Here is a 53700-nt window from a genome sequence, read left to right as displayed (position 1 = left end):
ATTTCGTTTGGGTGATTCGAAAACTTTTCAGTTCAGAACAAAGTAAATCGAAATGGTTTCTCGTGGTAAATTTTCATGTGTAACTCAAGTTCTGTTGCATTCTGGTGTCAAATAAGTAACCCAAAATTGAGGGAAAATAATGAGGGTGAAACTGTATGGAAACTAAACTTCAATTCTAAAAGTCACACCAACTGTCCCTTTTTTTATAGACCGACAGCTATTCTTAAAATTTTAACTTTATACTTTATGCCGAAAAATTTGTACGATTTCTTCTTCATCGATACCTCGTCTCTATATATATTTAATTAATTTTAATTTATCTGCTAAATTTTGTTTGTTTTACCTGAAATTTTGTACTCGTCATTGTTCCAAAAGTTTTTTGTATGTCGTCAAGTGTGACCTTATACACAATAAACTAAATTCGAAAACCAAACTGAGGGATTACAAAATAAAAAACAATTAAAATACGCACATACATTAAATATAATTTGTACTTGCTTCGATTTATCGTGATAGACAAATTTACAACAACTTGATTTACACATTGAGGGGGGAGACGTGGGGAATGCTCTATATATGGGGGGATATATATAGCCGTATCGCTAATTTCATTAAGCATTTCATATTCATTTTCAAATTTCGCATTGAACTGAACTGTAAAGTCGCTTAGGCCTAAACACATTATATTTCTTTTAAATTACTTTCGATAGTCGTAAACTTTAGTATACATATTTTCGTTACATTTATATTTTTTGGGGGGCAGTGGGGTCGGGGCATAATCAATTCGAGTCCAAAACGTGGTCAGTACTGTAGGGGTAAGAATTTTGTTTTGTGTTAAATTTGGTTAACCAATAAAATTTGCCAATTAGAGATGTTTTGTGTTTTTTTTTTTTCTGGGGTTTAACATTTATTTAGTTGCATTTTGTTTTTAGCATTTACGTGTTTATATATTATAAATTTAGATTTATCATATAATTGTTACAAATTAGAAAAATTGTGTAAACAAGCCAATTTGTTGCGATCGAACAGAACATGTTACAAATTATACAAAAATATATATTACATTCTTTTGGCTCTTAAAATTAATCTGGGGTCGGTGCATGCAGTTTATCGCTTTTCTCCATTTATTATTTTATAGTTATTTGAAATAACTTAGGTAAAGTAACATAATAGTGGGGATAGAGGGGTACTTGGTTCTGTTGAAAGTGTCACAAAATTATATCAAAATTGAAAAGTAATCGTAAGTACAATTGGCTTGCTGGGGGGGATTTTTCGTGTTATTTTGCATCTTGACATTTCGCGCTAAATATTAATAGAAAAACAATTACTAACAAAAATATATAACAAAAATTACATCGAGCTCTTACAAAATGTTCGGTGCACTAGTTTTACACATTAAATTGAACTTAAATTTTGTTTTGTACGTGTGCACACTATTATTTGTATCGTTACCATTATTATATTTGTAATCTTGTTTTAGTTTCACTTTTGTTTTATGGATTTTCTTAATATTTAATTTATACAACTCAAGGGTAAGGGTAACTAAAAATTATTGAAAAATTACGAATATACAATACACAATTCTTCTTGATTGATTTATTTTATGTACAATAATTGTTTGATTTCGTGACGTTTCATTTGTCGACGTTATGTGTGCTTTACTGTACGCTCTAAATGCAAAATGGCGACATTTGTGTTTTTTACCTTTAGATTAAGTTAATTACGCTCTCTGGGATTTTTCTTTCGATTTGTTTTGTTTGCAAACATATTTTACAAAGAAATTATTTTACGCCGCTTGTCGAAAAGTTGGGCCTAAAATCTGATTACAGATAAAAGTATTTTTGCTTTTTCCTTTTTTTAAATAAATAGTTATGTTTAATTGATGCACGTACATAGAGATTTGCTAGTGCCTAATATTTGTTATATGTAATTTAAATTTTTTTCTTTAGCCAAAAGTTTAAGCCTAAAATGTTTGTTTTGTAAAGTTTGCTTATTTACGCAAGTTTCTTTTAGAAAATGTTTATCTTCGTTTAGCAAAATGTTTCCATCTCATTTTTTTTAAATTTTATAACCGTTTGGGGTTTGTTTTGAATTTAATTTAGTTTTAATTTTGCTTTGCTCAAAACAAGTATTCTTGCACTGGACTTGGCTCAAGCAAAAGTATACCATTTACTGGGATCGTTTCTTTAATTTTTTTGTGGATTTTTCATTCCTTTTTGGGGTAAATTTTGTAGCCTTAAATAATTTCTTTGTATTTTTGTTTATAGTTAGATTATAAAGAGTTACGTTTGCTTTTCTCGTGTTTTTTTGTTTGGTTTGCCTCATTTAGTTGCTTTGCCGAAATTGATGTATACAAATGATCTTAATCCTGGTTCATATATCGCCTAAATCATCTGCTCTCTACACATACATAGTAAAAGTTTTGGATATTTTCGTATAATTAGAGTTTAGCCAAAGGTATATTCTTGTAATTTTACATTAAATGTTTTTGTTTTATCTGAATTTCGTGGGCTCTGTGTGTTTAGCGCATATTTATGTACATGAAAACATCTAAAAAGAAAATCTGTATTGGATTTATCCATTTTTAAATAAAAAAGATAGTTTTGTGTGTGGATCTGAATGTTTCTAAATGTGTCACCATTTTACAAAAAGAAGAAAATAAAGTGGGGAAGTGAAAAATCTTTATGTTATATCATGCTCATCTCGTTACTGCGCAGTCTATGGCTAATTGAGGTAGTTCAGTTTACTATTGCAGTTCGATCTGGTTTTGGTTTCCCATATTATTGCTATTGTGTGTTCATGTGTGATTGTGTCTTTTACATTTAAAATTAGTCCTCACTAAACATAATTGCTAGCCACTAACTAACCGATAATCGAACTAAGAACTAAAGCTTTCCTTGATAGCATCTTCGATTACAACAAAACATCATTTGTGTTTCTCCTCTCGTCCATTTCTTTTTTTTTGTTTGTTTGTCCCATGCAAACCAAAAATTATAATCGTAATAATAATAATAAAAATAGTGTAAACAAGATTAAAAACACAAAGAGGTAGGTTCTTTCCTGAGGTATATGAGTTCCTGAGTTTGATTAGACTCTAATTGTAAAACGAAACGAATACCGAAACTAACAACTAATTAAAAGTTAAACTAAAAGTAAATATATCAATTAAAATATGGTTAATCTTAATAACCCCTGATTACTAATTATTATATTGTTTGATTGATTCACTGACTGACGGATTGAATTACTGACTGATGGCTTGACCCCGGGCCAAGTCCGTGAATTTGTGCCCCATCAACGTACTTAAAAATAAAATGTAATTCAGACTCCAGCGAACGTTGATGGGGGTGTGCAAAAAACGGACCGGCAACCAGGGGTTAATCTGCATGGGTGTGAAGAGGTAGTTTGGTTTGAATATTGCCAGACTTTAATGGTTTTTAAATATTGCTATTGCTTTTTTCGGTTGCTGCTGCTTCCTTCTCAATTATTTCTGTTCTCCTGCTCAACACGAATGCTAATTAAAATTCGAGTTGTCGTTTCTTGATTAGGACAAATTATTCATAAAACGAAAAAGAACTAAACGAAGAAATAACGCTCTATTCGTTTGCAACTTCAAAACGATATCACAGAACAAACTGGGGGGTCGGGGTGACATTGGTAGTCTGCATCTTCTATTGGGTAGAAAATCTATTTTAACTCGGCTTTGTGTTTTGTGTGTGGGGTGTTTTTTTGTGGTTCAACAGTTAATAAAAGTAGTTTAATATTCAACATTTTGGCTATTTTACGGTTCTATGGATTCTGGATCACACTTTGTGTAGCTATCTTGGATCTCTTCCTTTCTATTGCCTTGCTAACACGGAAAACGTAGAAATTAAGACAGTTTCAATAAGTTTAAAATAAAACCCTTCTTTCTCTCTGTTGGCGAGCCTATTGTGTTCCTACATATGCGCTTAGTAGTTTATGTTTACACAGGTATACATATATATATATATTAGATCTAGGTTTTATCATTATACAACTGAGGCCACACATATATATGCTATGGATATATATGCGGTAATAATAAATGTATTTACAATTCAAGACTTTTGATTGCCTTGGTCCGCCCTTCACATGCTGGCGGACTTTCTCAATATTTTCAATTGCATTTCTCTTAGATTTCCATTCTAGTTTTCTTCTCTTTCGCTTACAACAAAATGGTTTCTTTTTTGTTTAGTATTTTACAGCTTATTCTTTTTTGTGGATTCTGTTTTTATCTTGGGAATTTTTCCCTTGTAGCCATCGAAATTATAAGAGCCGAAAAAAGGAATTTTGAATTTTTGTTGGTTGGATTTTTGGGGAATTTTCTGTTGTACGAAAAATGTTTTCCAAAGGTGTGCCAAAAGTTTGATTTTGAATTTCGTTTTCTTGCTGTAATTATTGCTGTTTGTTTGTTTGTTGTTTTTGTTGTTGCCATCAAGTTTTTGAGAACGTTTTTGAGTGGTTTTTGCTTAATATTTTCGTTTGTTAATTAACATGTTTCACACTTGGCTAGAATTATTCAATTAAAAAATAATTATATTTACTTTACGTTTTCTTTGCTATTTGCTTTTCTCTCTCATCGTTAAATATATTTTTTCTTTGTTTATAAAATTTTACTAGTAGTCATTTAATTATATATTTCTTATAGGCACCCAATTTACCAATTGTTTTTTTTTTTACTTCTTTAGAAACTTCTGAATTTGGAATTGAATTTGAATTTTGTATTTTTTGTAGCCGAAAAGCAGTTGTATGAAATTTTGAGGCCTAAACTTGAAAGAATAAATCATAAAACAATATGAAAAATCACAAAACAAAAATGTTACTCGTTTTTAAAGCAAATCTTTTTCTGTTCTCGAGCACAGATCCCCTGGAATCCTTGGTCGTACCCCGTGGAAAAGGGGTCACATCACTTTTCCCTACTCCTAGCCCAATTTGCCTTTTCGTATTATTAATTTAATAAAATTATTTACAAAAAACTTGGACAAATGGGCAGTCGTTTGGGGAAGTTAGGACCCATCTTAACCGAGTGGGGTGCTCAAGAACCCTCGAATCCTGGCTCCTCCCTAGGTTTTACTCAGCGTTTCTCTTCTATTCTGTATTTTGTTTCTTTTGTTTATACTATTTTATTATTGCAGGTACTTGTGGTTGCGGTTTTGTTGTTGCTATTGTTGCTTTGTAGTTTGTTTGTTGCAGCTATTTGTTTTGCAGTGTTTAATTAATAGTTTTTCACGTTTCATTAAATTCAGTTTTTTTGTTTTTTGTTTTAGCATTATCGTTTCGTTTGATTTGAGGCAACTTGCAGTTTTTGTGACGTTTCTATAGGAAATCAAAAATATATGCGACAATAATCTAATCGATCTAATCGATCTCCTCCCTTCAACACACACGAATAAACAAATTCTCAACGTTTTGTTTTTTGTAATATGCTTGCTACACTTTTTTGGCGGTACCAATCAAAAACGTTCAAACTTTTTGCATTTTACTATTTCATTTAGTTTTAGTTTTTAATTTGTTTTTCATTGTTGCATTGTTGCGAGTGTTTTTTGTTTGTTTGATTAGCACCCTGAAAACGATTTTTCAGCCGGATTGCATTTATTTCAATGTTCTGTTTGCTGCCATATATATTGGTTTTTGGATTTTGTTGCATTTGTCTTGTGTTTTTTGCTGCATTAACTTTGTATTAACATTATTATTGTTGGTGGTGTGGCTTTAAACACAAATTTGTAATGAAAAATCTGCAAAAAGTTGGTCTTCAAATTCTGCCTTCTGTTCGTGTGTGTTCGTCTGTCCTGTCTGATTGTTTGTTTTCTGTGTGTGTTTGGTGTTTTTGTGTGGTAAATCTTATCATATTAGTAATTCTTTGCTTTCAGTTATTATAGTAATCAATTTGCCCGTTTTAGGGACTTGTTTTCTTTTTTTTGTTATATCTTGGTAGGTGGTCTCCGAGGGCAACAGCAGTTGCACCAGTAGTCATATATCATCTTCTTCTTTGCGCGCGTAAATCGTTTTTTGTAAATCACTCATCTTTCACTCTATCATCTTCATCGATTCTTAGCCTAAATCTAAGCAGCTTCTTTGGGGGGCATCCTCTGAGGGGGGCATCTCGTTTCTCCTCATCCTATTGCTCCACATTGACCTTGGGCGTTGAGGTCAGAGTGGGCGTCTCGTTGGGCGGTATGATGTGTGGTGGGCTGGTGGGCGTATTGGGCATGTGATCGTAAATGGCTTCGGCCTGGATATCCGGTTCCGCTTCGGACATGTGCAGACGATCCTCCTCGTCGTCCTCGGACTCCGACAGCACCTCGATCTTGGGCTCCACCACCACAAGTTCGGATCCCGGTTGCGGTTCCGGCGGCTGATCTTCGTCCACTTCCATGGGTCGATCGCTACCATCACTGGCCTCCGCATCACTGCAACCATCACTGGTGGTCCCAGTGGTGTTCGTCGTGGTAGTGGCCGTCGTCGTGGTGGTATTAACCGTCGTGTTCATGGTCGAATCCATGGCCTCGGCCGCCTGTTCCGCCGCCATGGCCGCTCGGATTTGCTGCGTCAGCTCGTGATGCATTCGCTGCTGCTGCTGCTCGTAGGTGAGCGGCGGTTCAGTGCCCTCTGAACCGGCGGCTCCTTCATCCGATCCTGCCCCATCTCCTGTTTCCCCTGCCTCTGCCCCATCTCCTACTCCTCCTCCTGCCCCCGTCGTCGTGGTGGTGCTACTGGTCGTCTCCGCCACCATTGCATCCCGTCGCTGCATGCACTTCTCGAGTGCCATCTTGAGTGATTTACGTTTGCGCTGCTTTGCCGCCTCCTTGTGGGCGTTCATGACTACTGATGCCGCTGCTGTTGCGGCTGCTTCCTATGGGGAATGATTGCTGGCTGCCGCTGTTGCCGCCGCTGCTGCAGAGGCAGCTGCTGCCAGATGGGCAGGAGCAATGGTTGCCCCCGCCGCCAATCCAATTTCCTGCTTATGCTCCCGGGCAATGTGACGCCGCACCGTGTTGTTCCGCGTGAAGGTCCTCTCGCAGAAGGGACACGGCACTCGGATGCCCTGATGTCGCTGCCGGATGTGGGCACGCAGGTTCGTCTCATAGCCGTACAATCGATCGCAGTACAGACACTTCAACTTCTTGCCATCGGCCGTGTTCACGCTGTTCTTGTTGTTCATCTTGGTCGCGTTCCATACGTTCAACATGTCCGCTGGCGCTATGGAGGCAGCCAAATTGCTGGACAGCGTTCCGTCCGCCTTGAGGTTCTCCAGCAGGGCGTTCGGTGTGGTCGACGAGGTGTTCGAGTTCGGCGGCGGTGGCGGTGAGTACTTCAAGTTCTCCAGCTTCACACGCAGGTCCTCGGCTCCATTCTGTTTATAAAGCAATTAAAATAATTATTGGATATTCGAGGAAGTTTCGTTTCAAAGTTTGGTTTAAAACTACTTTAAGTTGTTTAGATTACACTCCCAAAACCTTAATTCGATCAGACCAATAGTTTTGGAGTTATGCTTTTCAGCTCATATAGCCTTTGGTCAAGCTGTTTTCAATATTTTTGTTTTATATTTTGTTTTACTTACTTACATATACCCAAAACGTACCAAATCATGAGTTTAAAATAAGGTTCGGAATATAAAATAAAAATTAGTAAGAGGCACTTGTGTTTTCCGCATAAGTCCTAGGTAACCCTTAACACAACTCACATCTGTGGACTCATCCATAAGCTCGCGGTCGTCATCATTAGCCTCATTTGCACTGCCATTATTGCGCTCCGATTTCACTATGCGATCCAGGCCACTGTTGGCATTACCATTTCCCGCTGTGGTGCTGGGACTGTGGTTTTCGTAGCGACTGGGAAACGATAATGGAGTTAGTTAAGGTACATTCATTATGATTTTAAAGGGTCTTATTTATAGTGCTAGTAAACTCACCTGGACTGTGGCGATGCGCGTTCGGAGTGCATGGTGTCGGCCTCGGTGGGCGCCGTGGAGGAGGCGCTGGACGAGGGTCGGTGGTACGGTGGCTTGTTGATGGGGCTGGGACACTCGGAGGACTTGGAGCCATCTCGCAGCACGGAACCGCGCTGCTCCTGCTCGGAGTATGGGCTACGGACTATGGCCCTCTTGCGCGGAGGTTCGTAGTTGATGGGTCGGTAAATGGGCGGCACATGGGTGTAGCCCATTCCGGATGAGGAACTGCTGCCGCCCGGATGCATCATTGAGTCGCACTCTTGCTTCAGGATGCCGGTGGATCCGCCCAGATGGTGAGCAGCGCCAGCGCCGCTTCCCATGCTAATGGGTCCGTTGTTTCCGCCGCCGCCACCACCACCACTGCCCACACCATTGCCTCCCAGTCCACCACCTCCTCCTCCGTTATTTCCCGCTCCACCTCCACCGCTGTGTGAGCCACCAATGCCGGCCGCCGTTCCGCCGATGATATTGCCACCGGCACTGCCGCATCTATCCACAATATTCGCACTGGCCGCCAGGGTACTCAGACTGCTGGCCGCCGCATTGGCAGCCGCCGCCATTCCTCCGGCAGCGGCCATGCCAGCCAAGCTCAATCCGTTGCCGATGCCCATGCCCGTCATGGAGTTCGCTCCCGACACGCCTCCACCCAGACCGATTCCCACTCCTCCGGGAACGATGCTGCTGTTGCCACCGCTCAGGCTGTTCCTTATGCTCCGCCTGCCCGTCGGCGAGTCCAGCGGCGAAAGGTCGCCCATGTGTTGTTGTGCCTGCTGTGCCGCCAGACGTCCCGTTTCCGTGGACAGACCTTTGACCTGTGTAGAATAGAAGACAGAAAAAGGTTTAAAAATGCTGTAAGATACAAGCTATAGCCCATTATAAGCGAATTTAAGAGAGCACACCCGAATACGGCGAGTTAAAGCCGGATTTGCTAAACTTATTTAAATGCATTACTAACCTGCAAGCTTTCGGCGGACTTGAGGAAACTGTTGAGTGCCTCCTGGGAGACGTGGACCTCGCCCTTGTACATGAACTCCAGGAGAGCGGCCATGTTATCCGGCGTGGTCGCCTCCAGTATGATGACGCATTGACCATTTGTGGGCGTGTTCTCGAACAGATCGGCGAACTTCTTCGAACAGGCCGCCAATATAAGTTTGTGTGCTTTGAATACTGCGCCTGAAAGTTTAGAATACAAAAGAAAATAAAGATTTAATAAGAGATGATAAAATAATATAAAAATATATCTTTAAATTTATTCTAAAATTCCTTCCGCTCATTGTCAGCAAGTACGGTTTGGGATATTCTAAGGCCACTTCCCTTTCCCAAACTTGTTAAGGGTTTTCCGATTAAAGCATCTTGCTTTGGGACACACCACGACGACCCATAAAAGGTTGCCAACAGGTGGCGCCGAAACGCTAACCGAGACCTTGAACTCATAAAAAATCATGTCAAATATATACCGCACATAAACACGTACACGGAGGACAATAAAAGCCGCAGCAAGGAAATGATTTCCTTGCTCTTGACTACACAGACACAAAAGGGAGGAGCTGCTTTTCATCTGCAACTCGCTCTCATTTTCGTATTTTCCTAGGTATGTATGTTGGCTCTGTCTGAGTTATTATTCAACATCAATGTCGTCTTGGTCCTGGGGTCTTGGCAATCTTTTGTATCCTGGCTTGTAGTAGTACTACCTGACACACAAAAACCCACCCGACGTATACGTAATGTTGGAAAATATACAAGGAGGGGGCGGCGAAAATGCCAGCCACTCCGAAAAACTAAGTGTATTTTTATGTGCTCTCTGGTGGTGGTGTGTATGTATATAATCGTTTGGCTACAATTTTTCACGCTTTTCTTGTCTCTCTTTTGGGTTTTCCTTTTTTTTTTTGGGAGTGGGGTGGTGGAAGTCTGAAAGTTATGTCTTTTCTTTTATGGGGCACTTGTTGTGTTAGCTGCGAGCATTACTTAAGCCAAATTGAAACGACACTCGCGCAGCGGTGTTTTGAGATAAATACGGAAAAATAATAGAGCCAAAAAGAGAGAGGAAGGCTAATATTTATCGTCGACATTGTTCATAAATATATTTCAAGTTTGACACTTTGTGACATTTTCTGTAGCAGCTGAAGCGCAAATGCATTAAGTCATTTCCTCACTCAAAATTCATTTTTTTTTCGTCTGGCTTATCGCCTACTGCAGTCTATTTCTATATGAAATTCGACACAATTGTGTCAATTCTTGCCTCAGCGCTCACCAGCCGATAAGAGCTGATAACATACAAATTCAATTCGTGGGGCAAGACAACTGGAAATAACAAAACGACATCAAGGTCAAAATCAAACGCATTGCACGAGCCCCAAAAAAAAAGAAACAATTTTATAATAATTATAAGCACACTCGGAAGTGATTCAGGCAACGCGGCGTATGCGCGATTTGCGTCGTCACTGATTAGCTCTCGCCCAAAATGTATTATATAATCGCTTGATTAATACACCAGACTACGCAAATTGCATTTAACATATGCCACACAAAGCACACTCTCCATATTTTATTTTTTCTGTTTGTTTCTCTCGGCTGAAAAAAACTTTTATTCGTTCTTGCGATTATATATCAGACGTCTATTTTTTGTGCTTTTTTCGCTGGCTGGATTTTCTAACACTTGATACAACAGAAATTGGGTCACAATCACCACAATGGAAAGGCAAAAACAAAAAGAAAAACACATATTGCCATACGAATTCACTTCGATATGCCTGTATGGGCTGGCCTTGATAAAGAAATGACATTATGTGTATACAATATATATACTATAGATATTTTTCGGCTGATTTGCTTGTTTACGTTCTGCGTTTGCGTTCGTTTTTTTTTTTCATTTACCCCGCATTTTGTTTTGATTTTGGGTACTTTTTCGGTTTTTCGCTATTATGCAGTTTGGCAATAACATCGGCTCAAGTACTCGTACTTTCGGTTTTTATGGTCAACAATTAGTGACTATAATCTAATCAATTGAATCATAAAAAGACCACCGCACGTGTTGTTTACTAGGAAAATTCAGCAAACAGTGGAAATATTGGCCTCGTTTCTGTAGCTCTAAATAAATCTGTATAAAATGCATACTTCCTGAATGTGAACATGTGATTTTTTCTAACAAATCAACCCCTTACAATATTGAATTCCTCAAACTCTATATCTTACCCCATTAAAAAACATAGCCCCAGGCAAAGTAAATGTTCATTTGGGTAAAAATGCTCATTTCTCAAGTGCTAAATATGCCCCAAAACCTAAACCAAAAAACTCCACAAATGCATCCTTTTCAATCACCCAAAAAAAATGTTATAAAAAACAAGCAAGCAAAATATCCACATGAATATTAAAAACAATAAAAAACATACGTTATTTGCTTTTGTTTTCGCAGACAGCCAAATATTTAATGCTTCATTGCCAAATGGACAAAAGAGCCGAGCCGAGCCAAATCAAACATAACAAATGCAGAATTTGGATGGACTCCATGGCTAACCCTCCTATCCCCCCAAAGAAATATTAAAAACCACAATTAAAAACAGTCAAAGCAAAGGGTTACAAGAGGGGAGGGGGTAGGGGATGTTGTGTGTGTGTGCTGGGGTGTAACGTTGAAAATTTTAATCAAAAGTAGTACCACTTCGATTGATATGAATGACAACGGGAACTGAGGAACCGGAAGCCAAAAGGGTTTTAGGATTTGTCTAGGTCTCTTTTTTTTTGGGGGGCGAACTGTCTGCGTATGCTCCCCCCATTCGGAACCCCCTTAATAATCCCATCCAGCCCCTGCTATTCCCACTCATTCAATCAATGCAAAACAAAAAAGATATCCATACTTACGCACACATGGCGTATGACCAATGTGCGATAGGAATTTGCCGACAAATCTTGTAAAATTTAAAGCAGGAAACAAGCTGCTAACAGAGTGATATTAGCCCAAGGTTAAGCTACAAAGAAAATAAATAAAATAAAGGAGAGCATAAAATGGTATACATACGCTCTACATAATAATCATAAAAATAAGCCAAGATGCTCCGCCGACACATAAACACCCAAGTAACCGGGCGACGGAAAATATTTAAACCCAAATCAAAAGAGAAAGAAAATAAGGTTAACAAGGGTCCCAAAAACACACATATACTTATATATATACACCAAAAAGGAGCTCCCAAATAACTGACCTCAGTCAAAAGCCCGAATAAATATATACCAAACATACAAATAAAAGTATATATATATATGAAGCTGCTATATAGGTTTGCCCGCATTTATTCGCCATTTAATAAGCCAGCATAAAAACTGTAGTAAAAGGCCGTAAATGAACTACCAGACAGACACAGGCTAGAAAAACAACTGGGGGTTGGATGGGATGGTATATGACGAGTGTATAGGATGGGATGTGGCTGACAGACAAGGACGAGACAAGCCATAAAAGCCACTTCCACTTCGCGTCTCCCATCAAACAAAACCGGCTAAGGCAAAAAGAAATCAATGTCTGATACTCCGGCGCACCGGCTTATTAGCGAAAAAAGAAATAAACATGAGCAGCTGGGAAATAAAAGAAGCCGAGTTCTAGGTAAATAACAATAACTCATCCATTATTGGGGGTTTTCATGTTCATTACAGCAGGGCAGTACTAACTATGGTATATCTTAAATAATCAAAAATATATTGTATAAATATAATTATAAGTAGGGATCTATATTTTTATGGAATATCCTAAGATCTTAGCTTATATGTTTCCTCACTTATACTCGTATTAAAACAAAAAATCCTAAGATCTTAACTAATATGTTTCCTTACTTATACTCGTATTGTAACAAAATATCCTAAGATCTTAAGTAACAAGCAAATATAATTTCCCTATTAATAAATTTCCTAATTTTACTTTGTAGCATGGTATTATCTGTCATTTTTTGGAAAACAATGCATTATTAAGTTCTAGCATTGAAATTAATTCTCATGCTCATCTTTTCTATATGGTTAATCATATCCTTTGCTTTGACTGTTTTTATTCAAATACAAAGGTTCGTCTAATAACCATATCTGATATGTTCACGATCCTTATTATAATAATAGATGTAAAAACTTACCATCGCAGGATAATGTGACATCGGCCAGCAGATCCGATTTGAACAGATTTGAGAATGTTATTGCCAAGTTAGACGAATAACTGTTCCACTTGAGGCAGAACTGCTGCTGTGGATCCATTTTGCCAGCAGTTTTGCGTCCTCCGTCGCTGCGCCTATATCTATACCTCGTTTGTCCCGATCCGTGGCCGTATCGTTAGCTATATCGGTGTTCTTAACTTTCAGGAACCCAATTGTTTGTACGGCGCCAGAACGGCGACAACGACGACGACGTTGTTTACGATTTTTGCCAATGATTTTTGCGTATCGATGTTGATGTTGATGTTTCTGATGCTGCTGCTGATGTTCGTTTTCAGTTGTGCTGCGAATTGATTTGTTTGTTTTCGTGTTGCCAAAATGGAATTTCGTGGAATTTTGTAGCTGCCAGCAGAGCATAAAAGCAATTCGGCCGCTGCAAATCCTTAGCCAAAGGGAATTTTGCAATTGTTTAGTTAATTTCTTGTGTGTCGTTCTCGTTACGTTCGCCGATTTTGTTGCGAATGGTTCCGGTTTTCTAATCACTTCCACATCTATCGTTGCTGATAACTGATTTACTGGCGTTGGCATAGAAATTTAACCAGAAACTGTGAGAGCACCGAATCTCAAAACTGAATCCGAATCCGAACACGCCAAATGCTGCAATGAGAATGAATGAAAAATTATATTGGTATCGATGCGTTTGACAGGGAACCTGAGGGCAAATCCAATGCCTGCTATTCAGTCTTCAAAAAAAATTTACTAAAAAAAACAAAGTCATCTACACGAAGGGGGATGCAGGTTGCAAAAGTCAAATATAGTTTATAAGTATATCCCCCATCCAAGTAGTTCCGAGAAATATGTTTTGCTCTGAACAAACTCAAATTTCAAAGGGCTCTCTCTTGGCCAAAAGCTCAAACTGCAACGCATTTGTGTTGGTAACTCTATCTTTGTGGCCTGCAGCATCATTTCCGACCAATTTATTAGAAATTAATCGAGCATTTAGAAAGAAGCGAAAACAGCCCGGGAGAAAAAAAAGAAGGAGAAAGAAAAAAAATCACAAGATATACGATTCAATTCTGGGAACTCTGGGCTGGCCATCTGAAAAAATGCCGCCGCTTCCAAAGGTTTTTGATGCAACGCGCGAGAACACACAACTTTCTGATTTCTGACTCCACACTTGGACTTTTTTTTTGGACTCGTCTACGGTTTCTACGGTTTCTGAACCTCCCCCCACCACCACCATATTATCCTTTCTCGATTCCTGGAAACTGCAGGTGAGGCTGCCTTTCGTTGCATGGGATGCGTTTGATTTCTTCGAATTTGTTTAATCGTTAGAAAAATGCGGCCCCGCAACTTTTGTGGAAGCTGCCAAAAACCAAAAGCCAGCAGTTCCTTGCTTCTTTTATTTAGCCTTTTTTCTTGACCATCAAAATCAACGGTTTCGTTTCGAGCCAGAGAACCAAAAAAAATACAACTAAAAAGGGAGGAATAAAAAAGATATCGGTAAAAAGCTATTAAGAAATTCCTGGGAAGTTTGCAGTTTTTGAGTACGGCAACTGGAATTCATTTGGAGAGGCAGGGAAAAGGATGCCCTTGGGGATAAGAATGATTTAAAGATTGGGAGAAATTGATCGAGACGATTCACGGTATGTGGAGCAATGCACAAAGCATTGATTAAATGTTGCAGGAGTGGTTCAATTTAATTTATACGATAATACTAGGGTTAACCATAGAGAAATGGTAAAAGGGATGAAAAAATTCATATTCAGATTTCAATAATTGAAAAATATATTTGCTTTTATTTTCAACCATTGTAATAGTAGCAATGCACAAAGCATTGATTAAATGTTTCAGGAGTAGTTTAGTTTATATGATAATACTAAGGCTAACCATATAGGCAAATTTTATTCTATTTTATTTTTAATAATTATAATAATAATTACTTTCTAAAAAGTTTGATATGGTTAATTATCTGCCTCAAATATGTACTCCCCATTCCTACATAAATTAACAACTTTTACCACCTTTGTCATTCGGAATCATCTTTCTGATTCCCTTCCTCCAAACCAACAACCCCAACAACATGCCTTTTACAAATCCTCATGAAAAACTTCTTTATTTCTGCACTTGGATAGCTTCTGAGCTTTGAGCTCAACTGTACTTTAGAAACTTCTCTATAAATCCTAATGCTTCCATTGTTGTTGCTGTTCTCGAAAGGGAATACGCAATGAAATTTACGCAGCTGCATTTGAAATGCTTTTTCAATTACACGAAATGCTCAACTCAACCAACGTGAAAGGAGAATAAAAGCAAAAATCCAAGGCCCAAAAAATAGATCAAAAATAGTATATACCCATCTCATTCTTGTCCATTGAGATACGCATTATATATATGCACATATATCTACTATATACACAAAACGCACCTGAATGGAAGTCTCAAGGCGAAAACATAGCTCAGGTATCTGGTAACCTATCTGCCTCCAAAACAAACAATAACAAAAGCCCGAGATATGTGCGAAATGTACAAGAATAAAAAAAAACAAGGCGTAAATCCTTTTCACAAACACAGATACAGATACATTAGGATATGCGTTCCTGGAACAACGCACACACAAATGAAATAAAAGCAGCTTTTTTTTGTGCTCCTTTAGAGTTGTCTTTGTGTTGGACAGGAAGAAGCAGTGGTATATAGGGTACCTGGATCTAGAACTTATAACCTGAGGGGAGGTTCTTGTTCAGTCAAAAATAGCAACGCACTTTAAACAACAAAAAAAGAGGGAATTGCGGAACAAAAGATATTAGAAATGCATCATACATCAGATAAAGATAAAACATCTCTTGATTAAAAATAATCAAACTATTTAAAGAGATTAGTGGTTTATTTCTGATGAAAGAGATCTAAGTAACAGCATTGAACTGCCATCATCAAAGCTCGAACGTTTAATGGTTATATTTTTTTGATGGCATTTCAACTAATTGACCTTGTGCACTATTTAGACAAAACGTCAATTCAATTCCGTGATTCACATTTTTTTATTTGTTGAGTGCAGTTGGCCAGCATATCTCAAGTGGTCAGCTGTGGATACAAAGATACATTTGTATATATATGTATCTACAACTACGTATTTATTTTCAACATTCTTGTTCGCTTTGAATGGCAATTAATTCCGACAAATGACGCATACATATTATTATGAAATCTCTTTGTCTTTTTATTTTTTAGGAATAATGCAATCATCAGAACTTTATTCAAAAGACCATACATGACTTGATTACACTTCGCTTAGTTTGATTCTGTGCCTTCGCCTTGGAATCCTGAAGATGCCAATTTGGTTCAATAACATAAATAGAAGACATGCAAGTACTAATATCCACATAAGTGTCAGCAGACGATTTAGACAATCTACAAAGTACTGCATATCGTGCCTTTTCAAGTCCCTCTCATCGTCAATGAAGAAAATGTGATTGGAAAAAATCATAACTAATACTAATATTATTGATTTAAAACTTGAAGGAAATCGAAAAACTGTGTATGTTAGGAATTTCCTGGAAAAAAATCAAAAGCATTAAGTAGCTACTAGATTTAGTATTAAAATATTTTGGAAAAATAATACTAGATTTGGTCCAAAGTGTAGTATACTCATAGTATGAGACTATATCTAGTAGACACTTAGTGCTTTTATCTATATTCTTAATAATTGTTGACTTTTCCGACTTGATTGAAGGTATACTAGCCCCTGTTATGAAAATCCCGGCAAGCAAGGAGATTTGATAACATTACCGCAGGAAATCGAAAAAACTATGTGGGTTGGGAGTTTTCTGGAAAGGAACCAAAAGCACTAAGTATTACTAGATTTAGTTTGAAAATATTATGGAAAAATAGTACTAGTTTTGGTCCAAAGTATGGTATACTCATAATAAGAGACTATATCTAGTATATTAAGTATATACTATACTGATTTTATCTTTATTCTTCCTAATTGTTGACTTTTTCCGACTTGATTGAAGGTATACAAGCCCCTGTTATTAGAATCCAGACAAGCAAGGAAATTTGATAACATTACCGCAGGAAATTGTGGGTTGGAAGTTTTCTGGAACCAAAAGCATTAAGTATCTACTAGATTTAGTTTGAAAATATTATGGAAAAATAGTACTAGTAAGTATAGTATACTCATAGTATGAGACTATATCTGTTAGATACTTAGTGCTTTTATCTTTATTCTTCCTAATTGTTGACTTTTTTCGACTTGATTGAAAGTATACAAGCCCCTGTTATTAGAATCCAGCCAAGCAAGGAGATTTGATAACATTACCGCATCGTATTGCAAAAGTTGCCGATGACAGCTCGGGTGCAGAGTTAAGAAACCTCGGTGTCAGCACTTTGGCCACTCCCCCTTTTTTTTACTTTTCCTTTTTTATTTCCAAATGCCTGGCGATGACAGCTTCCAAACACAGAGACAGAGAAAGATCTTGGAAGGGAATTCCCTTCTTTGCCGACACACACACATAATACTGCACATGTCCGCATAATAGCAAAACGGCGGCAGATGTGCAGCAGTCGAGAGATCCAAGAATAAATGTCGCATAATTCACAGCGCCAGTTTTTGGGGGGAGAAAATTGTGAAATACTTCGCCACAGGGAGGCGGTATACATCAAAGTGAACTCTTGTGCATATTGCATAAAAACCACAAGGAAAAGTGTGAGATTCGTGGAAAATGGGGGCGTGGCAGGTCGGTGGGTTATCTGAGTTATGACATATCTTTCAAGCCCGCTGAGATAAGCAGCACAGCGGGTGGAAATCAGGTGCATCTGGCAAACAGCGCGATTGAGTAACTTTCTTGGGATTTTGCTTTTTTCACTGCTTTCGAGCGGTTATTACCGCATATAATTGCAGTGGGATTTGGCGGAGGAAACTCGTTTGATTTCTGGAATATATCTCAGTAATCTTTTCGGAAGAGTAAGCATTTCAAAGCTGTAATTCTCGCTTTAAATTGCAATAATTTTTTGCATTATTAATTTTTTAAATTGATCTGTGAGTTAAACATTTAACTGGAATATTTGAGAATAAATAAAACTTAAATTTGATTTGTAATCTTCCATTTTCTTTTCACCTAACATCATTATTTCACCAAAAATTTCACCTAGTTTCCATTGAGTAAAGTCAAGTGTCGTGAAGGTAATTAGCTATGCAAGGAAATGCAACCAACTTGAAATGCAGCTTTATGAATAACAAATGAGGTACCACCAACCCAAAAAAAAGAGGGGCCAGAAAAAGTAGTTAACACAAATACGGTTGACAGTTAGCTTAAAACGCTTCGTTGGGCAGCCAAAAAAAAATGTTGTGTTAATGCAGTGCAAGTACAAAAATGTATATCTTCAAGATACGCTTGCCTTGTCGCAATTACAAATTGTAGTTTTTTTTTGGGATACACTTCTTTTTTGTAGCTTACAAAACAATGAATACTGCTCCCCAAATGAATTGTTGGAGTAACATAATTAGCTAAGAGAGTTTGGGTTCTATTCTGAACTTACAATGACTTGATAGCTTTGACCCCAGTTGGTAAACGCTTGGGCGAACTTGGAAAGCATAGTTACCTGTAAGTAAAAACAAAAAAAATACAAAATTAGTTAAGTTTGGAATAATATCTTTTAGGTAAGTACTAAATGAAAATCCATCAATCATATAACATTCTATTTGTCATTTATGACATGTTAAAATGCCTAATGACTTGTTTTGAATTGCTGGCAATTTCCAAAGTTTACCTTTAATACAGGGCTAGGTGACGTTTTGAAATCGAACCCTCAGATTTGGCGGGCATTCAATCATGGGGAACAGGGACTCCAGCAGACAAGCGTAAAGTGGCAAAAACTGTCCAACCAACATATCCTATCCTTTTAACCCCTTGGTGGCGACTGCTCAAACCCAATTAAAAATGTCAAAAAATGGGGAATACCTGTAGGTAGTTAGCAGTTAGCGCACGCAGTAAATATTCATCACGCCATGCCAACAAAGGGTTAAGGGATTGGTGGGTAGATATTTAGGTAGGTTGTAGGATGTTGGATTTTTGGTTTTGGTTTTCTCAGCCAAGTCGATTCAAAAAACATCCTGGCTATGAAGCTCCATCTCCCACATTTCCAGCGCGTCACACAGTTTAACTTTTCATTTGGCGTTGCCTGTGCTCCAAAACCCCCTCGAAAAACCCCCATTTAACTGGGTAGGGGAGCCACTGCTTATCAGCATGAGACGCACACATGTCAGGACACAAAAACAGGAGCCACACAGAGTTACTGGAATGCATTGTGGACGTTGGAACAATTGCGTTTTGTATGTTTTCGTGCCTCGTCAGCAAAATTAAAAAATAGATACGCAAACGTTGGCCTACAAAGAGGTGGGTGGAGTTGGGTGTTCTATTTTTTTTTTTTTGTATTTGGTTGAGCTGCCCAAAGTTATATGAAAGAAAAGTCCTGCCTCCTGTGGACTCCAACCCATATTCCACTTTTCTCTCTGCCGAATTCAAATGTCACACAAGGATCGAAAGGTACGCATGGCCAGTTCTATGGCCCCCAACCTCCTTTATCCTTGGTTTATTGCAAAAATACACAACATTCTAGGGGGGTGGGGTGAAAAAAACCGAGTGGTATGGTCTATGGGCAGGTCCAAACAACAGCTGCTTGGGCAGTTTTTCCTCCTCTTTTTTTTTTTTGGGCACAGGGAAAATCTAATAGAAGTAACGCACACAGGAGCTGACTGAACGGGAATGCCTGGCCAGAAATGTCACTGGTCCAGGCCGATAACTATGGCCCCGCCCCTCACCGCCCACTTTGGGACCAGAGCAGACACCAACAGACCCACAGGATGAATGGTCACTGCCTCTACCCATTTTCTTTTTTTTCGTATTTTTTGGGTGGGTTTTTGTCTCAGTCTGGGCCGAAAAAAACCCATTCCCACTTTTGCTTTTCCCCAGCAATGCGTGTGTATTTTTATTGTATATATCATTGATGAATTCGCCGATAACAAATCTCAATCAAATGTCAAAAAGGTAACTGGCAGGAACGTCCAGGCGATGGACAGACCAAAGAACCCCGCACTCACCCTCCATTAAATCGAAACTCCCCTCGTTTTACCTACACGTTGTAATGTTGCAATTTTCACGCAGGCCACGCGTCGTATGCGCAATTGTTTTAAGCAATTCTGCAGATAGATCGAAGGTTGAAAAAGAGTGAGATGATGGCCTCAGGCTGACAGCTGCTGCAGGTGGGTAATAGAAGAATTGACCCCTGGCCCCCACTTAAACTCACGCCATTTGCTACCTTTGCGTGTGACAGCTCAAATTGTCATCTTGAATTCGAAGTGTCAAACTTTTACGAAAACATTTCCGCTATTGAGAAGGGGAAAAACTGATGGGCAGGTATAGGGAGTAGGAGATTCAAGAGGAATTAACATGCACATAGTGTAAATATTTGATGACCAAATGAACTAGCTGATTTTCCACTTTGAGAAAATTTTACAATATTTTTTACCCTTTATCCATATATTTTTTCATTCCTCCAAAATCATTAGCCAATTCCAAATCGAACCTTTCTACAAGCCCTCTTTTTATTGTCACCCTTTCCCCTTTCCTCTCGTTGTTTTATTCGCATCATCACCAAATTAAATAAAGCTCAATGACAAACTTCATTAGCCAAAAGATCAACTGGCCAAATGGCGAACAACAAAAATAACAATTTACCCAACCCACCCCTCGATGAAAGAAATCCGTAAATACCCTCTAACCATTCCCATATTCCGAATTTTTTTTCCCAACCAACAGAATCCCTTTTAGCCGGACTTTGTCCGTTGGTCAGCAAATGGCAAGCAAACGTTATGCCAGAAACTAAATTAAGATTGAAATGTAAAACTGAAAGCGTTTTACACAATTATTGAACGTTCGACGACCAGGAGGATGATGTCGTATCGAAAAGTTTTGGATAGGGGTTGTTGTAACAGGAAAAACCACTCTAGAAAAAAGAATGCGAGCGGTAAAATTCCGCCTGTCGCGACATTTGACAGACAATTCACAGTGCGAGAATCATTCGAGTGCATAACTTACAATTCCGTAAATATAAATTTTCCATTCTCTGGGAAAAAAAAAATGGGGAAAAACATTTGAGGATGGCAGGGTACACGGACTAATGAAGGTTGGCCAGCCCTCAAACTGCCGATTTGGAATTATCACTCCAGCATGCATTTTCTAAATGAAAATGGGCAGTCGTACAAAAAAAAAAAAAGAGAGAAAGCAACGGTTTCAATGTATGGAAATTTCTGTTCAATCACAAATCCAATGATGTTCGCTTCGACGCATTTTGACATTTGGATGGGAAAGGGAGGTTGGTTGTTCCGACCGAAAGCGTTCTTCACTTCCCGGTTTGAGTCGCTTTGATGAATTTCACTGGCCCCAACCGATTGTTGTTTGTTTGAAAGGCTTCGTTTTCGTTGTCCTCCTCATGCAACCCCTCTACCCATAACATATATAGATTTATTCTAGACCTCCCCATTTGGAATCTATGCCTGCTGCAGAATGGGGCAGCTATATCGCCTGGCTTCCCTCGTTTTTTTAGGCCGATCCTTTGTCCCTCGCAGTGCATTGATTAGAATGTTTGGACTTGAGTACGTAAATATTTTTGCTTGCCTGTCAATTAGTACGTTAAGCTGCTGTTGTTTTCCACTTGGCAGAAGGAAGAGTATTGGATTGGAATTAGAAGTACCAAAGAAAAAGACTATGGGCTTTTGTAGGATTTGTTTTGGTTTGGGATTTGGGAGGAGTGTTTGAGACTGGGAAATGCAACTGAAATTGTCTGGAGGAGGCACAACAATAATATTGAAGGTAGTTACAAATATACCAATGGAAAAGCTATTTAAAGTGTCATTCTAAGCTTTAAATAACTGACTGGATTAGGGAAAAAGTTCCTGTAGCTCAACAACATTTTATGAATTTATACCATTTTATACCATACCATATCAAATCACATCATATTTTTAATACCAAATCTGTTTTGTTTGTTGAACATTTATTTATAGCTCACTTCACCAAAACATATTTTCTTGGTAATTCAAAAATGATTTCACCAAAATAATCAATAACCGTTTTCTTGGAAACTTTTTAGGCCTTCTTGTCATTATCTCATTCTTTCCTTTCTTTCGAAATTGCCTCATTCTACCCCAGCTCACCTGAGCTCAATATCTCCACCCCCCAAAAGGCTACTCAAAAAGTCATTACTTTAATCGAATTCGCATTTCCCGAAATGAACGTTGTTCGCAGGACTCGACTGCAACGCCTCCTGCCAGCGAACAAAAAAGGATAACAACGAAATTCTCATAAACTTCTGATAACGCAAAGGGTGCCGAGGGTCAATGCAAAATGTCTGACAAACATGCAATTAAGTCGTTAATACTTCATCGATTTAATACACGCGGACAGGAGCAGGATGTTCAGGGGATACGGGATACCAGGATACGGTGGACGCAGCAAGGATTAAAGCATTAGCAAAGTGAGGATGAGCTATCCTTACGAAAAACAAAAAAAAAAAAAAAGGAAGGGAAAAAAAGCGGAAACGGAAGTGGCGATAGAAGCAGTAAGATGGCAGACATTTGATTAGTTTGTTTGGCCTCCCAATTTCACTCTCTCTCCCTTTTCTCTTTTTTAAGAGATATGCAATTACGATATAAAAGTTAAGCAAACCAAGGGATATAGAAGCCTATGCGATGCGAAGCGATATGCGTTCAACATTTGAACATTTGATTAAAAACGCAAATAGATTTTCAAACTCACACCACCAATAATCCCTATGTGCATAAAAAATTAACCAACAACGATGCTCAGAAAGTATAAAAACAAAAACTGAAAAGCGCGGAAATTTTTTACGCAAATACGGAGGACCACCAGCAATTCATCAGAGGAACGTCGGTTTTTTTTTTTTTTCTATCATCCTTGGGCTCAACTCATCTCCCACCTGTAATAAAAATCATAACCGGGAGGCGTGGCACCAGACACCCACGCACATATTGAACTAACGATGGGGAGGGGGGTTTTCGGGGAAAAGAGGAAAAGGGGGCGGGGCACCGCCCGCATGTCTGTGTAAAAAGGTAAAAACCAATCAAGAGCATCAATAAAAGGCACGTCAATCAGCGTGTGGCATGGTAGGCTCTAGCCATTTTCCTCCTCCTCGGAAAAACTGCTGCTCAACAAGCACGAAAAAATCATATTTCCTGGTCCTGGCCATCATGCGTGGGTTTTCCCTTCCTTTATTTTTTGTTTTCCCCCTTCTTTTTTTTACCTCCTTGTGTGTGTTTTGGCCTTTTGTCTAGGCATTGGCAACGCGGTTTTAGTTCAGTCAAGCTGTCATATCGACGCTTTTGCATGCCAGACCAGCCTCGGCCTCACAGAACTGGGAATCAAATTCTCTGGCCAGACTCTCTCTGGCTATCAGCCACAATCCCTCCTTTTCGGAACCCTTCCTGCGGTTATTTGATGGTTACATATCATGATTTTTCAATAAATTCAACGTCCATGCGGCACTTTGCTCATTGAATTTTGAACAGCGATCTCAGCGAGGTTGGGTTCTAAATGTTGGATATTCGGGGTGATGGAAAGGTGAACCCATGGACCACGAAGCTAGGCCTAAAGTTGAAAACAAACAGTGGTAATGGATGTTGAAGGAGTTGCAAAAACATAAAATTCGTTTAGATAACAGACCTCAAAAAGATACAAGAACTATAAGGATACTTAACTAAAAGAAGAAAACCAATACAATTTGTATAATGCATCAAAAATAAATGTTCGATAAAAATATGATTTTAAATCTGGTATCCAAAATATGGCTTTAATGACTTCAGAAAACCTTAAACTCTATAAGCTACTTTTTTTGGCCAATTAATTTAAAACCAAACTCAATCCCCCAAACCAATTCAATAAATTCCCAAACCAAAACATGTTATGCCAACCCATTGCCGTGAAACAAAGCATTTCCGTTAATCAATCTCTTGAAATATCCTCTTGAAAAAAAACAGGAGTAATAAATAATTTTACTGCTCTTTGTCGCATATCAAAGACTAGCGACTGGCAAATCCCAAGAAGGACTACCCCATATTATTCTACATGGCTTTATAATCATAACCAAGTCTGGCCACCACACTTTCCCATTCCCTAACTTAGTTCTTTGCTTACGCATTGCTGCATTAATGCGTATGGAAAACAATTTTTTATATTTTTCAGCTTTTTTTTTTTGGTTAATGAATCTCGTTTTGGGGTTGCTGCAGTGTATATGATGTGTGAGTTGGGTCTACCGTATTGAAAAGAAGTTTTGGAAATGCGCGACTCGCGGATCGAGGAACCTTTCACTTTACGGTAAGCCGCATTCTGCGTGTCTCACTTGACGCGACCAAAAAAACAAAAAAATAACAACCAGAAATGGCCGTAAAAAAAATTTATGAAATTCAACAATGAAAAAAGGGTTCAAAACCAAGTATCAGATGCATATATGGTCGCCCATTCAAACTCCACGAACTCCAACTTTCCCCTTCTTATTGCGTCTGCTGCCAATTTTATTAATGAAAAGTCAAGTGATTTTCATTCAGCGAGTGGGCGTGGCAAACACACGCACAACTCGTTAAGGGTTGTCGGAATCAGAAAAAAATTATTTTTTTCAAATATTGAATGCAAAAAAATTTATGTAAAAATCTATTTTTACTTTTTTTACAGAAAATGTTATGAATACTTTAGAAATTATGTAGATATATGTAAATAAATTTAAGGAGGAAACTTATAAAAGAGTGAGGTTGGTTTGAAGACCTTGTTTTTTTTTTATATACCCAGGGAGAATTATTCAAGTACATTGTTTTTAAATTGAGAACTTTCGTTCTTAAAAACCGTGTAAGTACATTTTGGTATCAATGTTATCAATATTAGAACGAGATGGTGAGAAGAGAAACGTTAAATTGTTCTTATTTATTAACTTTTTGATAACTAATAACTAATGACTTGACTAATAGGCTAATTTTGAGATATACAATGTAAATACCGCCAATTCAACTTGATTTAAGCAAAATAAAAATATTTTCAACTTCAAAAATGTCGTTCTATTTTTAAGAACATTTTCAACTCAGATGAGAACGTCAGAATTTTCTGTTAAAAAGGTATTATGTTAAAAATATTTTGATGTTGATAAATTTAAAAATCAAACTAAAGTTGATATACCTAAGAGCTTTTAAGGTTTTTAAATAAGTCTTTTTAAAGACCCCATTTTAAAACTTATCAAGTCTTTACTATTTTTATTTTTGGTTTAAAAGGAACATAAATCAATGCAAGGACCCACCTATTCAGGGTGATTTTCTACTTCCCACCTATAAATCCTAAATATTTCTGAGAACACATTTGTCCACTTGGAGTCCTTTTTCACTCCTGCAGATGCTGCTGCAAATCACCTCGAGTAAAAGTGTCAAAACAATACCAAAAACGCACAGGCGCAGTGTCCTGCCCCTCAGCACCACCACTCTCCTCCCCCCTCAAAGTTCAGCCCCCTCCCCCCACACTCATACACACGCACATAATTTATGCCTATGTACAAGGACCCCAAGGAGATGAGCTGAACAGGATTCAGAAGCCCGAAAAAGCACTCGCAGGACTCCCAAAAAGGAGCGCGCACATAAAACGCAGACTGCAGCCAGAAAACGGGAAAACTGCGGAAAAATCAATTTTCTTGCGGGCCCACAAAATTTCCAGCTAAGGGTGGGATGTGTACTATATATGTATTTTGTGCGTTTTTTGGGGGTTGCACACGCACACATACACATTCTACTCCTTGTCACGCACTTGTGCAGCGAATTGTCACCCAGTTTTAGCCAGAGAAAAAAAAGCAAAACACAAAATCCATCGAGAAAGAGAAAGTTGTGAACGTGAAATGGCCGAAAATATTGTATGCCGTCTTTGAAGTGCAAAAATGCAGCATAATTTTGGGCTAACGCAATTAGACAATTATTAGAAAGTATGTGTGGGTGTGAGAGTGTGTTGTACCCCCTGTATGTGTGTGTATATCCTGCAGAATGTCCTGCGCCTGCTAATTACTCATGCCGCACGCATTTGCCGCGGGGCACTGAGGCGTATACACAATCATTTTCATTGGACGTGCATTGAATGAGGAGAGGAACACAAAGGCGCAGGGGAAAGCCCAAAAAAAGGAAAGGATGAGTGGGGGATAGGTCCTTGGGGAGGTGGATACACTAACAAAAATGTCTGGTTAAACTATGGGAATTTTAATATTATTTAAACACAGAGAGAAGTATCCAACAACATTGTTATTGAATAGAGAACATTGTTCTTGAATTAAGAACATTCGTTCTTGAATTGAGAACTTTGTTCTGGATTTGAGAACATTCGTTCTTAAAATCTTCTTCTTATAATAACGAAATGGTTAGAAGAGAAAAGTTAAATTGAGTTTACTTAACAACTTTTTGATAAGTATACACTAAGGACTGAACTAATAGTTTATTTTTACATAAAATGTACTTGAATACCGCCAACTCAACTTGATTCGAGCAAAATAAAATCATTTTCAACTAAAAAATGTAGTTTTATTTTTAAGAACCTTTTCAACTCAGATTAGAGAGTAGGAATTTTTTCTGTGAACTGCTTAAAAAAAAACAGAATTGGGAAAACTTTTTTTTACAAACATTTTGTAAAAGGTAACCAACATTTTAGATTTTTTATAAAATGCTTTTGTAGCCAGGAATATAATATATACAATATTTATCAAGGGCTGGTATAATAGTTTTAAATGTAGTAAAAAGTTTGCCTAAATTAATACCGCTCGCCCTATTTTTGTCCACGCTTTTTTCTATTTTTTCTTCCAAAAGCCTAAAACAAAATGTCATTAAAGTGACTTTTTTATAGCCCCCTTTTTCCCTCCTCAAAACTGCCCCCCAAAAAGTCACGCACTTGCCAAAAAAGTCGAAAAAGAATAGCATTTCCAATGACGTAAGCAACAAAAAGTTAAATTCTCTTTTTCTATGTTATTAAAAAAGTCCAGAGCCAGGATCCTCTTTATATAGTTGTTCCTGAGCAATTGAGCACAGGCGGCAACAAAATGTTGCAACAAAGTTTTCCCCGAAAAATCCCCAATGGCAAAGGCGTGACTCTTTCTTCTTTCGCCTTGGCTTTTCCTCTCTGTTTTCCTTTTCTTGTACATAGGCAGCAGGATAAATGATTTTCCTTGCCTTTTTCCCTTGCAGATTGATGAGGGAGCTGCAACAGTGTTGAGAAAAATCAGGGGAGGGGGAGTAAGGATCCCAGAGGGTGACTATTGAAAATGTGTCAAATTGAGGCAGCAACATTTCGAGTCGATTCGACAGGATTGCTTTTGGTCATTTTCCCTAGGTCCATGGCAAAAAAATAACAACAGCATTAAAAAGGAAACAAAAGGATTTTTTTTTGACATGACAACCAATTCTTACACCCAAAAAAAAAATCGCCCTTAAATCAAGAAATTCGCCTTTAAATCAAGAAAATCGCCTATGATTTTCATCCAACGGCGACTCACCTTTATTTTAAATAAATAATTTTCTTGAATTTATGGTTTGCCATTTCTGGAAATAATGACAAATTTTTCTTAAATGTATGGTAATAAACCTTAAAATTAAGGAAAAATTTATTAAAATAAGAAAAAAAATATTTATGATGTAAGATTACATCATTTTACATTTTACACCTTACATTTGAGTAATTTGGTTGGTTTTGTATACCAATGTTGAATTTTAAATGGATAAAACCGTTTCTAATTTTAATGGCAATTATTACATGGGAATACTACAGTCTGAAAATTTTTATATTTACCTGAATTTATTAAAGATTTATTTTATATAAATACTTTTTATAAACATATAAATAAATATAACAAATGGAAAAATCCTTACCTCAGACAACCCCGGCGTGAACTCGAACCCGCAACTGCTCACACACCATAGCCAGACGTCTTAACCATTCGGCCACGCGTGCTTCTTGTCATACAATGACTAAAGAGGGCTAAGGTGCTTTTGGTCCAGCTTTAAGCATACAAATAACGTTTATTCTAATCTAAACCTTTTTAACAACCGTTTAAACAATTTGGTAAATAGAAAAGTGAAACTAATAAGAATAAAAATTACATAAATTAAAAAAAAAAGAAAAATAAATAAACAAAGGGTACACTTGCCGTGGCGTGGGCTCGAACCAGGTACTTTTGTTCGATTGTTTATTGACCGGACGTCTTTACCAGCTAGACCACCATCAAAATGTATAAAAAAAAGTCACTTTCTCTTAAAATATGGGTATTTCTTTCCTAAATTTAAGTAAGAATTTACCATTATTTCAAGAAAAAAAATCAAGAAAAATTCGCCATTAATTGAAGGAAAAAATGGGATTCTTCCTCTTCTTCATTACAAAAAAAAAAAAAATTATGGCGAATTCCTTAAATTGTAGGCATTTTTTCTATAATCAAGAAAATATTTCTTAATTCAATGGCGTTTTGAAATCACGGGCGATTTTCTAATATTTATGGTGATTTTTTTTTTGAGTGTAGCTGCTTGAAGAAACTTTGAGGTGTTTCGTAGAAAACTTATAACGAAGTAAAACTTTGTTAAATTGATCTGACTTTTAAAGGATTTTATTTAGGGAATTCTTTCAGAAAAAAATCATATAACATCCTTTAATAACAGCATTAAGTAAGAATTAAATAAATTAAAAAATCGTTTAAGTTGTTAAATTGACTTGACTTTTAAGGGCTTCTATTTAAGGTACTATTTCAGAAAAAATGGTCTAAAGTCCTGTAATAAAAGCATTAAGAAAGAACTAAGATAATTGTTAAATCTTCCCCATGCTCGAACTATTAATCCTTTTACAAAACTGTTATAGCTTGTTTTCACATTTTCCCAGCTCAAAGCAACTTTGTACAGAATGTCCTGCCCACCACATACACAATGTAAAGGAAACCCGTTTTCCACCAAAACCTCTTTCCATTATCCTTTTATTTTTTTTCTGGATTTTGTGAATAACAACTGCAATTAGTTTGTGAGGCGGCACACGCGCAGCGCCTGTCACATTGGCAATTTGGCCAGCTTACCGCATCTTGCAACCCTTAACCCAAAAAAATAAATCGTGGCAATTGCAACAAAGACGCAACGCTTAATTAACCCTGGCTGAAAATTGTTGCAGTTGCACTCGAGGGTTGGGCGCCCTCGAAACGAAATCGAAATCCTTTGATGCAGCAGCTGGGCTGCAGTCAGGGGATTAGGACCAAGGACCAAGGACCAAGGCCCCAGGACCAAATAGAGCTACCCCTAACAGTCCATCAGGGGATGGTGCATGCTTCCGAAAAAGGTCGGGTTCATTATCAGCACGTGCCCGAAGGATGTTTTTCCTCTTTTTCCGGCGCCGAGATTTCAAAAATTGCATTCTTGTTTTGGCTGCAAGCGGCAGGCATTACCGAAAAACCGAGGGTTAAGTTCTTTTGAGTGGGTGTGGCACTCAACTCGCTTTTCGGTGGTGGCTTTAAGTTTCCTTTTTTCCATCTGCTCAGATGATGGATCTGGTTTTCATGGTTATCCTGGGGGGGGGGAGGGGGTGGTTTACTAAAATTGCTTAACGCACTTTAGACTGCGGAATTGTTTGCCCATGACGTGGCAGGTTTGCAAGACTGCTACTGAGGCATGACTAGCAAAAGATTCTCAAGATATTGTATCTCATTCAGTTTCACTACTTACTAAGGGTGGTTGCTTTAAGTTGATCAAAGAGGATGGAAATAATTACCTGCAAAGAAAGTAAAATCGAAAAATTCATTAGTTTTGCATTTTTAAAATAATTTTTAAAAATTTTTAAGAGCTATTACAGTCTTAAAGATTGTTATAGAGGACTATTTAAACGTAAATTTGGAGATATTTTTTTCAATAAAATATTAAACTAAATAAATAAAATATTAAAGAAAATATAATCGAAAAACATTAGTTTTGCTTTTAAATTGTAATTTAAAATATATAAAATGATTTATTTAACATGTATTTAGAAACATTTAGTCAATGAAATAATGAAATAAGTAAAGCTATACATATATCAGTTCTATTTATTTTTGCTTATTCATTTTTGCACACAACTGCACTCAAATTTTTTCCTCCAATAAGAATAATGCAGATCCGAACCACGACTGCAAAAAAACAACAACAGAATGATCACGAAGTCACCTCGTGCAATGCAAAAAACCAGCCGACGAATTAAAATTCAGCACACGAAGCCGAAAGCGCATACGAATTGAAATTGCAACGACAAAAACAAAAGTCGAGCGAAGAATTGCAAAAAAGTAAAGAAAATATATATCAGAGCGAAAGAGAAGAGTGCAACGATCGTGCAGCTATCTCTGTTCCTCAAAATGAATGCATTCTGATTGGATGCGCACAAATGGCGAAACTAAAGTGTTCATTTTTTGAGCACTCCAATAAGAGATACAGTTTGCTGGGCTCATAAGAATATGTTTACCACTCGCAGTTGGCTAATTACTTAAAAAAGAAGCACTTCTTTGCACCTGTTTGCAGCTGATTCTATATAATTAGTCATCCATTCGGACTATCTTCCTCTGTCTCTTCCCTCAAATATTGCATAATCCACTCATACACTGGCCGAAATTAAAAACAGAACATCATTGCCAGCACATGTGTGTGTGTGTGTGTGTGCTTGCTATCTGAACACGTATCTGTTTTGCTTTGTTTTTGCTTTATAGCTATTTTATATTTTTATACCCCGCACACAGATACTTTTTGTATATGTCTGCTGCCCTCGTCGCAATTTCCGTAAATTTAACCTACATTTGATTTCGTTTTTTTTCTTGTTTTTGTTTTTGGCAAAGCAACAAGAATTAGCAAAACAGAAATTGCACGTTTGGAGAAAGAGAGAATGGGAGAAAGATATGGGGGTACCACTACTTATCTGAAATTTCCCATTTTGGGGGAATTACTTGTGGGAGTTCCGTTTCTCTTTTTTTTTTAGAATTGCTGCTGCCATGCGCAGCTGAATTAAAAGCAAAGAGCACAAATGCAAACGGAGGGAGATATATGTATCTTTTTCTTATAACGATTGTCAAATACCCTAAACCAGTTTGTCTTTTGAAAGTTTTTAAGTGAAATATTTTAAAGTATCTGAAAGATTGCAGCAATACAAGGTACTAAAAACCATTTTTTTAAGGTCTAAGGATTTATATTGTGCTTTTTTTGGTTTTAAAAACATTTTCTTTAATGTAAGACCGCTAAAAAAATGTTAGAAAATAAATTAAAAAATTTTTTTTTTGTTGGATATTGAATATTTTTTTATCCAAGTTCACCAATGATTTTTTTTTTATTTTTTATACCAAATAATTTAGTTGTATCTCGTCTATATTGCTTCTTTATACCTATCTTTTTCTCTCTATTCCCCTTTTTCGTGCGCAGCGAAAATTCAAAGCAAAGCAAACAAGCACCAAAAATTCGCAAATATGAATTCGCATGCACACAGCATGCTATCGCCTTCTCCGTCTGGCACATGTGTATATAGTGTGTATCTGCGTATCTGTGTATATATCTTGTTTGTTCTAAGCTAACCCATACAAAGGCGGATCGAAACAAGGTCAAATGCAGTTATTTGCTCAACAACAAGACCAAAAAAATACGGATCAAACTGTTTATTGCTGGCTTTTTCGCTCCGTCTTTTTCTTGGACTTTTTTTACAGTTTCTTATTTTCGATTGCATTTGTGAGTGTGTTGGCTACTTTTTGATTTATCTTTTCCGTTTTAGTTGCTTTTTTATTTTTTGTTGCAGCGTGCGACTGCGCCGGCAGCTTTGGTTTGGTTTTTTTTATATTTTTTATTCCTTTGGGTTTGTCTTTTTCAAGGATATTCGGCGCCATTTCTTGTCTTTTGTATTCTGCGCGTGTGAGAACAACAACTTTTGGGTTAGTCAGTCAAAGGAATTCCAGGAATTAGTCGCGCATGCATGAAAGGTGAGAATAATACTCTAGAGATCTCAGCGAATTTGGATCCGAGCAAATGGGAAAGAGTGAGTGTGAGTGTGCTCAAGTGTATGGCAGTGAATGCGAAATTGAGTGAATTGAATAAAATGTGAATCAATTAAGCAATTAATGCACATGATGTATGCAAAACGATGGGAATCGTTGCGGAACCACGATGATCACGATTATGTGGGAACATTTGGCAAGGAAGTGACAGAGGTCTAGCATTGAGGATTTTTGGGAATAATAGAGGAATGTCAAATAGTTTGAACACTCCTTGATTGTTAATGGATAAAGAAATAATATTTATTCTTTAGATTGTAACTGAATATAAAGTTCAAGCTAACAGAATAGAGAGAATAAGCATTGGGCGCCATTAAGGATACGACAATGTCCCATGTTGGGCGCCATTTAGTTATGCCCTATGTTGGGCGCCAGTTATATTGTATGCACTTGCAACTCTTATTGTTATGCAAATGTAAGTATGAATAAACTGTTTTTATAACATGTTTATTTATTAACCCACAAAGTTAGGTTCGTAAATAAGATTGTAAAAACTCTCATTACCCGTAAATTCTGATTATTATATAAGCACACCTGCATGATCAACGATCTCTACTTAAATGCAAAACTTTTTCACCACTTGACAAACTCGACGCGAATTTCAAACTCTTGTCGAATTCTCGCACTCACAGAACGACGACAATGCACAAATAAATTCAACTAAAATAAAATACAGCGAATATTCGGTGTATACAAGGCGGATCTATGTGTGGAACTGACGTCGAACACCCCCGAATGCCACCCGAAAAAAGTTCCCTGTCAAACAAATTATTTACTTTGTACGCCAAACCCAGAAAGTCAGGCGAAGGAAATATAAAGAACGCATTTCGGCTCCACCTCTCTCTGTCGCACTCTGGCCTCCATCTCGCTCCCTCTCTCGCACTCGGTCTGCATGTGGAGATCTCCTCGGACTGGTACAAAAAAATGTATGGAGAGAACAGCGCATTTTGCTGTTATTCATCATTGACCTTGGTTGCAATCTTTGTGTGTATTTGTTTGCTCACCAAATTCAGTTTTTTGTGCGATTTTTTTATTTTTTGGTTATTTTTGCTTGCGCATTTCAAGTTTCGAGTATAGAAAACAAAAACAACACCAAAGATTTTGTTGCTCATTTTTGCATTTTAAGTAATTCCAAAGAAATATATACAAATATTTCACTGCGATATAGTGCAACTGGAAAAGCCAAAAAACGGAAACGAATGAGTGATAAGCCAAAATATATATTAATCATACGCCATATGGGTCGAGTGGAATTTTACTGCAAAATCAAGTGCAACTTAGTCAAAATATTTGCCCAAACAATTAATACAAACAACATTTAAGATACGAAGGGAGCCAAAAAAATAAATATAAAAAAGAAATTGTTTCATTTGACATTGACGGACACGCGCAAAAAAAAGGAACATAAATCGCAAACAGAGAATAAACTAACAGCAGTTTATGAGACTTTTTTGCAATGAAAGAAAGCCGAGAAAAGGGGAAGCAAATAGTGAAAAAAAAATATCTAAAAAACAGACACAACAACAATTCCATTCGCACTGCACACAAGTGTCCCAATTCCACGAATCTCTCATTCCACGCTGCTTCCACAAAGATAAAAAAAAACAACAAATAGCGCGGCGGGTAAATAATATTGCTAATACATAATAATAAGAGGCGAGCAAAAGCTGCAAAAAATAAACGACGACGGCAACTGCCAACAAACAGTTAGACCGCAGATACAGATACAAATACAGATACAGATACAAATACGGATACAGATACAGGTACAGATACAGATACAGATACAATGGAAAAGATACAGATACATTTGCCAACTTTGTAAAGTACTTAGTTTGCCAACCAAATTTAATGACCAGTTTTATGTTTTCAGGAATTTTCAGGAATTAGTGATTTTAACTTACTATCATCTTCTGGTTTATTAGTCTTTTTCTCAAAACTTCGTTTGTTTTTATTAATAATTAAATCTAATTAAATTTCAGGTTTTAAAAATAAGTACAATTTTATGAATTTATTTAAAGTCTTTTAATGTATTTTTTATTACCTAAATGGATTGTAATTTTTTTTAACTTTTTCTAATATTATATATAACATATACTGGCTTGCTCGTTTGCACATTTGTTTCATAACTGTCACCTTCTTTTGTTTATGGACTTGCATTCGACTTTATTAATCCCGCCAGAAAAAAATAAAAAATAAAATTTAATCTTTTATATACAGCTACATTTTTTGTCTTTAAGTATATACATTTATTTGCTCTATTATGTCATTTTATTCACCGTTTTATACGTACATTTATTTATCCACAATTCATTTGACTTTATCTAATGACGTCGAATGCTTTGTTGGATTTTTGTTTATTTACGGAAGCGTTGTGATTTTGTTGTTGTGTCTTGATTGCTTCTACGATATTTGACATTTAATAACGAATGCATTAGTTGATTTTAATTGATACTGGTTAGATTTTTAGTTGAGAGTAGAAAGAAATACTTAAATAATATATTTTATATAATTGCAAGCAGCTTTATACCACATTAATGCAATAAGTCAAGCGCGTGTGGGTCTTTTTTTTTATAAATCTAACTACTCATATTTTATCTAATTAAAGATGGCCATGTTAGACCAATTAAAAGTCGCTAAATGACACGAGCTTCCATTGAAAATCGCGTTTGACTTTGCTCCCACTCATTCGCATTGCAACTCAATTTTTTGCACATGCAATAATCACTTATATTCTGCGATCCCCAGGTATATTTATATATATATATATATATGGAAATATATTCCCTATGTACGCTCGGTTATTTTTAGCCCCTACTCAGTTGCGGCTTCTCTTGTCACGATTAACTTTTTTCCACCCATTTTTTGTTTTAGCGATTATCTCATTAAAACACATTTTGTGTGCATTCAATGTTCTTTTGCGCAGTTAACCCCCTTTCATGATATACCCCCTTGCAAAAATACAAGTTATTATTATCGTTTGTTATTGCAGTTTGAGTCGTTTCAAAGTCACAAATATATTTTTGCTGACTTTGGCCGGCTGGCATTCACAAGCGAACTCAGAAAAAATAATAAAATAAAATACAAGTAATGCAAAAATATCAAATTAATTGCAAAATGTACAAGGGATTAATAATTATACTTTTTTAGATTTGCTGAAATGTTTGAAATTTTCATCCGTAATTGCTAAATATTAATTGATTTATTTTTATCCCGAAACTATCACGTTATTTTGTTATATTACATTGTTATAAATGGTTCAAAATTGTTATAAAAATTAAAAACAACACTTATCAACATATATAATGAATTTAAAGTAACCCCTTCAAAATTTAAAACCAACAAAAGCCATAAAACGTTAAACATTGTCGACAGTCTTCGATGTCTTCATTTTCATTTTTCAAGTTCAAGTTCAAGATAAATTTGATTTCATTTTTTTCCTCTTTTTTCTTTCTCCGTCTTGCTTTTTCTTTTATTTTACTTTTTTACATGACTCACAGACACAGATACTGTGAGGTTTCTCACTGTTTTGTCTGTGTGTGCGTATCTGGGTTTTGCATAAAATTATTTTCATTCAAATAAAAGCGAGCTGAACAAAAAAGGGAAAGAGTTTTCTTTAAATTTATGGATATTGCTGGAGATTAACTCTTTGGAGGTCAGGATTCGTTAAAGTTTAAATATATAAAACTTAATTTCGTTTTAATAAAATACATATTTTTTGAAATATGCTACTTATTTATACGAATGTTATCAGCTCTATGTTTCAATACCAACTTTAAAGAGTACTTCCCAATTTTTTACTAGTTATGTGTTATGCTTTCAATTTTAAATACTTATAAGCGAGCATTAATCATGGACCAAAAGTAATTATAAAAATATTTAGGCAACTTTCATCGAAACCAAGCCCCCGCACATAAGTATCTTTATTTTTATCGTGACTATTACACACCGCCCACCCAAAATATTGAAATAAACGACAAAGCAACCTTATTAATTTAACCACAAAATGTCAAATGGTTATAGAAAACAATTGATATACAACAAATAATAAGCTATGGACAAACGAGTGAGAGAAAGAGGCTTGAAGAAATTGAATTTCTTTTGCACTTCAAGACGCCCACAAGTGCCACAAAGAGGTTGACTATACTATATTATACATTTGTACATACATATATGTATCTAATGTGTGCACAAAGTCGCACTCAAAATGGTCCCAGACATTGTTTGTCACGACGTTGACATTTGTACAAAAGGCGTTCAAAAAAATGATACAAAAAACAAACAAAAAACAAAAAAATCAAATAAAACGTCGCATGCAATTTACTGCAAAAAATTTGCTTTGTCGCATGACTTTTACTTTTATTTCAGCTTGTCTACACATTTTATATATATATTATTCTTGCAAAAAAAGAAAGAAAATAAAAGGGAACTGGTTGCGTGCAACAACTTGGAAATGCGACAATCCGCGACTCGAGACTCTCGGACTGGGTCGGAATAGGAACAGGAACCGGAGTGGAAATGGGGGTCTGTCTGGGGTTAAGCTCGCGGCCCAAACGAAAGCGAAAGTTATGACATTTTGGCAGCCAAATCGAAAGTGTTTAGTGTGGGTGTGTGGGCTGCCACCCAAACCCACCTAACTTTTCCCCTTTTTTCACTCTGGTAGTGGTAAAGTGTCTCGAGTGTAACGCCTTGAGATTCGTATCTGCAAATTGCAGGTGGCATAACCGAAACTCAACACAATAAATGTGAATTAAAGTTAGGAAAATACTTAAAATGATGGCATTCAAAATAAAGATTTCGTATAATAATAAATAAATAAGTTTATACTTTAAAGCACTATCTCATATACTATGAATCATCTACATTTTCTTTAAGAATTCTCTGTAGACTGATTGAGCTTCCCCAACGATTTCCAATTAATGCATGCAGTCTACCATTCTATTCCCATTCTATTCATGATTTATCGCTTTTCTTTAGCTTCCGACCCCTTTTTTTCTCCTTTTCCCTTGGTCAATGCAGCAAATCACACAAATTAACTAGAGAAAACTGCCGCAGGACAGCATAGAAATCCTAATGAAAAATTGTTGGGAAAAAAAGAGTCAAGAGAAGGATAAGAAAATTCATTTGAGTTCAAGTTGTGCAAGCCGCAGAAAACAAAAACTCAGCAAAAAAAAAGGATAGAAAAAAGGAGGAAGTCCCACAACCATTGACAAGGATGATGTTCCAGCAATAAATTGCTCAAATACAGAAAATACAGTAGGGGATGCCTGGCAAAATGCAGGCAAATTATAGCCGCAAACCAGGCTGAATGTGTCAAGCCAAGAAACTTCGAACGTAGTAAAATGGTGAAAATAGTGAAAATACTATAAAATACTACAGGATAGGAAAAAAACAAAGGCGTAGAAGGGGGGCACATTGCAGGCTGAAATGAATTTTCACTCATTTCCTTATCGTCTGTGATTTCCTTGCCAGACTTTTCGGCCAGACGCAGACAAGCCAAATGAATTCTCTCTATGCAGGCAAATACACCACCCCCCCACAAACCAAACCATTTTCCACCCCCTTTTCCACCCGCCGCTGTCTGTCGCATTGTCTGCAGGCGGCGCACAAAAAATGCATTTTGTTGCTTGGAAAAAAGTTTTTCCTGGCTAGAATAAAAGAGGAGCAAGCAAAAAAAAAAAGAAAAGCAAAGGAAAAAAAAGAAAATCAATGAACAACAACATTGCATGAGGGTTGTATCCCCTGCAACGTCATCATCACCACCATCATCATGATGATGATGGGGCAGCATCAGGAGCTTGGGCTGTCATCATTATGAAACATACAACAACCCTCGACTGCAGCACACTTGGCCCAAAAAAAGGGGGGTGTGCAACCCCCAAACAAAGTGCAGAGCACACAAAAAGGGGGTTTTTCACCCACTCTCTATCTCTCTGGCTCTTGTTTTCTCACTCTTTCTCTCTCTTGCAGGGACACACAAAAAAGGAGCAGCACAAACTTTCACTTTTTTGCCTGGGCAAAGAGGAAATCCAAAGGGGGGGTCTTGTGTTCCCCAAAACGAAAAAAAGGGGGCGGTTTGGGGGGCCGCCGTCATGCGGCATTTCATTTATAGTCGGTTAGTGCAATGCGCCAAAAAGCAGACTACACATATGTACATATAAGCCATAAAACAGAGACAGAGCGCAAGAAAGAGTAGGAAAATCAGGGAAAGAAAGAGAAAGATGCGGGAAGAGAGAAGGAGACAGAAGAAGCAACTGCAGTTGCAACCCTTTTCCTACACGATGCAGCAATAATTCTCAAATAACAAATAAGAAAAAGCCAAAAAAAATGAAACCTTTTTAGTCGAAATGCAACTCTGCAAAAACAAAACTTTGGAAATGTGAGAGAAGAGGAAGAAGCAGGAGGAACAGGAGGAAAAGGAGGAAAATTTGAGTAAGAGGGGGTGAAACTGCCGCAGAGGGTTGGAAACTCCAAACTCCAAAGCTTGGGAAAACTTTTGCAGCTGACTTTGGCAATTTCCATTGCAGGCTACGTGCACGAGTGTAGATAAAAATATTTTAATTTATTTCACATTCGCCGACTGCAGTTGAGAGTGAGTGAGACGGGGCATAGAGTGAGTGAGTGAGTGAGAGAGGAGAGAAGGAGTAAGGGAGGCAGACTATCCACATCACCACCCCCTTTTTGCATACACACTGCACATTGGCTTTTTCAGCGAGAGGCTTTCCTTTGCTTTCAGCTTCACCTTCCCCTTTCCCATTCAACCATCCAACCTCACACATATGCTGAGTCGAGTCTGGGTTTTCCCATTTCCATTTCCTTTTTTGCCTGCATTTGTCGCATGCAGCTTTTCCCAACCCAACCCCACTCGTTTTTCATTTTATTTATCTTTGATAAAAGGTTTTAGTTTTCTGTCTGTGCGAGTTTGGGTATCCATCAATAGTTCGTTCAGACTAAAAGGTTTTTTTTTTTGATTCGACAACTCTGGCACACGTTTGGTATCTGTTGTACATATGTAAGGGAAATCTATAAGTTTTATAGGACTTTGATTGGATGAATGAACAAGGGTTGACCTCTTAGTTGCTTCAAATGCAAATGCAGTGCAATGCAATTATATTATATTTCTTATAATATATGGAAATATATATGGAAATGGATCTTAGATTTATTTATTATCGATCTTATTTTCAAGGTTAAGATTTCTTAAAATTGGAAATTGTATCTCAGTTTTAGGGCACTTTTCCAGTACTATCATGCATAATTTCAGGATTGAATACACAAATGTTTTGAATAAAAAGACCCCTTTTATATTCCGTATTTGGTAACTTTACCTCTTTTCCCAGAAGCAATTTTTATTCAAGTAAAAAATATATTTATACTTCAATTTCTCATCAAAATGAATATGCATTTCCATTTCCAATTCCATTAGTGGAATAAATCCCCTTTGGCAAACATAAAATGCGAATAGACTTTAGTTTTTTGGATAAAAATACAGACTGACATGTGGATTTTCCCATTTAGATTTTCATTCACGCTTCGTAGAATTTATTTTTTCACAGCATAGCAAACTGCAATTCGATCCCCCAAAGGCAACATACGAAATTCCCCCAATGCATTGATGATTTATTTATGCAGCAGAGCAAAAACACAAAGGGTAAAAATTGATTTCTGCATTCGGCCAAATTTATTGCTAAAAAATTTATTTATCAACAAAACTTTGGCGCAACTGACAAAGCAAACAAAGTGCACTCCAACTCTCCAACCCAAAAAATTTCCCCGGGGGTCCGAAAAGTATTAATGGAATATTGCCGAAAATTCTGCAGAAAAGCGCATGCAAACAAAAAACAGACACAGAAGCAAAAACATCCTATACACACACACTCGTTTGAATTGAGAAAAATCGGCAAACAAAAACTTTCAAAGAGGAAATACAACACCAAAAAATGGGAATTAAATTTTTGTTCCTTTTATTATTTTATGCTGCTGTTGCAGTTTGCTGATTGTTTATCTAACGAGTGGATGGGTAAAAAGTCGGGGGAACTGCAGTATTTTCTGCCACGCCCCAAAAACTAAAGGAAATGAAGTTTTGAGCCAACAGACACTCATACTAGAGTGGTTTGGAAAAGCGTTGGAAAATCGAAATTATATTAGAGCAGGAGTAAAAAAAACGGAAATGGACAAAAAGTGTGCATAGGCAGAGGTGGAATATACATACATCCATATATAAAGAGATGGACCCATTGAGATAAATTCACAGAGAGAAAGGCAGAGAAAGCAAGATTAATGAATGTCCAATGCCCATAGAAGCTAAAAAAAAAATTGAAAAAACAACAATAATCCAACTGCAGAATGCAAATGAAAATCCATTTGGAAATAGAAAAGCCAATGAACGATTGAAAACTTTTAGAAAAATCTAAGCAATAAAACTTAGAAGGAAATTTATGTATTAAGAAAAATGTTAAATTGAATCAAGGCTATCCCAAAAATATTTGATAATATTGAAATATATCAAACGTTTCTCATTAAATATTAAATACTAAAATCTACCATTTTTTTCAGGTGTATCAGCAAGTATCTTTAATTCTTTTCTAAATATAGTATTATAGTATTATTTAGTATATTATAATATTAACATTATTAATTATCATTAACTTTTAATTACTATAATCTACCAATTTTTTCAGGCATAGGTTGTTTAGATATCACAATAATTTTAAAGCAAGTATCTTTAATTTTTTTTCAGATTTGGTTGGATTTAAATATAGTATTATTTAGTATATTATAATATAAATCAGGTCTCTAAAATTCAAGCTACTGCCTTTCGCCTAACAGAATGCCAAGAGATTCCTCAACAAAAACCGGCATTTAAAACATTCTCTATAAACAATTTGCAAAAGTTTTCCCCGGCCAGCTCTTCATCACATGCACCGGCAGTTTTCCGACCCCAAAAAGAGGGTGGTTCGAAGTGGCTGCAGTGGTTCAAATTCAAAGTAGGGATCACCATGCGGGTGGTGCAAAAAGAAAAATCCCTACAAACAGAGGCTTCGGACTAGGGTCGTGTCTAAATTAAACTTCATCATCGTCACAATGCAAAACAAAAGGAAAATGGGTTTTGGGGGTTTGAGTTGGGGATCAGGTTGTGTTTTGGGTTTTCAGTTTGGTTTGGAATTTTTGTAAAAATTGCATTGCTTCTATCGCCCAACCACCCAACTATATATATATATAGGTAGTGCCTTCTCTTTCGCTTTTACGCTAGCGTGGACTGCAGAAATTGGCAGCAAAAATATAAAATGGGCATGGCGCAAAAAAAGAAATCAGAAATTATTGTAGATTGCAGAGGACCAGGACTTTTAGGACCTGGTACCCAAAGACTGACCAGCATGCAACCACCCAAAAAGTGGGTGGCTCTGAGGTCTGGGGGGTCTGGGCCACTTCCACTTCCATTGGATGGGGCAAAAAAGAGAGCAAGTGAAGTGCATAAATGGATTTTATAACGTTCCCAGAGCCTGGGCTAAAGTAAATTTATGCTTTTTAATGCAATTGCAGGGCGAGCAGACCGTAAGTGGGTGGTGATGGGTGGTGGTGCAAGAAGTTGGGCGGTGGGGTTTTTGGGTGGGTTTACTCAGCCCGTTCAGAGGCCATGCCATGCTCCACTGGTCCGGGCTAAAAGCATTCAACCAGCTCTTCGTTTCTGGCCACCCAGAAATAATAAAAACAGCAAGAAGAAAAAAAAAGAAAAGGAAAAAGAGTTGTATACCCCCCTTTTTCTGCAAAATGGTTGCAACGGTCGGATGTCGTCGACTACGTCGCCATCGGCCAGACAAAGTGACATTTGTCGTTAATTGCAAAATTTATGGTCAGGAATCCCAGAGAAGTGCGAGGAGCGGGGGGGGAGTGATGGTTGAGGAAAACCCTGGCAAATGGAAAATGCCTCAAGGGGGGCTGGACTTAAATGCAAAACAAATGCGACAGAGAAAAAAAGAATAAATGCGCCATAGAAATGGGAAATTTTTTATGCAATTATATCGTGGGAGGAACTTACGTTAAGCTTATACACGACGGCCTAATTAGTTCGAACAAAGCCAGTGCTTACCTGCAAAAAATTAAAAGAAAATGTTTAATATTTAAAGAATTTAGTTTAATAAATATATTTAAAACAGAATTCCCAACAGATTTATAAAAATGCTATTAAAAAGATACATTTCTTATGTTTTTGAAGTTAATTGTATGTGCAATGTGCAATTTTACTATACAAATCATCCCTAAAATACCTAAAGAATTAAAAAATATATATATTTATTCTTATTTTAAGATCATATCTAAATTTAAGATACTAAAGCCGTTATATTTTGTATTAGAGATATATGTTCTGCACATTTTAAATGGCTTTCTAGATATACTATTAAACTCATAGAACTTCAGATCTACCCTCCATTTCTGTCCTATATTTTTTCACTAATCCCTTTTTTAGGATGAATCACTTTGTATTTTCTACTTCCAATCAAGGAAAATACTAAAAAAAAGTGCAATTCTAATATACTCTTTAGATACTAAAGCCGTTATATTTTTTATTAGAGATTTATCTTCTGCAAATTTTAAATGGCTTTCAAGATATACTATTAAACTCATGCAACTTCAGATCTACCCTCCATTTCTATCCTATATTTTTTTACTAATCCCTGTTTAAGGATGAATCACTTTGTATTTTCTACTTCCAATCAAGGAAAATACTAAAAAAAAAAGTGCAACTCTACTAAGACCGCCCACGGCAACTGTTTTTTATATACACTTCTAATGAACTTGGTATATCCGACCAGTGAAAAAGAGGTGAAAATAGAAGGAAACAAAAAGCGTTGCCCTGGCTGCATTTTGCCTTAATTAGTGTGGGTAACTAGGTGGCCCGTCGGTTGTGATGGCCCCAACACCTCGGCCTTAACCCCTTACTGCCCCCTCACCTATTTTCGGGGCTGTCTATCAGCCGTGCAGCCATGTGTGCAGTTAACCCTTTTTGGGCCCATCCACTGACATCGAGTGCACTTCAAAGTAGCAATTCAATTTCATGGTTGCGCCCCCTTCCTTACGACTCACAAAAAAGTCAAACAAAAAAATCTACTCTTTTTCGTGGCTTCTTCCTTTGTAAATCACGTCCATAAAATTGTTGCACTCCAGTTGGTGCATTTTAATTAGACCTACGAAAAAAATAATGAAAGGAAGATACTCCCCACTGCAGGCGGTCGGTTTTAAATGTGCTTTATCAGAGGTCATCGCAATGTAAATGAAACACCTTGCCCAAGAGTCGAGGGAACCAGAATCACCCACGCATAACGAAAAATAGAGAGACCCCAAAAAGTCTGAGAAAATCCATAAATTAAGCTCGGCAAACACCATCATCATCGGATGGGCAAGTGCAAGACTTGCGTAAATGCATTGTTACATTGTTAAAAGAGATTTTTGTGGGAGGGCGGGCCTACATATATCCCAAAAGTGTGACTTGCAACCACATAATACCCATACCTACATATATCATGTATGATTCAACGAAGCGTATAGCAAACGACAATGTTATAATCCTAACATTCATAGCTCTATTTTTTGGGGTGGAATTCCTGCTTGACTGCACTTTATAGAGCAAGCGAGGGATTGCAATGTTGCATCCCAATATTTTTGGAACAGAAGATTGACTTTACTAACTGAAATTTTGATGTTCTTATTGGTTAATGTATGAAGTTTCAAGTTTCTGGTTGGTTTGTTGCTTAATTAATATAAGTAAATTATTTTTTTTTATATTAGATCCATGTAATTGAAAATTTTTTTTACCATTTTCGGTAGAACTTCAAAAACATTTGTTTCCCCAAGTAGCACTCTTAACTTCCTCTGATTACACCCTTTTGGAAATTACCGACAAACTGCGTTACCTCCCACTTGACAACAAATTACCCGGCCCTCCGCTGATTATTTTCCCATGGAGCCAAGTGCATCATCCAACCATCCAAAGTTCTGCATGTCAAACGAACCAGAAACACCCAAAGAAGCAACAATAAAAAAAACACAAAAAACGACAAAAAATCAAAAAAAAAATTTACCACAGGGAGGAAGAAAGAACGCCCTCGAAGGGCTCTAACGGTAAATGCTGCATATGTGTTCATCTCCCCCTCTCTCTCTATCTTTCATTTTGGTAACCCTTTTTTTTGCTTTCTTTGTTTCTTCTTCCACTTGAGTTCGCTTTGTTTTAACGGAAGCTGGCGCTGTTGTTGTTTTTATGCTTTTTAATTTCCTTAACCATTTTTCTTTTGTGCTTTTTGTTCCACTTCTCGCTTTTTTCTACCGCCGAGTGCACTCTTCAAGATTCTTTGGAGAAAGAGAGAGAGATGGGTAGTAGGAAAGGGGTATAATCCGGAGGAAAACGCAGAGGAAGTGGAAGCATCGAAGGTGGAAACGCATCAAAAGCAATGTCCCTTGTGGGGAGAAAATGTCAAGTTGGTAAAAAAAAACCCATAACAACAAATAAACAAACATCTCGTGTGGCAAAGAAGTAACAGATTTTCCAGATTGCGGCAATTTAAGGGAATTATGTATGGTTGCATGTGTCTTTGAGTGTTTCTTTCGAGTGTTTGCGTGTATTATACTTGACATAATTAGCTGTTATTAAAAAGAAATCGGGGAGACCGAAGGTTCTCCAATTAAATAATCATTTATGTTCCGTTGATTCGGTTCTTCTGCATTGGGATAGGGTTAGGGTTAGAGGGAGATACAAAATATGTCACTATTGCATTTCAATGAAACTTGAAATGGCTAGATCTGATTTCCTATTTCTGAAAGAGGAAGTATTTAACTTTGGATTAAGCTAAAATCCATTTGGGATGTTGGTTATTTATAGCTTGTTGGAAAACTGTGGACTATTTCCAATGTTATTCATCAATATTTTTTTGTTTCCAATTTTTTACAACTCTTGGAAGAATATTCCGTTTTGATCAAATCATTTACAAAACTGATAACCTCAACAAAAACATGGTTGTATAACTATATTGATGGCACTATACCAAATTTCAATAGTAATACTCCATAAAGAATACAATTCTAACTAATTATTTATACGATCCCCAATCTATCTGTATCTTGAACTGATCATCGCATTGAAAAGCTTCTGCCTTGAAATGCGTGGCGCCTAGAAAAAAGCTTAAAAAAGTGCGTGCCAAAAGCCCCAAAACTATGCCCATCTCCCTCTCACCCATAGGCCTAGGAACTATAGGGTTTTTTGTTGCTATAGCTAAAACCATTTTTAGACTTCCTAGTTTTGTTGTTGGATTTGCAGTAAGAGCTTTTTTGATTTCATGGTGTTTTTCGGTTTTTGGACTGTCTGGCATAGTATAGTCTGATATTTATTGCTCGTGAATGTCATTTGTGAAGCGGGAAAAGCTCTACGAACTGCAAAAGTTTGGATGTATTGGGGCCTATTATTGTGTGCGTATACGCACATTTTTAATTATGTTGTGCCAGCTCAAGGTTTTTTCTATCGCTGCTGCCGTTTTATTTCGCTTTTTTTTCCTAGTTTTATTTTTGTTGCTGTGCAGGCTGTCCCTTACGCACTTTGAGCCAATTTAATTGTAGGCCACGCCATATTTTTTTTGCTTTTTCTTTTTTTTTTTTCTTTTTTTTTTGTATTTGGATGCGTTCGCCAAAGGGATAGAAAGAGATGGTTAGCAAGGGGGCAAAAGAGATGGAAATGGCACTCCTACATGGAATGACAAGTGTGTGTGTATGTATGAACATAGGCCTATGTGTTTATTTCTTTGTTTGCTATTGTACATAGTACAAACTTCCATTTGCCAGTGCTTTTTTTGTTGTATCTTTTTGTAAAAATTTGTTTTTTTATTTATTTGTTGCGCCCTTTGCTTGTTTCTGTGTGTGTGTGTGTGGCTTGCTTTTTGAGAATTATCAGCATTTGGTTCTGGATTGTGATGTAATGGCTTTGAAATTGACATTTTTTGTTTTTCGTCTGCAATTTTATTTCTTTTTTATGATTCAGTTTTTATATGGAATTTTTACTAGATCCAACAGATTATTTAAACTTCAGAAATTCTATTTACATATAATTTCTAAGAATCTGGGTTTCTTACTGTTTTTATAAATTCCAAGAAACATTCATGAAACACTTTGGTGTTTTTATGTTATATGTATATTTTTAGCTAAATATTTTAGATAAGATGAAATTTATAAAAAAATAGAACTGTAGACAAACTAAACTCATAGTAATCCTTACTTGCAATATTGCATTTTCAATCAAAATCCTCTAGCCCCTAAGATACATAAATACATAGATACATATGCAAATACATATACATATAAAACTACCACACACCCACTTAAAAAATGGCAATGAAACTTAACACATTCCAACTGTTCAATGCAGATAAAGCAAAGCTCAAAAAAAAAGATGGAACTAGAGAGAGAGAGAGAGAGAAATGCGTTTTCTATTTGTGCAAACTATTGCGGCGGCCATATTCACCCACACAGATACACACGCATACAATTGCAGATAACACCCACACAAAGGCGTTGCTTGCATGCAAAAGTTTCGTTTTTTATTGCGTGTGTGTGCGTGTGGCGAAGTGGAGCAAAAGGCAACTGGCAATTAGCAACTGGGGAATGGCCAGAAAAAACCTCACAAAACCAGCGAAAAACGGTAGAAAAAATACGAATCGAGTTTGCCAAACCCCAATAAACATTGCACATACAGCAGCGAGCAAAATATTAGTTTCACAACACTGGGCATTAGCATATTTTCGGGGTGACCTACACAAGGACTATACAACACTGGTTGCCAAATCATAATTAATTCATTCCTATCTTAGTTAGTATCTGTTGATTTTTAAAGTAATTATTAAAACATAATTTTATTTAGTTTTAAACTTATCCATTATTCCTAAATGTTTTTAACAAAGAAATATGTATGTAAATCAATCAAATTTTTTTCCCATCTTGGAAAGTAAGTAATGCAATTTTGAAACAATACTCTTTACAATACAGTCTCTATTACAAATGACAAGTGAATTAACAATTTGTAATACTTTTTCTTTGGTAAAAACAAGTTTATTAACCGCTATTGTAGTTCCCAGAAAAAAAGTATGCTTTCCCACTATCTCATTCCCTTTTCAGATAGGCCTATACTCTCTCTCTCTTTCTATCTCTTCCCCTTCATGAATAGTCAACATTGGCAACATTGAGTGACACTGAAGGGTTTCCAGACCGCCACGCCCCTTTAGACAGTTTACAGCCCTACCTTCTACCACACTTTGCAGCCAAGAAACACATATGTAGCTCACTCTTCTTGATAAGCCTAATTAGCAGTTCGTAAAAGCGATTATTTCATATGAATTTTTATGGTCAAGTCTCGTGCAAGTTTTTTTTTCAGTTTTTCTAAAGTTTTGTTAGTTTTTTGCAGTCCTTGGAAAGCAAGTGCGTGTCTTCAACTTAAGATTCATAAAAATTAATAAAAGTACTACTATAGTAGTTACTATAGTAAAGGACCAGATTAAAAAAAGATTTTGAGCTCAGCAATAGTAATTAGCTTATAATAAAATAGGATCTCTCTAAATTGAGGTCTGTAACTTAAAAATGTGATAGGCCGAACTGTTTTTATTGACACTTTCATTTTACTGATAGAGTATCCCATTCCCAATTTGGTTTTTGAATTATGTTTAACATATACGGATTACCTATACCTATCCTTAAATACTTTGTTTTTAATCATTTTTTTCATGAACCATGAACGATTTGTGTGGTTTAACTTGCATTTCTGCCTCCATAAAGCATACAAAATGCATTTTGAACATCTTAATTGACCGCCATCTCCCGTTTTTTCTGGAACCCCTCGAAAAACAACTGTTATAACAATCAGACAACTGACAATTTCTTGCAACGCGGTTGCTCTGTTTCGCTTTCTTGGTAATCGGTCGCATTAAAATTCAAGCAACTGCAGTGGCAAGTCATAAAATTTAAACTATTTGAGACACAGAGAACCGAAATGCGTTCGTCTTGGTTAAAATTTGAGGGGTTATTGCGGGGGGTTTAGAGCATATCATAGACACTTTGCGCAAGTGCCGACAACAACAGCAAATAAAAAAAAAAGAAAATAATGAAGTCGGTTGCATTGCGTCAGTTACAACACGGCTAAAAAGAAGAAGAAGAAAAGGGGAGAAGCCGCGCAGTCTGCTCCAAAGACAAGTTATTCTTAGAAAAAAACCTAACGATTGTGCAAATGCACGTGAGAAGGCAAAGAAAAGGGGAAAGAGCACTTCCGACAACGGAAAATGCAGCAGACGAAAACTAAAACAAAAAAGTTAAGACTAATGCTACACAGTTAAAAAAAATTATATTTACTAAAGAAATATTGAAATATAACATAACCCATTAATAATACTTCTATACAGTGTGTTCGATCTAAAGATTTAGTGTTTAAAAATATTTAAGGATTCATATTTTACAGAAGTTTTATTAAAAATTTTATTTATTTTAATTTTAATTTATTTTTAAAATATAAGTTTTTAATTTTCGTGAAGATCTTAAAAATGTTTATTATAAAAACCATTCTTTCATTTCATTTTCTTAAAGATTTTGTAAAGTATCTATCAGATACTTTTATATTTTTTTGCTTTTTACGAAAGTATCTACAACCGATATCTTTGATTCTTTTCAGGTTGTATGTAAAATATTTAAAATACATTAAATTGGTTAGATATATTAAATTGTTGGGTGTTGTTGTTCCTTGAAAATTAAAATTTGTCAATTTAAAAATTGTAGATACTTCAGATTCTAAGACAACTAAGCCCACAAGTTATTTCTTGGGTTCTTTGTAGATTCATAAAAGTATAACCATATAAAATAGAAGACGGAAAATATCTATAAAATATTGTTCTCCGTGTAGAAACTTAAGACAAAAAATAGAGAAAAAAACTGTTGTGCATTTAATTAAATGCGGAAGACCCCCAGAGCAACTTAAACTACAATTTCAAGCGCACGCAATGCCTGACCAAGTTCAACGAGTGCGAGTGAGAGGGGGCAATGGCGAGAGCGAGATGGAATGAGCGGTACAAAAAAGTACACAACGCACAAAATTTGGAACACGCTGCGTTTGCTAAGTAGGTCAAAGTGGCAGCGGCGCCGGCAGCGCAGTCAAAAAAAGTATCTACATATATATATTGCGTGCCAACTGCGACGCATTTTTTTTTTGTGTGCAGCGGCAAGAAGCAGAAATAATATATTTTTAATTTATGCACAACCCCAAAAAAAGTATCTACACCCCTTTTGATATGCCAGTGTGTTTGTATGTATGTATCTATACACATGTAGAAATGTCAAGTAAGCAACTTTTGCTTTTTTTCTCGCTATTAATATGCAACTCCAAGTTTTGAGTGTCATAAATCATACGCAAAGTGCGTAGACAATTATTTCTCTTGACCAAAAAAATGTTTTCCTTCTTTTTTGCATAAATTATAATTGTAATTAGAGGCGGAGTTTATTTTTTTCTCGAGCTGTAATTGTTTGCAAATGTTTGTGGACACTTTCTAAAACAACATTTTTCATATTTACGCACTTTTTCGTGCGTGGGGAAACTTTGAAGAGTCATTGAGAAAAATAACTAATGAAATTGACTACATATTAAACAAAATATGGGGAATTCGGAACATGGATTCAAAAGTCTACCAAAAAAGATTTCTAAAAAATGTTGTATTTCCTTTGTATCTTTTTATTAATTTAAAAATAAAAGATACTCATTTCAGAACACATTCAAACTTACCTTAATATTCAATTGCAAATTTTCGCATTAATCCAAATCCAGAATCTTCAGTTGTAAACCTTTTCACAAGTGGTAATTTTGAATTTATAAGTTTTTTTTGTATTATTTTATCTCACTTGCACTTTTTGCACTTCGTCCAAAACGTTTTAGTTTTTTTTATTTGATTTTCAGTTTTGTTGCTAATTATTTAGTATTTTACTCGATTTGTTTTTATCAAAAATTGTTTACCAAATATTCTCCGATATAATTTGTAAGCATAGATATATGTATAGGTATATATATATATATTTTATAAATACATGTATTACGATTACTTTTTGTTAAATATTTTTGCGTTGCTTTTTTATCGAAACGAAATTTTTATGCAAACTAACACACACGTTTTATCTGCTGTTGCTTTTACTGTAGTGATCACTGTAGTAGTTGCTATGGCTGCTGTTGTTGTTGTTGTTGTGTTGCTGTGTTTAGTATTGCGTATGTCCGAACCAATAATTTTGAAGAGTTTACCAATTTGGTGGCTTAAATTTTTGCTGTTTCTTGCGTTTGTTCTAAAAAGATTTCCCTCGGTTTTTCAACTGACTTTGGGCTGGTTTTTTTTTTGCTGACGGTTTTGGTTTTACTTTTGTTGATTTTTAAATTTACATTGATTTAGATTTTCATCTTAGTTGCAAAACATTTTCACGTGTGGACGTTTTGAGATAATTTAAAGTTGTTGTATATTATTTGATGTTGTTGTTGTACGCAGCTTTGCCAAAAATCGCTTTTTTGTTGATTTATTTTATTTTGAATTTGATTTAAGACCAAAAAGTTTTGTTGCCAATTTTTAAATTTTGCGTTGTTTTTCGAAAAAGTTTTTGTTTCAGTTCATTTTTAAATTGAGTTTTTTTAATTTCCCGAAATTATTTTCAATTTAATTGATATTTTTTATATTATTTAGATAGTTAAATGTTCAAAATTTGTTGCCTGACTCGCATTTTGTTGCCTTTGCCGGAATTGTTGTGGTCGTTGAATGTTTGTCTCGATGTTGCTAAAATTGGCTCGTTGAGACATTTTCACAGTGACATTTGGCTGCAAGTATAAAAGCAGGTGGAAAATCGTTATTAGAAAATGTGAGTGGCATTTGGAAGTGTGCGAAAGTAAAGAAAGTAAAAAATACTCGTGGATTTTTAGGCTATTTATTTCAAATTCTCCTTATAAAAAATAAAAAAGGCATACATTCTGACTTGATAAAAATACCAATTTGTCACAATTCTAAATAAATTTGCTTTACTTTGTAATTCAGTAAGAATTTCAAAGATTTCCCCTAAATGTTTATGCCCATGACATATTTTGTTTTCTTATCAGTGCGACTCGTTAAGTGAATTGGGATAAATGGTTTTATTATCGCAACATATATTTCATTTTCTCGTTTTCGGATTTTAATTCCCACTTGGCTTCTGGCAAATGTCTTTTATGTCACAGGCTACCCAAAAACACTTTATTTGGCGTTGGGAATTGGGTATTTTGGGACATGGGGGAAGTGCGTGCACAAGCCGGTGAAGAAACATTGATATTTGAAGATAAGGTCTTTATTTCTAATATTTGGGGATTTTCTGTTTTGTGTTTGAGATTTTAATTGCAACGATTTATTTATTTTTCATTATATTTTTAAAACAGTTTTCACACTTTTATAGAGATTTTAGGAGTTTTCCAACACTTGCATGGATAGTTTATAGTTCCTCAACACATTTTCCAGGACAAGTGCCTTGGGGATTAATTGCATTTTTCCTTTTTCCTTGCACTTCTTGCACTTTCCTCCATTCTCCCTTAATTGCTCTGTCTCTTTTGCACACTGGCACACATACACACACACACACATAAACACACAGTGCAAAAAAGGGGTTCAGTTCACTGGGATTGCGCCGTGTTTATTTTCAGGGGGAGGCGGAAAACGGGGAGGGTTGTTTATTGTTCGATGTTCTCCTTGTTGTTTTTGTTGTTGCTATTGCTTTTGCTTATATTTTTTCTATTGTTGTTGCTTGATTAAAAATGCAGACGTTTTCGTTATGCATAAAAGTTTTTACTTCACTTTTTCTCAGTTTGCTTTTGATTTGTTTTTTTCGAAATTCGAGTTGCAAACTCACACACACACACCCTGAGTTCGAGAGTGTGTTTGAAAATCAAGTACACACGCACAATTTTTAGAGTGTTGGTAGAAATATTGCAATATTTGATTAATTTTATTTATTTCACTCAAAATTACCTTCCAATCACTGGTCGAAAAATCGTTTTGCAACACTCACGACGCACTAACACACACACACACATGCACTTTGGACAGTTATTTTTTGTGCATTTGCTCGACGAAACACAAACAAAACGTAAATAATAATTAAAAAAGTTTTCAATGCCGCAAACTTTTTGCACTTTTCCGCCTTTTTTTCGCACTTCACCCGCTGCAGTTCTTCGAATATGAAAATATATTATTGAGAATTACTGTTTTTGTTTTTTTTTTTCGTTTTGTTTTCAAGCGGCTTCGTTTTCTTGTGGTTTTTCGTATTTAAATTGTTAAAAATTTAAGTTTTTTTTCTGTAGTTTCCTGGGCTGTTCTGTAATATCTGTAATTTATGCTGCACGAGAATGCGAATATGCGAATGCGAAATGCACACAAAACGCTGCTGCAAAACGCAAAACGAGCTGCGAGCACCACCGAAACCTAGGGCCGAATAGACGAGCGTTGTGTTCCAAAATTTCGTTTATGGCCTATCAGCCGGCGGGCAGCGACGCCGACTGCGGCAGCGGCTGCGGCAGAGAGTGTGGAGCCACCACCAATACATGCAAGCAGGGGCAAAAGCAAAGCAACAGTCGGCGAGCGAAAAGAGAGCGAGCGTAAAAACGCAGCAAAGCGCAGCTCTGCACAGTGGGGCAAAACGGTAGTGCCACTGTTGTTCTAATAAGAATATTACAAATGATATCTAACTACCCGTGTTGCTTTAAATAAATATTTAAATACTTGTGTAGAAAGAAAGCTTTAAGAAATACTTATTTAATATTAGTTTTAAATTTTTTTATAAAATTGCATCAAAAAATAATACGATTTTTTGAATTTACAAAAAAACTTCTTTTATATAAAGTCCTAAACTTATTAAAAGTGTTCTATTTCCTATATCAACAAATAAAAACCAACACAACTACAACACACAAAAACCTATTCGGTGAAATTAAAAGGGCCCAACCCATCAAATTGTCAATTTGACCAATGAAATAGTTATTCTCTCAAAAACAAATTCTCGCAAACAACATACTATTTAATGATAGATTTACTATTATATAGTAATTAAACAAACAAACAATAAAATACACTTTCGTATTTTGACAAGTTGTTAACTTTTTTTTATAGTTAAGTAACTATACGTATAAATAAGCTTAATTTCATTTTTTACGTTTCAGGCCCACTGTGCTGGCGTCGCAGTCGCAGTCGCTGGCAGCAGCGGACCAAACAAGTTTCGGCTGCGTGCTTTTGCTTTTTTGAATTGAATCTCGCGTTGCGAAGGAAGAAATGCGAGCGGAGACTTCGTGTTTTTTTTTGTTTTTCGATGCCGCTGAGAGTGCGCCCATTTTGCATTGGTTCGCCGTCGCCCCCGCCGCATAAAAGTGAGCTTGTGTGTGTGTGCTTTTGTTTTTGCTTTGCTTTGCCCCATTGCAAATGCAAACGTTTTGCAATGGTGTGG

At 36.5% G+C, this 53700-nt stretch overlaps 1 protein-coding gene across 1 annotated transcript; it reads right to left on the bottom strand.

Moving 5' to 3' along the window:
- Nucleotides 1-1448: 1448 nt before the first annotated feature.
- On the bottom strand, nucleotides 1449-52702 carry chinmo (Chronologically inappropriate morphogenesis). Its single transcript, XM_036815309.3, is given in 7 exon segments — nucleotides 1449-7375; nucleotides 7706-7853; nucleotides 7934-8784; nucleotides 8928-9145; nucleotides 13081-13752; nucleotides 49991-51058; nucleotides 52233-52702. Coding segments are annotated over 5 exon segments (2571 nt in total). The 5' UTR covers nucleotides 13199-13752; nucleotides 49991-51058; nucleotides 52233-52702; the 3' UTR covers nucleotides 1449-6139.
- Nucleotides 52703-53700: the final 998 nt, after the last annotated feature.

The sequence above is a fragment of the Drosophila suzukii genome, chromosome 2L (assembly GCF_043229965.1).
Source record: "Drosophila suzukii chromosome 2L, CBGP_Dsuzu_IsoJpt1.0, whole genome shotgun sequence".
NCBI classification, from domain to species: Eukaryota; Metazoa; Arthropoda; class Insecta; order Diptera; family Drosophilidae; genus Drosophila; species Drosophila suzukii.
Note: the sequence above shows the minus strand (reverse complement) of the source record. Positions and strands in the feature narration are given on the sequence as shown.